Here is a 72,089-nt window from a genome sequence, read left to right as displayed (position 1 = left end):
TGACTGCAGCACTCCCAAAAGAGAACACATATCCACTGGTAGATCGTCTATCTGAAATACTACTAGCCCAATCAGCATCAGTGTATCCATGCAACTGTATCTGAACCCCAGCCTCATAAAATAGTCCATACTGCAATGTGGACTTCACATACCTGGGTATGCGTCTAGCCGCATCCAAATGCGGTTTCCTTGGAGCCTGAATAAACTGACTTACCAATCCAACAGCATAGCTCAAATATGGCCTGGTAATAGTCATATAAATCAAACTTCCTACTATGCATCTGTACATAGTAGGGTCTTCCAGAAGCTCACCTGCATCTGCGCTCAGCTTCACATTCTACTCCAAAGGAACTGAAATAGGCTTACAGCTTGTCATCCCATATTTGGACAGCATGTCCAATCCATACTGCCTCTGCAAGAGCCGTATCCCACTTGGTGATCTAATCACCTCAATGCCCAAGAAATAACGCAGCTCTCCCAAATCCTTCATCTCAAACTTCTGCTTCAATAGCATTTTCACATGAAGGATATCTTCATCACTATCACCTGTGATGATCAAATCATCAACATAAATGACAAGCAGCATAATACCTTTCTCTGTTTTTCTCACATAAAGTGAGAAATCTGCCTTGGAAATCTGAAAGCCAATAGTGACAAGATATTGTCCTATCTTGTCAGACCATGCTCTAGGTGCTTGTTTCAAGCCATACAGGGCTTTCTTCAACCTACAAACAAACTCAGGATGAACAGCATGAACATAACCTAGTGGCTGCTCCATAAAGACCTCTTCTTGCAAATCACCATGCAAGAAAGCATTCTTTGACAAAACATGTGTGCCTCAGGATCTATGGAGTGCTCTAAGGTGGATGAAACCTATGTGGAAACATGATGAAGAGAGTGCTCATGACATGTATCTCAAGTCAATTAGGTTCCAAGATAGATTAGCTTGGACTCATAAAAGAATCTTGAGATAGTGCAAAGTGCTTGATTGATATTACTTCAAATGAACCTCCCTTTTATAGGTGAGGGTACTTACATCCATTTGCTTGCTCACATGTGGGATATCTTCTCCATGCCATGTGGCAGCTTATCCTTTGCCCATACCTTTGCTCTACAAGTGCTCATGGCACCATATCTCAACACCTCCCCTTGGTGCCATGATCCTTTGGCTACTGCAAGGTGGTCAGATGTGAGTTACATTCCATCACCTCCCCTTAGTGCATGCATTGCTACTTAAGGTGGTCAAGTGTGGCTTTTACATGTCCATACCTCCCCTGGGTGCTTTCATAGCTACTCTCAGGTGGTTAGGTTTGATTACAAAACATAGGCAAGGTTGGCAAGGTTTTTGCTTCTTAATACATTCCATTTATGTCACCTTTTGGCTCATGGCTTGATGATGATACGTTTGCTTCTTTGTTTGGTGTAGCTACCTGCATGATGCTTTGTTTTTCCATGTGCCTTGATGCTTTGTGTGTGGATGCCATGCTTTTTGCTATGATCATCTCATGCACTTGTGCTTTTGGCATGCTTTCTACATTCATGCGTTGCTTTTTCATTTGTTGCAAAGGTCTTACCAATTGATTTCTTTCAATATTGGCAGTGTCTAATTGTCTAATTGCATACAATGATTTTGACCTAACAGGCGCGTAGAGCTCAGAAAGACGATTACTTTTCCTTTTTGGAGCATGTACAAATTCTTCTTGGATTGGAAGTTACGGCTTGTCAAAGGTTCTGTGAAGAAGAGGGCCTTTGATGATGTGGCACAGGGATTCACATGCTGAATTCCATACTGTGCTCAGCAGGGGCCTCTGTGCTTAGGTGGCACTTAACTAAACCTGAACTTAACCCAGATTGAAAAAACTTGACTAGTGAGTTAACATAACCAGATGTACTCAACCAAGGTTATAGACACTCAACCATGGTTAGTTTCTATCTTGCCACGTGTCAATCCAAGGCAACCTTGAAGGAAACCTTTGAAACAAACTCTGCTGCAAGCGATGGCGCGACGTGAAGTAGCTTGGTGATGGCTTAGATAGCAAAGGAGAGCTTGGCGATGAGGCACTTTGTTGCAATAGGTGGCTCTAAGCGTTGTTGCATGCTGAGAGCTCTTGCAAGGCTCGATGGAGATTGCGGATGGTGGAGTGACTATGTGTCGTGGGTGTTGCAGTTTCGTTGAAGGAGGCACAGTAGATGCTACGGGAGCTTGTTGTAGTTTGGGCCATTCTGTTTGCATCTGTGATTCAAGTCTCAATCCTATAAGCCAGGTAACCGGAGCTCCACAAGCGGCCTCTCCTTCATCTCCAGTGACACAGCAGCTCCAGCAGAGATTCAGTTGCCACCGCTGCTGGCAAGGTGAGCAGCTCTAGGCGTGTTTGCCTGCTACAGGTGTAGTCGCCCGTGGAGGTCTATGTTACATTGAGTCACAAAATACTTCCATGGGAATTGTGTTGCAGCTATTGGTGAGCACAGCGCATGAGCATCGTGTGTGAAGGTTGTTCCTTGTTGGATGTCTGCTTAGAGTAGCTTGGCTCATCAGTCTGAAAGAGGTGCTATTGGAGAGGACTTATGTGTCGCGGCTGCCTTGCAGGGTCCGTTGATGAAGAGCCTCCATGGCAGTTACTTTGCATGGGCAACGTTTTCGTTTGCCTTTTCTACACCCCCCTTGCCTCTGTGCGATTCCGCTTGGAGGAGGCGTGGCTTGGCTGCATGCTTGTTGTGGCTTTGTTTGTTGAGCCACCCGCGTTTGCAGGTCCTTGTCATGCTATTGCTTGTGCATGGCCAAACCTTGCTACTTGTTGTTGGTCAATCCATCTCGCTAAAGTCTGGTTGTGAGCAGTAGATCATGAGGAATGATCACTATCTCTTTCTCTCACAGAGGAACTCAAACTCTCTCTCACAAACTCCATTAATCATGAACGGAATGAACAAATGGAAAAGAGTGGAAATCTTTCAACGGCAGAATGAAAGAATGAACACTGAAAGAGAACACTCAAACCTCAATCTAAAACTAATCTAGGAGAACTCATGAGCTCCTAAGACATGCTACAACTAATCTAGGAATGAAAGCAATCCTAGTGAACTACTAATGAGCTAAACTAGGAAAGCTAAACCTATGCTCTGATACCATGACAAAACATGCATGCCTCAGGATCTATGGAGTGCTCTAAGGTGGATGAAACCTATGTGGAAACATGATGAAGAGAGTGCTCATGACATGTATCTCAAGTCAATTAGGTTCCAAGATAGATTAGCTTGGACTCATAAAAAGAATCTTGAGATAGTGCAAAGTGCTTGATTGATATTACTTCAAATGAACCTCCCTTTTATAGGTGAGGGTACTTACATCCATTTGCTTGCTCACATGTGGGATATCTCCTCCATGCCATGTGGCAGCTTATCCTTTGCCCATACCTTTGCCCTACAAGTGCTCATGGCACCATATCTCAACATTCTTTACATCCATCTGATGTAAAGACCATCCCTTTGATGCAACCATAGCAATGACTGCTCTCACGGTTGCCATCCTTGCAACCGGACTGAATGTTTCTTCATAATCAATGCCATATGTCTGTGCATACCCCTTGACAACTAATCTTGCCTTGTATCTGTTCACAGAACCATCTGCATTGTGTTTTACCTTATAAACCCACTTACAGCCAATTGCATTCTTGTCTTTAGGCAAAGGCACCAATTCCCATGTAGCATTTGCTTCCAAGGCATCCATTTCTTCATCCATGGCTTTCTCCCATTTTTCTTTTCCCATGGCTTACTCAAAAGAAGTGGGTTCTGGTTCCTGTATCACTTTGACCATATAGGCATAGTGAATGGCTGTAAATCCATCATATTTCAGCCTATCCACAGGATACCTAGCTTTGGTAGACCTGCACAAAATAGGCTCACTTCCAGGCGCTCTCAAAACATCCCTGGTCTTCCTTACTCTAGGTGTAACAACAGAAGGAATACCCAACTCATCATCAATGCTCTGTTTTGAGCCACTAGATTCACCATCCACATAAGGGTGACTTGCATTCACATCAAACATGGGCTGATCTACCTTCTCTTTTCCTTTTCGTGATACCTGCATACCACTATCTACATTGCTTTGAGGAGATTCTCCTGATCTCAATCTGCCTGTCCATGGTGAAGTATGTGAACTACTGCTAGAGCACACTGTAGGTCCACTAATATTATAGTCTTTGCACTCCTGTTGTTACAAGAATAGAAGGATAGGAGGATGCCTATGCTCAACGCTTGGTACAGCTAGAAGCCTTGGATGAATGCAAATTAAAGGCCTCACAAACTTGGAAGCTTCTCAACAAAGGCGCAAGGCCCATTTTGTTAACACCAAATTACGCAAGAAGAAAGATATTGCAAAAGGAGACTTCGTCATGAGATTTGATAGCCATCTCGACAAGCCGCTTGACAAAAAGTTTATCGACCGTTGGGAGGGACCATATCGAGTCAAGAAGAAGTTCACCAATGGAACCTATCAGCTTGAGGATGTTGACAACACGGTGATACTCGGACGCACGAATGAGTATCGCCGAAAATTCTTCTATGCTCAACCACCTTGAGGGCCAGTAGACCCTCTCTGTCACTAGAGAGGATCTGCTAGGGGAGGAAAGATGTGACCCCAGAAATTAATATTTTTTATTTTGACATTGGTATTATTTTTCTCTATGTTTTATAAGAGTCTGAGTATCAAGTGATTGCCTAACTGCTCTCACTTATTTCTATTTTCTAAGATATTGTATGGGATTGAGAGGATGAGTGGAATGGATCATTGTAAATACCATGTGTATGAATGATAAATACTTTGGTATGGGGTGAGAGTTATTTGTGTATGGGATATTATGGGGTTTTTAGAAAATAGGAAGATTGAGTCATACAAAGAGGTGGGCTCATGTCCATGTGTTCCAATAATATAATAGAGATCACATGCCAAGCATGTGGAAGGCATGTGGAGGAGTGTGAAGTCAAGAGGAATCCTTCTAGAATTCCTATGTGGAATAAGGAGGATGTGGACATATGGAAAAGAGAGGGTCCCTATGGGCTCCATGTTGGGAGACTCTTGACTTTCTCAATATTTTAAGAGTCTTGAGCATCTTTTGATGGGACACATGGAAAGAGTAGCCAAAAAGGACATGGATGGTGACATATGGGCTTATGTGATTGATGGGGAAAGAAATCTACATGCATCAATTGTAAATGGGTGAAGGAGGGTGATAAAATCTCTATAAAATGAGCCCTCCTCTCCCTTGTTCAACGTCTCTTCCACCATTAGGCCTCATGTTGCTGTAGCTCTAGTCTCCTCAAGCCTCTTCCATGAGCCTTCTCTCCCTCTTGTAGATATTCTCTTATGTAGACTCTTGAGTCCATCTCTCTTTAGTTTATTCTCTCTCTATGAGTAATCTTGGAGCTTCCGCTCCCTCTTGTATGTAGTATGTATGAAACCCAGGGGGTCCACTAGGGTTTATCGTATGGTACCAGGTGAGTGTAAGGGAGGGGGGGTATATAAGGGAAGGAAGGTACATTTTATAAGGTAAGGTCTCATAAATAGGAGGTAGATAAGGGAGATTTTCATATATTTATTGCACGCAGGTGATGTCTCCTTATTACTACTAGTGAATCCCCTGTGGTATGAAACCTCTTCTTCTCCCTTGTGCTTATAGTATTTTGAGTTGCATTGGAATGGATTCTCACTCTATTGGTAATGAAGGTCACTTCAGGTTCTCTCTCTTGAGTGTCTCTTCCCTTTCTTTTCCATTTCTTTCTCTTCCAAAGTGCTCAAAAGTGTTGTCTATTCGGCTGCTCATTGTGCATACACAATTTATCTATTTCTGAAGCCACAAATGTAGCTCTTCCTTCCCTCCATCTTTTCAAATAATTATATGAAAAGTTACTTAGCTTAGTGGTAACCAATACTTTTTTCAGAAATTTAGGTCAAGGGTTCAAATCCCTCAAAGCCTTGAACAATGCCACATCATAAGGATGCAATCAACACGTGGCAGTCAGCGGAAGTGACACATGGCAAATAGTAAACTGACATGTGGCAGTCAGTGGGAGTGACTTGGCAACTAGTAGAGACTAACACATGGTAGTCAATAGACCATGACACGTGGCAATTATGCATGGTGACATCAGCAAGGGCAGCGAGTGCCACATCATCAAAGTTTGGCTCAAATTTCAAATAGCAGTAACTTTTAATCCATAAGGAATTTGGAGGATCCTGCTCTACGCATTGAGCACCTCAGATTTGTACTCTAACTTAGGTCATGGGAGAGTGGAGAGAGAGAGAGAGGAGAGAGAAAGGGAGTGGGAGTGTGGAAGAGGGAAGAGGGAGGGATTAGAGAGAGAAACATGGATGAGAAAGTAGGGGAAAGAAGTGGGTTCCCCCCCCTCTTTTTCAAGAAAAAATAAACATCAATGGGATAATAATCAAGTATATTCACATAGGTGAAGGGCTTATCAAGGAGTCATCAACGGCGAGGTGCCCTTCATATGCCATACCGTGGAGAGCATATCCTAGCAGCCACACCAAATTTGTTGTGGGATTTTGAACTCTATCAATCAACACTCATCAAAGGCCTTCAATGCCCACAACTGGGAGAGGAAGAGAAGAAGAGGAATGAAGCGGTGGCATGGGAGGACTAAAATGGAAAGAGGAGAAGAGGATGTGGGAGTGGCAACATGAGTAGAGGGAAAATAGGAAGGAGTTGGAGGAGGGAGAAAGGGAAGGGTATGAACATCAATAGGAGGTGAGTGTGGAGAACAAAGGAGGAGGAGGAGGAGACATGATGGCATAGACAACAAAGGGAGAGAGTCATGGAAAATATGCAGATATATATTAGAGGCTAGAGCATGGTGGCTACACAAGAATGAGCGTGTCGCATCAAAGGAATAGCCCCTCCTTTTATAACAAAGAAGAGGGGGCTCCCTCCCATAAATGCATCCTCCCACATGCATGGTGTGTGTGGAGGAACCTCCCATGTGGGCAAGGTGGGTATGCACTCTCAATTGTGTGTGACAACCCGTTGCCTCATTTTTCCACATAAATTAGACCCCATATCCCAAGTCTAAGATACCCCCTTGGTCCCTTCTCAATTTTATAATATCTTAAAACATCTAGGAGGACAAGTGGAGGGCTGTCACAAAGAGGCTTGCCACCTCATCCTACTTTCCGTGTATTTACTAATATCCCTTGGACTATCTACCACCCCTCCCCCCACATGGGTCCATTCTACATGGAGGGGTTGGTCCGAGATCCTATGCTACATCTACCTCTCACACATTTTATATTCTAGCACCCATTGGCTTTGTCCCATGCCACATTTAATGTTGCCTAGGTGGAGGCATGGCACATGGGGGTGCCTTGCCACCTTAGCCAATATCCACATAAAGTATGGCTAGTAGTATGGACTATATGCATCATTTTCCAAGATGCCTTCTATATGGAAAGGTGGCACATGGACTCTCTTGCCACCTCAACCATGGGGCCTTGGCTACTCAATATTCCATATGACAAATGCCACATGTACACAAAATACTTCCACTTATTTCATTTACATTGGATTTTTTTTTGTGGTAACAACACACGACCCCACCATTTTCGACATGCCTTTCCATCTTTGTCGAAGTTAGGGAATAGAGAGGCCATTTGGGTATCCACCGCTTCTATATTTAATAATAAGAATGAGGAAAAATTTTATGAAGCATGAATAACATCTTCACAAGGTAATGCAAAGTTCTGGTTTAAAGTTTTCAATTATTGTGTCATAGAAATTATGGTGCCAAGGGGATTTTCGTAAAAATTATCTGTATGAATGAGACAAGCAAAGATAGAATCTAAGTTTGATACCTTGCCTATGAAAATCTAGTTATTTTGAATTTTAAGCATTGCTTTTCTTTATCAAGCCATACTCATAATCAACCGCAATATATTTGAGAGCAATGAAGGAAAAAACATAACGATTTCTTTTCTAATACCAATGTAAAGTGGAACTAAAGATGCAGATGTACCTCCCCCTCCAGGTTTCCTCCCTCTCTGTTTCTTAGCATTCCCTAAATGGCCTCCAGGGTTGTTTTTATCAAAGCTATGCTTATATATTAATAGGAAATCTTGGCGAAAGTTTTCAATATCGTTATTTAAGTTTCACAATATTAATAGAATGTAGTACTTTTATATATATATTCTTTGAATTTTTGAATGAAAAAATGTAAATCCTGGCAAAACTTTAATTTTTTTGCATAAAAGTTTCAAATTCTTGTGAATATTTCCAACATTTATTTTTATTAGGGCATACAAACTTTCGACGCCAATATAAAAGTTTTGCTTCTTAACGAAACTAACTTGAAAAAATCATCCATGATGCCCTCTACAATCATTATTACTAGGCTTCAGAGATTCAATCGCAAGGGAAAAATATAGAGGTGGTGTTCTGCTCAAATGCGGCTGTTGTTTCCTGACAAAGCTTTCACTTTTAGAAGAGGTTCCTCCAACGAGCTACATCAGTCTTTCAAGGTCGTCTTCCAACACTCGCAAGCTCCCATTTTTTAGCCTTTGTTTGACACAGTTGCAAAAGGACAGATTCATTTTGATGAGTAAGCTAAGCGACAATGATTTTTGAATAGTATGAGTGTACTTTTTGTTCTTGAGTATGGTAGTTTCATGAGCAACACATGGCACAATTTTCGTGCAACAAAGTCAACCATAATTTTTATGCATGCATTCACACATGCATGCATGTGTTTAAGGGTTGTCAGCTCAGCTATGCCAGTGGGAGGAAATCTAAGGTTTGAGAGCTTTGGGGGAGCTTCGGGAGCGTTGGGGGAGCTTTGAGGCATGTGGCAGAAAGTAGAGCAGGTGACAGAGCATTGCTCTTCTGGAGTGGTTAGAGACTAGTGGGATAATAGGCTGCCACAGCTTCAATATTCACCAATTTGCCATGTGGCAAAAGACTGCTAAGCAAAGACTACATAGACTGGGACTGTGGGACATGCGAGGCTCTATGTGGGAGCTATAGTGACGATGTGGTGGGTGATCATTGAACACATGGTGAGAAGTGGTGCAATTCATGCCCCAAGGTCTGCTCTGGCATCTGGACTACACGTAGTCTGCTCTACGCATCTGCAATCCACTTGGCAATGAGTGGTAGGTGAGAAAAGCTACACAATCTACATTGTGACATGTGGCGTCATGTGCAAGCAATGCTGAGGAGGGGTTTTAGAACTACAACACATGGCACAAAAACTGTCGCAAGTCTGAGTCTTGCACAACAACCACAACATCTTTAATGCCCACTCCCACCAAAATTGGAGGAGCCAACTATAGTCTGGACTTTGGATGACAGGAAGCAGACCCTAGAGCAGCATTGCAGACCAGTAGTGCGGGACACCTAGTGGTAGAGATCCGAGGTGGCATTTAGTGACATGCAGCTCTACAGTGGCGATGTAGCATTCGACACATGGCGACATGTAGGGATGCAGTGGAAGACTCGCGGAGCACGCTATGAGAGACGAGCATAGGACCAGGGGACAGAGTGTAGCAGAGACATGTGGCAATGCGTTGCTTAGCGACTGTTAAGCGACTGGAGATAGAGCATAGCAGAGACATGTGGCAACACCTTGCTCATCGACGGTTAGCCAGTTGGAGTCCATGTGGTGACGTGGAGAGGATTCTATATAATAAAATATAATATATATTTTAAAACACACACACACACACACATATATATTTATGAGACACATAATATATTATTAAATATTATTTAATAAATAAGATAATAATAATATAATCTATTATATATTTTATAATAAATATCTATATATTTATATTTGTATTTATATATCAAAGAGAGAAAGAGAGGCATAATACATTTTATATCATACATTATTTGATATTTACATTATATATAATATAACATATAAGTATAAATATACATAGATAAAAAGAGACACATAATATGTTTATTATATATTATTTAATAAATATTACAATAATAATATGTTATATTATATATTATATTATATATATATGAGAGAGAGAGAGAGAGAGAAGAGGTGGCACACGGCATGCACAAGATGAACACTCATTTCGTTCATTCACTGAAGAGTATATAATAAAATATATAATATAGTATATATATATAAGTATTATAATATATTATATATAATATAACATATATATGTATATATATAAATGCAAATCTATCTATGCAGAGAGAGACACACACATAATGCATTCATTATATATTATTTATAAATATTACAATAACAAGCTAAACAAAGTTGACCCAAGAGAATGAAAAATGAATGAAAGTGGACACCAAATTATCCAAAATTTATAAAAATAGACAAACCCCATTTTCATTTCTATTGTGAAGCCTTTACTAAGACTTGCACCTACAGTGGTAGGCCAATAATATATTATAATATATTGTATCATATATATTATAATATATTATATATTATATATAATATAACATCTATATATAAATAAATGCAAATATATCTATCTGTAGAGAGAGAGAGAGACATACAATATATCTATCTATAGAGAGAGAGACACACGACATATATATATAATTTATAAATATTACAATAATAATATAATATATAATATGTTGTATTATATACATATATAGATGGATACATACATACATGAAAGAGAACAAGGACTCTCGATTGCAAAAGGAATAACAACCCAATATGAGAATTGATTGCTACATGCTACTATGTCATTTGGGTAGAAGGAGACACAACCTTTCTCTCTTCGAGCTTTATCAATGCTCCATCAAAGCAAAGAAATGTTTGTTTGGAGAGATATGTCAAATGAAACATTTGACATATGGCGGTGAAGCTTGGCAAAAGAAACCAGAGACAAAATGGGTATCCTCCTACACTCAATAAAGCACAAATGTGTGGGCATTTCATGCATTCCACTTTGAGAAAGGGAGGAGACGATGTATGCAAAGATGCATGGCATGTAAGTGAGGTTATCCAGGAGCATGAAAGAGAACAAGGACCTAGATTGCAAAGGGAGATAACACTAATTTGAGAATTGATTGCTACATGCTACTATGTTATTTCAGTAGAAGGAGGCACCACCTTTTTCTCTACGCGCTTCATCTACACTCCATTAGAGCTTCAATGAGGCTTCAACAAGCCTTCACTAAAGTGATAGGGTCAAAAGGAGGAAGGGCATGGTATGACAAATCCAAAAGACAAATATCTCAAATACCTACCAAGTGTAACTTAAACATCAAGAAGTTGCTTAGGAACTTGGGGTGGTACACCACCTGTCCTTTGTTTGTGACTATAGGGGTAGGATTCTCTATATCTATCAATGATACCAGCTCCCTAGGTTCATCATGAAGAGGAGGCATAGTCTCTCTTGATGCTGATTGGAATTTCTCATTATTTGCAATTACAAGAGCGCCAACTTCCTTGTCTTCATTGGGTAACTCTAGCACGCCCTTCACAAACATTTAAGTAAATGCTACTTGTATCTCATCTTTCTCAAGTGCTACATAATTTCTCCCACCCTTGATAGCACAAGATGCTGTAGTACCTATGCTACAGAATGCAAATAATTTAGTATAAGATCTTATACTACCTATTCTATACATCTTTAGAATGGTTATTTACAATGTACTAACAAAACATAAGACTTATAGAATAACATATGTACGTAGATGATTGACATAGACACATTAGCTTATGTAAGATTTGCATAGCAAAAAGATTCAAGGGATTTCCCTACCCAATATGTGATAGTTTGTGGTACTTTATAAAAATTTTCCTTCAATTTCCTAAATGGTGTAGCGGATTTGTAGTATGTTGTGTGGGTGCATTAGCAATAATGCATTTCTTATTACATCATGTAGGGATAAGAAGATAATGGACATAAGTTGTAGTTTTTTATCCTACGAGAAGATATCTTCTGATAGAAGATAATGTGTTTCCCTAATGGAATGAATTTGGGAAAGTCTATTGTCAAGATTTTGCAGATGGAGTAAGAATGCACTTGGTTTTCATGCATTGGAAGAGTCATGTCTTCAAGTTGATGCCAATGTATATGGGATTGACAATCTTTATAGGCCTCCTCTATCTTTTAACAAATCTTACATGTGTCATGACTCCTATTGAAAAACCTCATGAGGGTGTAGACCCATAGCTTGCTGATAAACAACATGACATTGCTAAAAGGGCAAAGCCATAAGAGTCTATCCAAAACTTGCAAGATGAAGAAATGAAGCTACCTGCATGAATGGCTTTTGCAAGAGTGTGTAAGCAAGGCTTGCCCTCAACCAGATGGGGGCCATGTGTGGCCTGATGGCTAGACCGCTTCAGATAGAGTTGGCACACTGCCGACTAGGCTACATGAAAGTGCAAGAAGGCATCCCATGACTGACCGCATTGAGGGTAGACAGAGCATTTCTCGGGGCAGCCCACTCTCGGGTTGCGGGGATCGTTTGGAGTCCCAGATGATCCTGGATGGTTGTGGGCCAAACGGAGACCGTAGGCTAGTTGCTCTATTTTGCGCACCGGTTCTATCGTGTGGTCGGTGGCCTATTTCGAGACTGACCCCCAGTCGACCGTTTTGGGCGGACTGGGTCAGTCACCATATTGGGTCTAACTGACTACGACTAGTGGCTATATAAGAGTGAGCACGTGAAGCCCATATCATCACTGGCTATAACAACCCTGATTCCTTAGCATCCAGCCTCCGTCCTCTATTGTTTCCAGCTTGCCATCGAAGCTTCTTTCACAGGAGCACACGGTTGGGAGGCAGCGCCATCTATTGTATCAGTTCTACAGTAATCAAATTTTTTATTCTCCATACTATCTAGTTTTCTCTCTTGTGTACGAGATCCTGTTATCTGTTGAGCACAGACGTTGTATTATTTTATGGTATCAGAGCCTGGACTCTAGCAAGAAGATTTGGTAGTGTGTTTCTATTTGCGAGCAAATTGTGAGAGATGGCCCACCCTGCAAGACTGCGAATCCCACCGTTCGGCGAAAGTGGAAAGTTGGAGGGCTCTAACTATCCTCTTTGGAAGGTCAAGATGAAGACCATCCTAAGCGCATATGAGCTTTGGGACACTGCTACTGGGGTGGACGTGAGGCCAGTTCCGAGACTAGATCCAGCCAATGCAAGACAATAGATAGTACCAACTGCGGATGAGATTCTTGCATGAACAAGAAGAAATGCAGATTTGTTGTGTTCTATTGTCTGCAGTGTAAGTGATTCTGTCATGGCATTAATTCAACATGTCACCATAGCGGAGGGATGGTCTTAAAAAATCAGTACGAGACCACGAATCAGACACGGATTTAGAATCTGGAGACTCAACTCGCGAACGAGAAATTGTCTGAGTCTGAAGCGGCAGAGAAGTTCATCACCAGGGTGAAGAATCTGCATGATCAGATGACTGCAATTAGCATCACCATCACCAGCGAGAATCTAGAACGGAGGTGCATAAATACGGATTCTCCCACCAAAGTACGACGGTCTTGTTATGGCGTTGAATACGCAGAACAAAAATCTGCCCCTCAACTTTGAGGATTCCAACGCAATGCTTTTGGAGGAGGAGATGCATCAAAAGACGAGGACTGGAGAAGATTCCACTTTCTGGACTGGATCAAAGAAAGGTAAGGGTAAGGACTCTGGTAAGCCATCTTCTTCTGATGATAAAAAGAGGAAGAAGAAGATCAAGTGCTTCTATTGCAACAAGGCAGAGCACAAGCAGAATGAGTGCCAAAAGAAGATTACAGATGAGAAGAACGGAGTAAAGAAAGAGTCTAGCAATAGTGCACAGGCAGTACCAGTAGAACTATTCGTAGCAATTGATGAGATTTGCACGGAGGCAGTTCATGTACCTACGGATGAACCTTGGATTATTGATAGTGGTGCATCGCGCCACATGACCAATCGGAAGGATTGGTATACCTCTCTACAGTCAGTAGGGAATGACATCCTGGTAGCATGTTACCAAGAAGGTGATAGTAAGTCGTGATGTGGTCTTCTCAGAACAGCCGCATCAATTGGAGGAGGATGCTTCCTTCCCAGATAACCAGGACCAAGATATCCATCCAATACTGCCACCAACATCAAACCGAACTCCCCCAACAGTGCTTGGGAGGATTCAAGACAGAGAAGATGAAGAAGAGCCTGCAGAACCACAATGGCAACGACCATTCCCGAAGTGGGTAAAGTAGCTTTTGGACGGCAGAGAACCTCCAGCCATTGAGGAGGAACCATCCGAACACCACCGGTCCAAGAGAATAGAGGAGCAAAGAAGGGCGCAGGAACACTTGGTCAACTATGCTTTGATGACAGAAGTGATCCGTGCTGATGAACCCAAGTGTCTTGAAGAGGCACAGGGTGATGACAGGTGGATGGAGGCTATGCAGTTGGAGTATGGCTCCATAATGAAGAACAACATGGGATCTTGTGGATCGACCACCAAAATGTAAGGTAATCGGAACCAAGTGGGTGTACAAGACCAAGTACAAGTTCGACGGCACATTGGATAAGTACAAGGCTCGGCTCGTGGCAAAAGGATTCGCACAGGTACATGGTTTTGATTATCAGGATACTTTTGCTCCCATAGCTCAATTAACCACAATTCGTAGTGTTTTGGCTTTAGCTGCCCAAGGAAGTTGGCTCGTGTTTCAGATGGATGTGAAATCCGCCTTTCTGAATGGTGATCTCAAGGAGGAGGTATACGTGGAACAACCACTCGGTTTTGAGATCCCCGGTTCAGAAGGTAAAGTCTACAAACTGAAGAAGGCACTTTATGGGTTGAAACAGGCCCCACGAGTGTGGTACCAGCGAATTGATGCCTACTTTCTGCAAAATGGGTTTAGGAGGAGCCCATCAGATGCAAATTTGTATATCTTCAGAGAAGGAGGCAGGTTATTGATCGTGGTCCTTTATGTGGATGACCTTGTCATAATAGGGAACCATGAAGAGAAGATCTCACAGACGAAGCATTTTCTAGGAAGAGAGTTTGAAATGACAGACCTCGGATTGATGCATTTCTGTTTGGGGATTGAAGTTTGGCAGGAGCCAAAACAGATCTTCATGAAGTATGCTGGAGAGATACTGAAGGCATTTGGCATGGCTGAGTGCAAGACAATTGGTACCCCTATGGAGGTTGACGCGAAGCTCTCAAACGAGGATTCATCACCACTGGTGGATGAAGCAAAGTACAGAAGGCTTGTGGGCAGCTTGATTTACATGTGCAACACACGGCCGGACAGCAGTTTTGCGATTGGTGTACTAAACATGTTTTCCAATAAGCCCCAGGAGAACCATTGGAGGGTAGGGATGCGGGTGCTGAAATACATCAAAGGCACACTTGATTATGGCATCACCTATACCCAGGGCAACATCTTGACTAGATTCTGTGACTCGGATTGGGCAGGAGACGTGGACAGTAGAAGATCAGTGACTGGTTATTGTTTCTTACTTGGATCTGGAGTTGTGTCATGGGTCAGCAAGAAGCAACCCATAGTTGCTCTTTCTTCTACCGAGGACGAGTACAAATCAGCATGCTTTGCTCCTTGCGAAGCAGTGTGGTTGAGGAGGATTTTGGGGGACATGGGTGCAGTGCAGAACAAGCCTACGCAGTTATCATGTGACAATCAGAGTTGCATGGCGATTGCAAAGAACCCGGTGTTCCATGCTCACACAAAACACATTGAGATTCAATATCACTTTGTACACGAGCTCATCATGGATGGAGAGGTCGATTTGGTGTACTGTCCAACTAGAGAGAATGCTACGAACATCTTCACGAAGGCTCTTGGAAGAGACTTGCTGGAGAGGCATCTTCATCGACGACTTGGCATTGGGCCGAAAAAGTAAGTTCACTTGAGGGTGGACATTGAGGGGGGCTGTTAGATATCAATGCTCCACTCTCGTGTAACTACGTGGGAACTAGCTAACTCTACTTGTAAGCCCCCCATATGAGGAGAAGGCATTTGAGTAGCTCGGTTATCCGATAGGTCCTGGTTTGGACACCAGATGGGGGCCATGTGTGGCCTGATGGCTGGACGGCTTCAGATAGAGTTGGCACACCCCAACTAGGCTACATGCAAGTGCGGGAAGGCATCCCATGACTGACCGCATTGAGGGTAGACGGAGCATTTCTCGAGGCAGCCCACTCTCGGGTTGCGGGGCTCGTTTGGAGTCCCAGATGATCCCGGATGGCTATGGGCCAAACGAGGAGTTGCTCTATTTTGTGCACCGGTTCTATCGTGTGGTCGATGGCCTATTTCGCCGACCCCTAGTCCAGTTTTGGGTGGACTAGGTCGGTCACCATATTGGGTCTAATCGACTACGACTAGTGGCTATATAAGAGTGAGCCCGTGAAGCCCATATCATCACTGGATATAGCAACCCTGATTCCTTAGCATCTAGCCTCCGTCCTCTACTATTTCCAGCTTGCCATCGAAGCTTCTTTCATCATAGGAGCGCATGGTTGGGAGGCAACGCCATCTATTGTATCAGTTCTATAGTAATCAAATTTTTGATTCTCCATACTATCTGGTTTTCTCTCTTGTGTACGAGATCCTGTTATCTGTTGAGCATAGACGTTGTATTATTTTCTTACAAGGTCATCTCCATTGTTGGTTGGTACTCCGAGTAGACCACCAAAGGAAAATCTTCTAAAAAATTCCCCAATTAAGAAAAATCCACGGCGATCCCTAAAGCATACATTTCAGGAGGTAGCCCAAGAAGCTTATGCACAAGGTAATAGACTTACTTCTTATTTTCCCTAGAACATATTGCATTGAATTTATTTTGATTACTTCACTTTTTGTCCTTGTGTGTCAGTGAAGAAGCTAATCTGCGAAAACTCGGAGTACATTAGCTTTAAATCTACGATAACATCCGAAGTGAAACGTAAAAGTACTTCTAAACAAGAAAAGAATGAAACCCAAAGTTTTGCCACACCCAATAGAGGAGTAAATGATGTTATTGTCATTGATTGACTATTTCTTATGTGATACTTTGTTTTCTTCTAACTATTGTTATTGAAATAATATCTTCCAATAATTTTTATTGCTTATAATGTGGTTTTCTACTTTGTTGTGGTATTGAACTTTTATAATGCTTCTTTTTAATGGGAATACATGATTCATACATGTTTAATGTTAGCATAGCATTGAAACATTGAAATTATGTTGGAGAGAATTTTTCATGGGCAATTAATGTGTCATTTACAAATATTATTTTACTAAACACTTGTTGCAATCATAAGCACTTAACATTGTAATGCTTGCTCCAATAATCACTATGTAAGTAATTAATTTTGTCTTTTTCTATGTTTTATTTTATTTGTAGAAAGAAAACAAATCATTTGCAAGGAAGAAAACGACGAAGTCAATTCTCACAATGTGTCTAACCATTCAAAGCATTTGCAACATTCATTTCATAATGTTCCATCCATAGCAAAAGCTATCATTCCATCAAAGAGAAACTTTGTGAGTGGAGGAAATTGTTTATTATCCATTCCAATAACTCAACTCTCTAACTGTAATCCACAAAGATTTGTATTTGAGGGCAAACTAATTTATAAGTATGGTACTTACAAAGTAACAAATCCTAAGTATCCTACATTCTTGAAAGGAGACTTCACAGATAGGTTTTGTTCTCACATAGTCACACTACTCATTCCTTCCACTTACATTCAACAAGTTGTAACTTTCTTGCAAGTTGGGGAGTTTTATAGAGTACAAGGAGCCACTGTTGTGATTAGGGGTCCAAACCAAAGGTGGAACTTCAAGATTTTCTCTACTCGTTGATGCAACTACATGTATCATTAGAGGAGAACCTTTTGAAGGGAACCTTCATTTATTGCATGATCATTCACTTTGCACATATGTGCGATGGGCCTCTGAAAATATCAACTTTGGAAAGTTGAGTATATCAAATGTCATGGGAGTAGTTGCAATTGTGATCATTGAAGTGGCGACGAATGAGGAGGGAATGGCAAATCAAATCATTATTGTTGATGGACCGCGAGACGAGGATAGAGCTGCATTGAGTGAAATTTGTTGTTCCACTTTATGTTTTGTTGAGAAATATTTTACATTCTTCTTATGCTTGCATTGCATCCTTTTTGTAGCTTTCATTTATCAACAAGTGCAAACCCACATTGACTCAGCTTGTTCAAGAATTCAACAATGAAGACGTCGTCATGTACATCTTAAAAAATGTCTCCTTCTTAAAGGCAAAGAATACAATTTGTGTGTTCGACTTTACTATTTTGGCAGAGGTCCCAGACGGTCCAGTGAAGGAAAACTTGAAATAAGCTTTTTTAAGTCAAATCTCATGTTTAGAATATGGAACAAAGGTAACTACTCTATTTGAAATACTTTATGCTCTTGTACAATAACATTTACTTACATCAAACATCACTAAAATTGCAGGTGTTTGGAACCTTGTACTTCACAAATGTCAACGCAGACCTTATCAAGCATATACACGAGTCTTATGGAGGTGTGCGTGTGAGCAAAGACCCTCTTTGACCATTGTACTACTCTTGTCAAACTCCTTCAACTGTTGTTCAAATTCCAAGCTTGATGGGATATATTGTTCAATGCAATGGTAGTGTGCATCAGGGATCCATATGTTGATATAGTACTTTCTTTTGGAATCCCTTTCCTTCAAATGTATGAAGATGACCTCATGTTGGCTCATGGTAAGCTTAAAGCTTGCAAACCCAGTGGAAGCTTCACCATTAATAGTTTAGTTTTGTAATTGCATTTGAGCCAAATGTGTAATAACATTTTCCGTCCAAAAGTTGAATAAAGATTATCATTCAACTTTTCATGTGATCCATTTGTGTTCTCGAGGGGGTCACTCATCATATGTAACCCTATCACGTGAGTTCAACAGAAGGATATTTTTAATTCCTAAATTTCTCAAAAAGTAATATACATAAGAGAGAATTTAAAATGAAATGTAAAAAAATTTACAGATTTGTATAGAAAAAGGGTACGTTTTATTAAGGAAAATTTTACAGATAAGGGATTTTACAAATAGGCCTCGAACGCATGTGATATAGAGGGTTCATACATAGTGAACCCCCCTGAGTTTGTGTTACTTTCAATCATCTAATTGTTGTTCTACATTTTCTTAGAAACAATGGATCTAGAACTTCTTTTGAAGAAAAATTTGACAATCAATTCAAGTTTTAATATCAAAGGTTATCCTCATAACACAAATTCTCTTTTGTGTCTTGTACAATTTTTCCCAACACTAACTTATGATCAATTGTTAAGTACATTATTTGAGAGCATTGTTTCTGTGTGGAAGACCTATCCCAACCCATGGCACATATTCACAAGAATATCAAATGTTAAAACCTTAATAATTGAAAATATACAATGCTTGCTTGAAAATTCTTCTACGTCAACTCCAAGCCCTTGGCCTGCAATGTTTCCATGCAAGAGGCGACCTCAGTTAAGCCATCCTTCAAGGTGACCCTCAAGCAATGGACGACTCAGTGGCTCTCGGCATTAAGCCCTCGACTCCACAAGCTGTAAGGCTTCATGACATATAAAGCCACAGCCTCTACTCCTCCTAGCCGAGAGGCGCCTACAACTAGCACGACCTGCATACGGGACTTCTCACCCATGGCTAGCAGCTCTCAACAATGGCTATCTCCACGCCTCGCCTTCATGATTCGGCAAACAAGCTCACTCGATGAGCTCCATGGGATGCTAGGTGACCCGACCATCAAAGCTCTACTCCTTCACGATGTGGTGAGCGACCTTCTCCAAAGCAACCCATAGACCCAAACGGCTCTCCGACGCCTAGCCACACTGTCAACGGCTCCTTGAAGAGACCAAAGTCAGAGACTTTGGTCCATCTTCTACGATCTTCCTCGACGACGAGCTCCGCCTCCATAAGCCATCGCTCACGTCTGCCTCCTCTACAGCACCTCTGCAACAGACGGCTCCTTCATCAGTCCAAACGAACCTCCAAACTCAGCTCTAAGAAAAATACCAGCGACGATAGCCACCGGCCAAGCGACCCGATCGAAGGTCACCCAAAGGAGATCCGTCGACGGAATCTTCAGATTTCAGCACCTATCACTCACCTTGGGTTCCGATTAACCCGGGTGCAGTTAGGAAAGGATAGGGTTGATCCACATGGCATCTTATCTTGCCACATAAGCAGGCTCCAGCATCTGCCACATCATCACCTTATCCTAGTGCCACGTCACCTGTGCCACATCACCTATGCCACATCATCAGTGCCACGTCAGCATTGCCACATCACCCTGCTAACATCATCTGTGCCACCTCAGCAGTCCAGTCAGCACTGACCCTCTGCAGGCACAGTCCCTTGCCAGGCACACTGTGCACACACTGCATGTGCACACTCCTACCACCTCAGCACAGAGCTTCACTGGCACACCTCTTGCTAAGCACAGTGCCACATCATCACTGCATGTGACTCACAGTGACACATCATCATTGAACACCATTTGCACTCCTTTTGCCCCTCCACCTAGATCAAGTCATATCTCTTGATCCAGGAAGAATTTGAGGGTGCTCCAAAAAGGAAAGTCGCTCGGTTTTTTGTGCTCTACGCACTTGTTACATCACGTGCACATTTCAGTGCAAGTTACACTCACATTTGAGCCTCGCCGACAAAACCACTTCCTTCACGCACATTTGCCTCTACATCGATGCATCTGACCCAGCACTTAAAAAGAACAAAAGAAAAGGAATTATTTGCTGCTCTTTCATCGATCGACGGTTGGTTTAGATCTAGATCAGAGTAGACTAGATCGCCATAGAGGGGACGCTTTGAATTCCCCAAGTTGCCAATCTAAGCCATGCCCAAAATTCCCGACTAGTACCTACTCGGAGTCAGTCCATACGCTCACATCCGATTTCACATCATTACATTACCTGAAACCTTATGTTCATCAGTTCAGTGAGCAGACTTCAGAGCTCAGAGGCATTGCAGATTGATTCAGTGGGCAGATAGCACTTGATTTCACACACACATGCCACCATTGTAAAGCCTATTCGGCTATCTCACGGCATCATGCACATCATTTTTTAGCCTTGTAAAGCCTCTTGGCTATTCCCGGCATCATTGCCACAAAGCCTTGTAACACAGATCAGGTCTTATATACTGCAGTTCTATCTTCACCGACGGTACAGAGATTTCACTTGGCATCTTCAGTGTATTTGCAGTTGATTCATACAGAGTTTTTTTCAGGACACTTTTGAGTACATTGTTTGCACCATGTCGACTAGCAACCTCAATCTGGAGGCATCTACTAAGTTAGACAACTCCAATTACGGTACATGGAAATACCGAATGGAGACCATTCTTGTGCTTCAGGACAAATGGGAGTATGTCGATGGATCCATACCTAGACCATTGGCCGATCCAGCCACCAGTAGCTCTACTCCATCTGTTGTCACAGCACCAGCAACGGGATCTACATCGGGATCTACATCTACACAAACAGTTTCCACACCAGTAGCAGATCCTGCCATTGCCCGAGCTCAAGCAGAATGGGATAAGAAAGACAAGTATGCCTATCACCTGATCAAGCAGAATGTGCAAGATGTCATGCTAGGATAGCTCAACACAGTTAAGACATCAAAAGAAGCATGGGATATGTTCGCAGCTCTCTACGAGTCCAAGAACACATCCAGGATTCTCACCCTGAGAAACCAGATCAACCAGAGTTTCCGCAACAGCAGTAGACGTGCCTATAAATGCGGCTTTTAAACCTGCTTTTAGCGCGCTCGCTTTGCTTTTCTTCACACTACTTATATTTCGTGTGGCTTGCTTGCTTCGTTATTAGTTGATCCACAGTTTCGATGCTTAAGAGGAAGGCACCTACACTTGCTTCCAAGCTTACACTCAAGAGGAAGGCACCCACACTTACTTCCAAGCTTAAAGGAGAGGAGGGCGAACAAGGAGAAGAAGCTGCAACTTTGAAAAAGAAGAAGAACCTTCCATACCTCTATTCAAGGTAAGTCTTTTTGCAATTGATCTTTTTTGGAAGTTTGCTTTCTTTGGATTTGTACTTTCTCGTATCCAATTCTCTTTGGATTTGTACTTTCTCCTATCCAAAAAACGCATGATATGGGTATCAGTGTCACGTTTGTGTGTCGGGCGCAATGTCCTTTTCTACTTTTTAGAAAAGTTCGTCTGTTGAAACACGCCTATAGGCACGTCTCAGAGCGCATCTAAAATCACGTCTACAGGCGCGTCTAAACACGCGTCTAGGTTGTTTGCAGACACAGACAGCCGCGTCTATACACACGTTGATATATGCAAAAATAGATGCGCTAATCAGACGCGTCTATAGACGCGCTCCGATAGTAACCCGATTCTCTCTTCCCTTCCCCTTTCTTCACAGCTCATCAATAATAGAATTTTTTTCTTTTTCTAGTTCAACATGTGGCCAAGAAGTGCTTCCAGCTCACTGATCCCCGGGATTCTATTTGGAAGGACTTATATAACCTTTTAGGGCACCCTCCTAGTCCTAGGAGTTGTACGGGTATATGATGGGTACTCTAAACACTCCCCAGGAGTTAGCACTACAGACTCCAAACCACCCCACACCAGCTGAGATCACCCCAGCGGAGTCAGCATAGCCCAGCCGGCTACACAGCGCAGGCCCATCTCCCATGCCGTATTATGCCCCTTCCCCCATGCCGTCTTATGCCCCTTCTGCCATGCTATCTTATGCCCCTTCCCCCATGCCGTCAGGAGGTCCTTCTATCTCGCAGAGCTGTCGATGTACTCCTGTGCAGTCGAGACTTGGTTCTCCAACTACGAGTGGTCAGCGTAGTCCCGTGCAGTCTCCAGCTACGAGTGGCCAACATACAAGCTCGACACGACACGGTAGCAGGCATAGTAGTAGGGAGAGCAGTGGGGGATGCATGGCACAGTGCTTTGGGAGGGGTGGTGGTGGGGACGATGATGATTCAGATAATTTAGACATGCCTCCGTGTGATGGTACGATATTCTATGACATCACTCAGACAGGAGGCATCTTGATGGATGCGCGGGGGAAGGACATCATGGCCTTCATGCACTCTGTAATTGCTAACAATTATAGAGATTGCTTTATCCACTTCAAAGACCAGCCAAAGAGGTTGGTTGATGAGACCATCGCTGTTGTTCGCTCTAGGTATCCTAACCCCCCCAATCGCCAGTTCACAGATAAATGGGCCAAGTCAAAGATTGTTACAATACTTGGCAATAAAAGATCTTCGCTTAAGAGGCAGGCACTAGCAGAGCTTGCCAGGCTTGAGGGAGGTCAACCACCAAGGGGCCCGCCCCACACCGCTCACAAGTGTGAGTGGAAGCAAGCAATGAAGTCAGCGAGGGAGGACCCCAGTCTGCAGCACGTGGAGGCACGAAGGATCCAGATGGAGGAATATGGAAGCGCGCATTTTGGAGCAGGGGGTGTTGAATCATGGGAGGCCCAATTTGTAAGTATCGATCTCAAATTATATTGCTTATGTAGTTTATTAGGAGGTTGTTTCTTTGTACTAATCCCTCCGCAAATTGTGTCGTCTTGTAGCTTGAGATCGTGGGCAGATACCCTACTCCTATGGAGACAGCCTACCACCGTCACCATCACAGAGGAGATACATGGAGGCACTTCTATGATGACGGGTTGATTACTGAGGAGCAGTATACCCGGGCTACTGGAGCGGCCCCGACCCCCGAGGTATTTGAAAGTAATTAAATAATGCCAAAATTATAAGTAAAGATTTGATTTTTCATACATTGATATATGTTGTCCCTTGTTTACAGGCCCGTGCACAAGACGACGAGGAAGACGAGGAAGGAGGCACAGAAGGGAGTGCAGAAGGGAGCGTGGAAGGGAGCGAGGATCTGGAGAACATAGATTAGTCATAGAAGTAGTACTAGCTACTCTTTTTTGTACTTAAAGCCACTGGCTTGGCTTCGTGCCTCTTGTATATACATTCCTCTTATTTTTTGTACTTGAATCCACATGACGTGGCTTAGCTTCCTTATTTTTTGTACTTGAAGCCACATGACGTGGCTTAGCTTCGTGCTATATGTATATACAAGCACTTTTTGAGCTTTCAATTTTATTGCGTTTTAGAGTTGTAATGTTTTATTTGGAATTGTAATTAAAATGCATTCTGTAAATTTAAAAAAATATATAATAAAGCGCGTCTATCAGTGCGTCTATAAATGCATCTATATACGCATCTGTCTGTTCGACAATCGTCTATTTTTGCATTTATAAACGCGTTTATAAAAGCATTTATTTAAGCATCTAAATGCGCGTCTATACGCACATGTATCTGCTATATAGACGCGCTGGTAGACATGGGTCTCCAGATGCAAAAATAGATGCGCAAATAGACGCGCCCGTAAGTTTTTTATTTAGTTCAGTAAACGTGTCTGTGTGCGCATCTATGGGTGCTTTGTCTTGTTGTGCGTGTCTCGCCTCTGTGTGTGTGGGAAGGCGACCCATCGCATCTTGTTGTGGGTCTAATTTACGAGAGTTAGATAAAGTGCATGCAATATGTAGTAAAACAAATAGAACAATACATTAAATGAGAAGAAGTAGACTTACCACGGTTGCCTCAAATGCCAACCGTCCACCTACACCAAAGTGCAAAGTACCTATGGAGTCCAGCCATCTCCTCGCAACCCTCCTCTGACCCTCGAACAATTTGGGATGGTCCCTGTACTGCTTCTTGAAAAACTTCCAGTCAGCTTTGTCTGCCCAGTTGGGTTTAGCCTTCCCTTTGCGATGGAAGTATGCAAGGTTGACCTACAATGCTTTAAGAGGACCCCCATGCGCTCTTTCATGTAATCCAAATTGAACTCCTAATTTGGGAGGTTAGGATATTGTCTTTTCAATTCATCGATGACTGCTTGCTTCTTTTGGTTATCTTGGTACCACCAGGCAGTAGCTATGCCATCCTGAAGTGGTGGCTCATCAATCGCTTGATGGTGGCCATCACTGTTGAGCCCTTCTTATTTTCTATTGTCTCTCCAGCAACCATGATTTCATAGGACAAGTCCTCGACCGGATAAGGAGGACCCATGGTAGTGGTAGAGCCAGAGCGAGTGGTGTTACTGCGAGCACTTATGGAGCGAGGAGTAGTAGTGGGAGTAGGAGAGGGCAAGGGACCTGACTGGTACTGGGTCTCAGGACCAAGTGGAGACCTGTAGGGATGTGAGTGTGCTGACTCGTCTACTTGTCAACACAACATAAGCGACCCTTCCAACTCTTCCTTCCCTTACGATGGGCATGCCCAAGTGATGACCCGTCAGTCAAAAGGGCTAGAGGGGATGGCTGGATAGTAGGTCCAGCCGTCGGTGTAGGAGAGGGATTTGCTGAGGTCCTTTGGGATAGCAAAGAGAAGAAACTCATTGTCTCCGCATCGGTCATCTCTGCAACAAACTCGTCGGGACTCCCGACAAAGACATGGGCTGCTAAAGGAGTTCCCTGAGGGGTAGTCACAGTGCTACGTCCGAGAGGAGTCGGGCCACAGGTGGTCACAGGGGTAGAACCCCGAGGTGTTGCCTGAGTGGATTCAAAGTCATATGGAGAGTAGAGATTATGATGTCTCCTCCTACGAGGGATTCCATACTCATCGGACGTGCGACATGATCCCATGTCTAATTTGGGGGGATTGGACAAATGTAGACACAAACATAGAGACAAAAAGCAAAAACAAAAAACAAGAGCAGGTAAGAAGCGGATAGACAATTAATTACTTAAGACAATTATGAAATTCAAACTCAAGAAATTATGAAAAAGCAATTAATCACTTGTGAAAATTATGAAATGACATCAATGCATAAAGGATAAATATCACTACTACACAGGATCCTATTGCGACGTTTACGTACCCACGTTTAGCGCCCGCTTAGTGTTAATCATCAGTATGAAAAGCGGGTTTCGTAAAGCATCGCTATATAGTGACTCTTGCTAAAAGTCGCTATATAGCGACTATTATCAAGGTCGCTATATAGCGACTATTATAAAGGTCGCTATATAGCGACTTTTAAGTGTCGCTATATAGCGACACTGATATACTATTTTATAGCGACGTTTTCCAAAGAGGTTTTTTTTTTAATATAGGCCTTAAAAGTTATTTTTTTCCAATGACAAAATTTTTTAAATTTTCATACATGTTTGAGCTCATAGAGAATAAAAAAACGAGAGCATGTACATCAAGTCTTTGAAGCTCATATATTCATGTCCAAGTTTGAGATGAGAAAAATCAATTAAGAGCATTTACATCAACTGTTTCATCTTGAGCCAAGTCTAAGGTGCCAAACAAGTCTATCTCCAACTCTATACCGAGTTGATCTTCTATATCATCATCGTACTCTAGCATCATACATTCACCTAAAAGTATTTGATCATCTTCTTTAATAAAGTGTGGCGATTCTTGATGATTGTTGTCTTCTTCCTCAATATCGTGATCTCCATCTTCCTCCCATGCGATGTCATTATGCGCATCTTCCTCTTGGCTCATATGGTTATCTACATCTTCTTCGCTAGATTCATCAATTGGATCCGGCATTGGTAGTGGCATCTCCATATCCACATCTCGATCGTCAAAAATTTGCTTACTTCGTGGTTCAACTTGGATCACGTACCACCATCTTGGATCAGAACAATCCGGATGAAAAACCACCTATATTGAAGATGGGTGCCAAATGTCGTCAATTATATATATGAAATTATGCTCAAGTACATGTATCAATGGACTTTAAAAACAAAAGCTTCGATTAATTAAATCATTAGTATGCACCTGCTCACAGTGCTCGGGAAGAACAAAAGTATCACTTTCATCGGTCCAATGTTTGGTGGAGTCTATTGCAAAGAGACCGCTACTATCTTTTCTCACTGTCGCATGGGGACCGTTGTAAATAGTTCTAAACCATTTTACATCAAGAATGAAAATGCTAAATTGTCTGAAATCAATTTCATAGATGTCGCGTATGGTTCCACAATAATCCAACTGTGAGGAGAGAAGATTGGTATCCGAATCACTTGCTCGGCTATCTTGTGTGAATTAGCCATGACTCCACAATCATACGTGACTCTCTTTGAATCGATGCGTTCCATGCGAAAATGTCGTCCATATGACCATAATGCACGGTACTTTTTGTACTGTAAAAGAGCATCATTAAAACAATGAAGATGCATCTATTTTATAGCATATATTGCCACAAATAATTACTTAATTACGTCAAGAGGTAAGAAACTTACATGCACCATACATCCAGATGATAACTCTCACTCCCGCTCGTTTATTGTCTCTCCATCACGTTTGGCTTTACGTAGAGCCAGTTGTAGCCAATCAAGTGACATGTGAGTAGGGAGAAGAGCCAGATCCCGTGGATATGGTTGTGATCGCCTGTACATTACTCTGAATCTCGTCCTTGCATTTATTCTTTCTTCTTTGGCCACTTTATATCTCTCAATCCACTTCTGCATCTTAGGGCTATTGAGGGTACAAAACTTATTGAATTTCTCCAACATTTGCTCTTCGCTCATCTTTCTTTCAATCCCTTTTCCTTGGGCAACCTCGCGAACGATGTGATCATCATCCTTGTTATGCCAAGCTTGCGGCATATCAGGATCCGTGGATGCAAGAAACTCTGTGATATATACTAATGACTCTTGTACAAGCCATCCCTCTACCATGCTTGCTTCCGGTCTTGCTCTTTGTCTTACAAATCCCTTTAAAGTTTTCATAAACCGCTCGAGAAAAAACATCCATCGACTATGAACGGTACCTGCTATAGCCACCTCATCAACTATGTGCACAAGCAAGTGGACTTGAGTTGTCATAATGCTCGAGGGAAAGTGCTTCTCAAGCAAGCATACGGCTTCGATGGATTCCACCCTAGCCTTCTCGATGCTCGATATAGAGATCTCTTTTTTAGATATCCACCTATTTCACATGTCCATGTAAGATATTTTCATAATCAGTCCACAGATTAATCAGCTTAAATTGAAGAAAATACATTCAATGCGATTTGATAGTAAGCATACCTCACAATACCACAGATCTTGAATATAGCATTTCTAACATCTTCTTCTAAGCACCCTTTTATTGTAATTGGGAGGATGAACTATCAAAGCAACAATGAAGTCATGTCAACAATATAACATAATAATAATTATGCTAACGCATCACGATTATCGGTACACTAATTCTACACTTAGAATACCTGTAAAACCTTGTGCCAATCATGGGACTTGAGCCCACTAAGCTTATTGTCCTTTGAAAATGCTCCTTTCAAGCAACGCATGTACCCTGTCGGTGTTTGAAAAGAGGCAATGTCTACCTTGACCACTGCCTCCTCCCTCGTAGAGAGGATCCACGTTGCTTTTGGGAGGACAACTTTTCCCGAAGCATGCATTTGGGACCACAAACGAGACATCCTATTCATAGCACACAAGTCTTCTCGCACTCCTCTCGAGTCCTTGGAACCAACCAAGTGTGCCCAAATAGTAGCCCCCGCATTCTTGAAGATATGCATGGGATCCAAGAGATGATTGATTTGTAACTGACCCCAATAAGGAAGCTCGTGAAAGATCGATAGCCTCTTCATACCAGGAGGAGGTTCCTCTCCATTCGCCCTACAAGCTTGAATCCAGTCACTTGTCTTCAAATATGATGGTGGTGGATCAAGCTGACCTCTACGTGCGAGATGATCAAGTGGAAGGTATCGAGCATGACCTTCATAAACATTTTTCCTCATATGTTTGGAGTAGCGTGCAAGCGATTTCAGAGCAGGTCCACAAACAGGACAAGCATGGTACCCACTTGTAACAAGTCGTGCACGCATGCATGAATGTGTTAGTACAAGACATGCATGTGAAAGAGAGTAAAAAAAGCATAATCCCTCATTGTACATGTAAAGACACAACCACGTACCTGCGTACTCTCCATATCCTGGGTAGTCATGCATGGTCCACATCAAGATACCCCTGACCAAAATATCATTAGGAGCTCTGGAAATATCAAAGACCTGCACTCCTCTTCATAATATCTGTAACTCCTCTATCAAAGGTGCCATGTACACGTCCATGTTTTTTGCCTTGTACTTTCATGGCACAAGTAGTGCAAGCATGAGGTGTCACTTTTTTATTGTTAGCCATGGTGGGATATTGTAATTCACCACGACTATGGGCCATGTCGACCAAGATGTCGAGCATAATCTGAAAGGATTCATGCCGTCCAGGGCTAGCCCAAGATGTAAGTTGCATGGCTCCCTCGCAAAGTCTGGCCACTGATTATCTATGTGCTTCCAAGTTGCACAATCTATGGGAATCCTCAATGTGTCATCAGTGGACCGATGAGATGCATGCCATGTCATCAACTCCGCTATGGATTTGCATCGGAACATGTGTTGTATTCTTGCAATGATGGGAAAGTGTCTCAAGACCTTTACCGGTATCCGCTCACCCTGCAAGTCATCTCTATATTGTTGTTCCCCACACTTTGGACAACTAGCCAAATCTCCATGCTCACGACGAAAGAGAATACAATCATTACGGCAAGCATGGATGGTATCATAATCCATACCCACCGTTGTTAGAATCTTTTTCGCTTCATCTCTTGATGCGGGCATGGTATTTGGTGTAGCCAACATCTTCCGGAGCAACCTATGACAATTCAAAACATACATAGGCTTCGAACAATGATGATTTGGTATACACTATCCAAATGATGATTCTTAAAACAAACAATATCCAAATAATGAGTCAAATTAATGCAAGAGCTAACCTCAGTAAGGCCGAGACACTTGTATCCGACCACCCATACTTTACTTGTAGATTCAAGATTGAGAGACAAGCACATAGTTTAGACATCGTAGCACCCTCGTACAATTGTGTTGATTGCAACTCTCGCATTTTGACCTCAGAGTCTGACATCATGTGTACATGGGATGTAGTGCCCCTAAAAATGGAATCCATCATGTCGACCATACCCTCGTCATCATCCGGGAGACTATAGTCTTAATGAAAGTGAGAAGATATATGCGTACCCTCGTCACCCTCCTCATCCCGTTTTAAGATTTTGTGTAAATATAAGATCTTATATTTCCTGGTATACAATAAGACTACGAACTTAAATAGATTTGACTTATCGATGGTCCATGAACACGTGCAATACCAACGGTGGGTACTGGTTCCAGCTCCTCCCCATACATCCGCAAGTGGTGCATGATAATACGACGTTGATGTCGTACTTCTCGCTTGCAATGAGTGCAATGATAGTATAACCTCTCCGTAAGCCACTTCGTGCTCTCGGGCATTGGCACATCATCAGACGAGCTTCCACTCATCCCTTTGATCTACACTTATAAAATCACAACATAAGCTTGAAGAAGAGATATTAACAGTTATAAAATAGCATCTACGAGCTTTTTTTCATGCTACAACAAAAAAGTGACTGTAAGCGTCGCTATATAGCGACCTTTTTGCTATGTTTCATTGCTATATAGTGACGTTTTTAATTAAAAACATCGCTATATAGTGACGGATAAGCGTCGCTATATAGCGACGCTGTGGGTTAAAACCTGAGACTCTCGTCGCGCGGCGCTTTCTTCATCCTCTTCTCTAATCTCTCAAGTAAGCAAGCCAATCTCTCCTCCCACCTATTTTCGATGACCTCCCACCTATTTCCGACAACCTCCCACTCTATTCTCCACTCCTCACCCTTCTCCTAGCTCTTGTACTCCCTCTCTACCCTTTTCCCTCTTTGGTTTCTTGAAAGGAAGTTCTTCAAGAGGTGAGTTTGTTTCAACAATGTAGGTTGTTTGTTTGCTAGCTTTAGTTTTTCTCCTTGTATTGCTAAACCTGTAAACTAGTTTTCATGCTTGTTTTCAAAGGATTGAAACAAAAAACGAGATTTCAAGAAAGAAGACTCACATCTTTTTTATGTATTTCTCTTCCTTCTCTTTCTCCTTGTCTCCTCAATCTCCTCCTTTCCTTGTCTCCTCAATCTCCTCCTTTCAAGAAGTTACTTTTGTAATCTCCTCCTTCCTCTAACATCTTATTTGAAAAGATGGGTTGTTTCCTCTCTTTTGTAGGGCCAGTCCACAACACCGAGCGGGACGTACTATTTCAGGTAAGTGCTTCCTCTTTTTTCCATTTATTATTTTTGTTATTTGCATTGGCCTGCAGCTAGCACCTTAAGCGCTAGCTGTAGTGATGGGCGTAGGAACCCTCTCTTCCCCTCAAACTCTTTCCTTCTTCCCTCCTTCAATCTATTTCCTCCTCTTTTTCCCTCTTTCCTTTTCCTCTTCTTCTCTCTTTCTTTCCCTTTTTTTCCCTCTTATTCTCTATTTCCCCCTTCTCTTATGCTCATGCATAAGCATAAGCATGAGCTTATGCTTACGCTTATGCTTAAGCATAAGCATGAGCATAAGAAAATGAGACATATGCTCATGCTTATGCTTATGCATGTGCCCCCTTCTCTCTTCCTCTTCTTCTCTCTTTTCCCCTTCTCTTATGCTCATGCGTAAACATAAGCATGAGCATAAGAATGCTTATGCTTATGCATGAGCATAAGAGATTCCTCTTCTCTTATGGTCTTCTCTCTTCTCCTCTCTTCCCCTCTCCTTTCCCTCTTCTTTCTCTCTTCTTTCTCTCTTCTTCCTCTTCTCTCCCTCTTCTTCCTCTTCTTCCTCTTCCTTTCCCTCTTCTTTCCTCTTCTTTCCCTCTTTCCTTTCCCTCTTCTTCCTCTTCTCCTCCCCCTTCTCTTTTCCCTCTTCTCTCCCTCTTCTTCAGATTCCTCTTCCTCTTCTTCCTCTTCCTCTTCCTCTTCCTCTTCTTCCTCTTCTTTCCCTCTTTGCCTATGCCTATGCCTATGCCTATGCTTATGTTTGTTTTTTTGTTTTTTGTTTTCGTGTTTGTGTCTATGTTAGACATGGGATCACGTCGCTCATCCGATGAGTACAGACAGCCTCGCATGGTAAGTCTACTTCTTCTCATTTAATGTATTGTTCTATTTGTTTTACTACATATTACATGCACTTTAGCTAACTCTAACTCTCATAAATTGGATCCACAGCAAGCTGCGATGGGTCATCTTCCTACAGATGTAGAGATGCGACGCGCATTTCGGATAGGAACAAAGCCGTGGTTTATTAAGCAAGAGGCAACGGGAGCGACGGTCGATTAGGTTGAGGTGGCTGCTTGCACGGTATAAGTTTACTCCTACTTGTAATCTCACTTTTTAAATTGTTTTATTCTTTAAATTCCAATCTAATTTTTGATTTATATGGTCACTCTTAGGGTCAAAGCTCAAGCGTCCCATCATCGGAGGTGAGCGATCAACAGGGCCAAGGATGAGATGCACGTGACGAGGATGAGGGAGAAGACGTAGCTGATGAGGACCAAGGAATAGGCCAACAAGACGAGGACGATTCGGATTCAGATGAGTAGTAGTGGTAGTAGCATTTTCTTCGCCCTGTATGTCATTTTGTATATCCACTCGTTTGAGCAATTTTGTATCGCCCTTTCGAAAGGGTAATTTTATTACAAACAATGTTGTATATGTTCAACATGTATATGCTTTTGTTGCTCATCATTTCACAAGAGCGATTTTGTATCACCCTTTTCGCAAGGGAAATTTTGTTATAAAAAAACTTTGTTTTGTAATTACCAAAAAAAAAAAGGATTAGTGGGGCTAAACAGGGCCATAGCAACCCCTGTTTAGCCCCACTAACCCTTTTTTTTTAGTTTTGTTAATCGTCGCTATATAGCGATGCTTAGTAGTGTTGCTATATAGTGATGATTAACAGTGTCGCTATATAGCGAGGTTTGTCATCATCGCTATATAGCGACGCTTTATAGCGACGGTTCTTTTTCGATGCTTTTAGTGACTCTTATAGCGACGTTTGCGCCCATGGAAAAAAAAAAATTAATGTAAAAAGCGTCGGTATTTTCATCGAAAAATGGCCTATGCCTTGTAGTGTATGAAAGGAAAATTATTTACTTAAGACAATAATGAAAAGCTAGTTTTGAAATGACAAATATTTATGAAAGACAAGTGGAATCCAATAAGATTTTCATATATATATATATATAATAGAGACCAAAAGTATGTATCCAAAATTATGTATATAAAAAATATATGTCTCTAAAAGTATGCTTAAGCAAAATTTGTCTCCAATATAGGTCTACTGCTCTGCGTTGCTGTCTGAGGTATTTTCTTCCTCCGCACCACTAGTGGGTCACTGGGGACCTCATCCTCCACCTCTTCTAATATGCGGTCATGCTCTTCAGCGATTATGTACTCGTAATCCATGAATGCCTCCACACAATCCATTATGTCCTTTACACAATCATATTTAAGACTCCACCGATTGTGGCGGTCTCTCCACAACCTACAGAGATCTCGTAGGTTGTGTCATGTGTTCCTCAGTCGCCCTTGCTCCACCACCCTTTGGCTTGGACCCCACCCAGAAGCATGCACCCCCACGCTGTACTTCACCCAGTCACTCTCTTGAGCAATCTTCTCTTTTACATGAGCTAACAGAGAAGCTATGTCTATAATCCTTGCCACGTGGGAAACTGGGTTGGGGTTTAGGGAGGACACCCATGCATGAGGGAGTGGTTGTTCCATTTACACTACTACACACTAATCCTATTGCGACGTTTAAGTACCGACATTTAGCATGCGCAGGGTGCTAATTGTCGGTATGGGAAGCACATTTTGTAAAGTGTCGCCATATAGCGACTTTAGGCAAACGTCGCTATATAGTGATGATTACAAAAGTCGCTATATAGCGACACTGAGATACTATTTTATAGCAACGTTTTCCAAAGAGGTTTTTTTACTCATATAGACCTTAAAAGTTAGTTTTTTCCAATGACAAAATTTTTTAAATTTTCATACATGTTTGATCTTTTGAGAGAATAAAAATATGAGAGCATGTACATCAAGCCGTTGAAGCTCATATATTCATGTCCAAGTTTGAGATGAAAAAAATCAATGAAGAGCATTTACATCAACTGTTTCATCTCAAGTGAGCCAAGTCTAATGCGCCAAACAACTTTATCTCTAACTCTATACCGAGTTGATCTCCTATATCATCATTGTACTCTAGCATCGTGCATTCACCTAAAAGTACTTGATCATCTTTTTCAATAAAAAGTGGTGATTCTTGATGATCTTTGTCTTCTTCCTCAATATCGTGATCTCTATCTTTCTCCCATGCGATGTCATTATGCGCATCTTCCTCTTGGCTCATATTGCGATCTTCATCTTCTTCGCTAGATTCATCGGGATCAATTGGATCCGGCATTGGTAGTGGCATCTCCATATCCACATCTCTATCTTCAAAAATTTGCTTACTTCGTGGTGCAACTTGGATCACGTACCACCATCTTGGATCAGAACTTGGATCACGTACCACCATCTTGGATCAAAATGACCCGAATGAAAAACCACCTATATTAAAGATGGGTGCCAAATGTCGTCAATTATATATATGAAATTATGCTCAAGTACACGTATCAATGGATCTTTAAAAACAAAAGCTTCAATTAATTAAATCATTAGTATGCCCCTACTCACAGTGCTAGAGAAGAACAAAAGTATCACTTTCATCGGTCCAATGTTTGGTGGTATCTATTGCAAAGAAACCGCTACTATCTTTTCTCACTGTCACATGGGGATCGTTGTAAATAGTTCTAAACCATTTTACATCAAGAATGAAAATACTAAATCATCTGAAATCAACTTCATAGATTTCGTGTATGGTTCCACAATAATCCAACTATGAGGAGAGAAGATTCATAATCCGAAGCACTTGCTCGGCTATCTTGTGTGAAGTTGGCCATGACTCCACAATCATACGTGACTCTCTTTGAATCGATGCGTTCCACGTGAAAATGTTGTCCATATGACCATAATGCATTGTACTTTTTGTATTGTAAAAGAGCATCATTAAAACAATGAAGATGCATCTATTTTATGACATATATTGCCACCAATAATTACTTAATTACATCAAGAGCTAAGAAACTTACAGGCATCATACATCTAGATGATAACTATCACTCGTGCTCGTTTATTATCTCTCCATCACGTTCGGCTTTACATAGAGCTAGTTGTAGCTAATCAAGTGACATGTAAGTGGGGAGAAGAGCTAGATCTCATGGATATGGTTGCGATCGCCTATACATTACTCTGAATCTCGTCCTTGCACTTATTCTTTCTACTTTGGCCACTTCATATGTCTCAATCCACTTCTACATCTCAGGGCTAATGAGGATACAAAACTTATTGAATTTCTCCATTTGCTCTTCGCTCATCTTTCTTTCAATCCTTTTTCCTTGGGGAACCTCGCCAACGATGTGATCATCATCCCTGTTATGCCAAGCTTGCGGCATATCGGGATCCGTGGATGCAAGAAACTCTATGATATATAGTAATGACTCTTGCACAAGCCATGCCTCTGCCATGCTTGCTTCTGGTCTTGCTCTTTGTCTTACAAATCCCTTCAAAGTTTTCATAAACCGCTCAAGAAAAAACATCCATCGACTATGAATGGTACCTGCAATAGCCACCTCATCAACTATGTGCACAAGCAAGTGGACTTGAGTTGTCATAATGCTCGAGGAAAAGTGTTGAGATATCGAGCTCCACTCGTGATATGCCAAGGTGACCGTTGTGCATTTATGTCACCGACTTGTTAGCTGCAGATGTTGTTGGTACACCGCCCATGAATAATAGCTAGATGACAGCTATCCTTATGTACTCTAGTTCGTGGCTCAGTTAGTATGCAACCTTAGTTAGCTGAGTTTGGTTTGAGACCCACATGTAGGGTTCTTCTATTTCTTTGTACTACAGTTCTTTTGGCTTTCACAACTAAGAAGAGGAAAACTATTTTCAGCCTCCACCTTTGTGTGTATTCCCCCATTGTGTATGTGAGAAAGCCGCAAGTGAGACTCCTTCCTTCTCTCCCACTATCTTCACATGGTATCAGAGCCTAGTTCGTGGTAAGGAGCTCAAGAAAGCAAACCAAGTTTGCTGTGTCCTGGTAAGAGGACTAGTGTTCCTTTCCTTTTTTGAGTTTGGGAGCAAATCTCTGCAGGTAGCATAGCCGGAAAGTACAAGAGTGCATTTTCTTAGATTGAGACGCCCTTCGGGGTGTGACTTTTATTTTCTGATTCAAGGCCATTTCGGGGCCTATTTTTAAGGCGGAAGTTCTCCGCAAGCACTGAGAAAAAGGCCCTATTTTTACTGTGCGACCACTACTCTGTAGGTCGGTGAAAAGTTGCCACAGAAATTGCATCGTATGCCTGTGTGCAGAGATACTAGGAGTTACAAAATCATCCTTATTGCCTGTTGATGGAAAATCGTCACTAGGAAGTGACTATGTGGTCAAATACCACTTTCGTCAGTTTTGCAGATTTGCCCGTGTGAGGCAGAAGCTGTGTTTTTTGCAGTGACAGAATATTTTGTAGTGTTCTGTAATGGCATCTTATTCTCTTTCACAGATCGTCATTGAAAAGCTTGACAAGAACAACTTCCAAGCATGGAAGTTTAGAATGATGAATTTCCTTATGGGAAAAGCCTATTGGGAGTTCATCTACCCTCAATGCGGTCAGTCATGGGATGCCTTCCTGCACTTGCATGTAGCCTAGTTGGTAGTGTGCCAACTCCGTCTAGCCATCAGGTCCTATCAGATAACCGAGCTACTCAAATGCCTTCTTCTCATATGGGGGGCTTACAAGTAGAGTTAGCCGGTTCCCGTGTAGTGACACGAGAGTGGAGCATTGATATCTAACAGCCCCCCTCAATGTCCACCCGCAAGTGAACTTACTTTTTCGGCCCAATGCCAAGTCGATGAAGATGCCTCTCCAGCAAGTCTCTTCCAAGAGCCTTCGTGAAGATGTCCGCAGCATTCTCTGTAGTCGGACAATACACCAAGTCGACCTCTCCATCCATGATGAGCTTGCGTACAAAGTGATATTGAATCTCAATGTGTATTGTGTGAGCGTGGAACACAGGGTTGTTTGCAATCGCCATGCAACTCTGATTGTCACATGATAACTGCATAGGCTTGTTCTGCACTGCACCCATGTCCCCTAAAGTCCTCCTCAACCACACTGCCTTGCAAGAAGCAAAGCATGCTGATTTGTACTCAGCCTCGGTAGAAGAAAGAGCAACTATAGGTTGCTTCTTGCTAACCCATGACACATCTCCAGATCCAAGTGAGAAACAGTAACCTGTCACTGATCTCCTGCTGTCCACGTCTCCTACCCAATCCGAGTCATAGAATCCGGTCAAGATGTTGCCATTGGTATAGGTGATGCCATAATCAAGTGTGCCTTTGATGTATTTCAGCATCCGCATCCCTGCCCTCCAATGGTTCTCCCAGGGCTTATTGGAAAACTTGCTTAGTACACCAGTCGCAAAACTAATGTCCGGCGTGTGTTGCACAAGTAAATCAAACTGCCCACAAGCCTTCTGTACTTCGCTTCGTCCACCAATGGTGATGAATCCTCGTTTGAGAGCTTCACTCATCCTCCATAGGGGTACCAGCTGTTATGCATAGTTGGAAGCTTTTTTTTTCGTTCGCTCGAACGCTCGGAAGATTTTGCTCAGAAAATGCTCGTCCCCGTTGCATGGATACACTGATGCGGATTGGGCTGGTAGTATTTCTGATATACGATCTACCAGTGGATATGTGTTCTCTTTTGGGAGTGCTGCAGTCACTTGGAGCAGCAAGAAATAGCCTACAGTTGCCTTGTCGAGCACAGAGGCTGAGTACAGGGGTGCAGCAATGGCTGCATGTGAGGTAGCTTGGTTACATAAGCTACTCTATGATATGCATCAGTCTATAGATGGGCCAGTTGTCATTTATTGTGACAACATGAGCAGTATACAGTTGGCAAATAACCCAGTCTATCATGCTAGAACAAAGCACATTGAGGTGCATTATCACTATGTGTGGGAGAAGGTTTTACTAGGTCTTATTGATCTAGTTTATGTCAGCATAGAGGATCAAGTAGCTAACATATTCACGAAGGCATTGGGCGCAGAGAAGCTGCGCAAGTTCAGAGACCTGCTTGGTGTGCACGAATTGGGATTGAGCTCGAGGGGGAGTGTTGAGATATCGAGCTCCACTCGTGATATGCTAGGGTGACCGTTGTGCATTTATGTCACCAACTTGTTAGCTGCAGATTCGCTTGGTACACCATCCACGAATAATAGCTAGATGACAGCTATCCTTATGTACTCTAGTTCGTGGCTCAGTTAGTATACCACCTTAGTAGGTGAGTTTGGTTTGAGACCCACATATAGGGTTCTTCTATTTCTTTGTACTATAGTTCTTTTGGCTTTCACAACTAAGAAGAGGAAAAAGTGTTTTCAGCCTCCACCTTTGTGTGTATTCCCCCATTGTGTATGTGAGAAAGCCGCAAGTGAGACTCCTTCCTTCTCTCCCACTATCTTCACAAAAAGTGCTTCTCAAGCAAGCATACGGCTTCGATGGATTCCACCCTAGCCTTCTCGATGCTCGATATGGAGATCTCTTTTTGAGATATCCACCTATTTCACATGTCCATGTAAGATATTTTCATAATCATTCTATAGATGAATCAGCTTAAATTGAAGAAAATGCAATCAATGCGATTTGATAGTAAGCATACCTCACAATACCACTAATCTTGAATGAGTCTTGAATATAGCATTTCTAACATCTTCTTGTTAGCACCCTTTTATTGTAATCGGGAGGATGAACTATCAAAGCAACAAAGAAGTTATGTCAACAATATAACATAATCATAATTACGCTAACGCATCACGATTATCGATACACTAATTCTACAGCTTAGAATACCTGTAAGACCTTGTGCCTGTCATGGGACTTGAGCCCACTAAGCTTATTGTCCTTTGAAAATGCTCCTTTCAAGCAACGCATGTACCCTATCGGTGTTTGAAAAGTGGTAATGTCTGTCTTGACTGCTGCCTCCTCCCTCATAGAGAGGATCCACGTTGCTTTCGGGAGGACAACTTTTCCCGAAGCATGCACTTGGGGCCACAAATGAGACATCCTATTCATAGCACGCAAGTCTTCTCGCACTCCTCTCGAGTCTTTGGAACCAACCAAGTGTGCCCAAATAGTAGCCCCCACATTCTTGAAGATATGCATGGGATCCAAGAGATGATTGATTTGTAACTCACCCCAATAAGAAAGCTCGCGAAAGATCGATAGCCTCTTCATACTAGGAGGACGTTCCTCTCCATTCACCCTCCAAGCTTGAATCTAGTCACTTGCCTTAAAATATGATGGTGGTGGATCAAGTTGACCTCCACGTGCGATATGGTCCAACGGAAGGTATCAAGCATGACCTTCATAAACATTTTTCCTCATATGTTTGGAGTATCATGCAAGCAATTTCAAACCTGGACCACAAACAGGACAAGCATGGTACCCACTTGTAACAAGTCCTGCACGCGTGCATGAATGTGTTAGTATAAGACATGCGTGCGAAAGAGAGTCATAAAAGCATAATCCTATATTATACTTGTAGAGACACAACCACGTACCTGCGCACTCTCTATATCCTGGGTAGTCATGCATGGTCCACATCAAGATAGCCCTGACCAAAATATCATTAGTATGTCTAGGAGCTCTGGAAATATCAAAGACCCAAACTCCTCTCCATAATATCTATAACTCCTCTATCAAAGGTGCCATATACACGTCCATATTTTTTGCCTTGTACTTCCCTGGCACAAGTAGTGCAAGCATGAGGTGTCCCTTTTTTATTGTTAGCCATGGTGGGATATTGTAATTCACCACGACTATGGGCCATGTCGACCAAGATGTCGAGCGTAATCCAAAAGGATTCACGCCATCCATGGCGAGCCCAAGCTGTAAGTTGTGTGGCTCCCTCGCAAAGTCCGGCCACTGATTATCTATGTGCTTCCAAGCTGCACAATCTGCAGGAATCCTCAATGTGTCATTAGTGGACCGATGAGATGCATGCCATGTCATCAACTCCACTATGGATTTGCATCGGAACATGTGCTGTATTCTTGCAATGATGGGAAAGTGTCTCAAGACCTTTACCGGTATCTGCTCACCCTGCAAGTCATCTATATATCATTGTTTCCCACACTTCGAACAACTAGCCAAATCTCCATGCTCACGACCAAAGAGAATACAATCATTACGGCAAGCATGGATGGTATCATAATCCATACCCACTGTTGTTAGCATCTTTTTCGTTTCATCTCTTGATGCGGGCATGGTATTTGGTGCAGGCAACATCTTTTGGAGAAACCTATCACAATTTAAACATACATAGGCTTCGAACAATGATGATTTGGTACACTAATCCATACATGATGATTCTCAAAACAAACAATATCCAAATAATGAGTCAAATTAATGCAAGAGCTAACCTCATTAAGGCCGAGACACTTGTATCCGACCACCCATACTTTACTTGCAGATTCAAGATTGAGAGACAAGCACGTAGTTTAGACATCCTAGCACCCTCGTACAATTGTGTTGATTGCAACTCTCGCATTTTGACCTCAGAATCTGACATCACATGTACATGGGATGTAGTGCCCCTAAAAATAGAATCCATCATGTCGACCATACCCTCATCATCATCTGGGAGACTATAGTCTTGCTCAAAGTGTGAAGGTATATGCGTACCCTCATCAGCCTCCTCATCCTGTTTTAAGATTTCGTGTAAATATAAGATCTTGTCTCAAGGTTTCGTACCATAATGGTATCCAATATTAACTGCGAACTTAAATAGCTTTGACTTACTGATAATCCATCAACACGTGCAACACCAACGGTGGGTACTGGTCCGGGCTTCTCTCCATACATCCGAAAGTAGCGCATGATAATATGACGTTGATGTCATACTTCTCGCTTGCAATGAGTGCAATGACAATATAACCTCTCTGTAAGCCACTTTGTGCTCTCGGGCATTGGCACATCATCGGATGAGCTTCCACTCATCCCTTCCATCTTCACTTATAAAATCACAAATAAGTTGCAAGGAAATGTATTAACACTTATAAAATAGCATCTATGAGCTTCTTTTTTAACTTTAAACATAAAGTATCCTGAAGCATCGCTATATAGCAACATTTTGACTTGTTTCGTCACTATATAGCGACGATTTGCTCTATTCCATCGCTATATAGCGACGCTTTTAATTAAAAGCGTCACTATATAGCAACTGACCAGCATCGCTATATAGTGATGCTGTGGGTTAAAACCCGAACCTCGATGCGACGCACGGCGCTTTCTTTAGTATTCTCTAATCTCTATTGTAAGCAAAGAAATCTCTCCTCCCACCTATTTCCGATGGCCTCCCACTCTATTCTCCACTCCTCACCACTACTCACCCCTCTCCTAACACTTGTGCTCCCTCTCCACCCTTCTCCCTCTTTGGTTTCTTGAAAGGAAGTTTTTCAAGAAGGTGAGTCTCTTTGAACAATGTAGGTTCATTTTTTATGAGATTTCATTTTGTGAGTGTAGAAGCATGTTTCTCCTTGTATTGCTAAAGTTGTGTACTAGTTTTCATGCTTGATTTCAAAGGATTGAAGACAAAAAAACAAGATTTCAAGAAAGAAAGAAGACTCACCTCTTCTAATCTTTTTTGTATTTCTCTTCCTTCTCTTTCTTCTTGTCTTCTCAATCCAATCTCTTTGAGAAGTTGCTTCTGTGATCTTCTCCTTCCTCTAACTAGTTATTTGAAAAATGGTATGTTTCATCTCTTTTGTAGGGCCAGTAAACAAAACACCGAGCGGGACGTACTATTCCAAGTAAGTGCTTCCTTTTTTTTTCCATTTGTTATTTTTGTTATTTGCATTAGCCTGTAGCTAGCGCCTTAGCATAGGAGCCCTCTCTTCCCCTCTCTTCCCCTCTCTTCCCTCTTCTTTCCCTCTTCTCTTCTCTTTTTTCCCTCCTTTCCTTCTCCTTCTCCTTGAATCTTTCAATCTCTTTTCCCCTCTTTTTCCCTCTTTCCTTTCCCTCTTCTTCTCTCTTTCCCCCTTCTCTTATGCTCATGCATAAGCATGAGCATATGTCTCTTTTTCCCTCTTTCCTTTCCCTCTTCTTCTCTCTTTCTTTCCCTCTTTCCCCTTTTCCAATCTCTCTTTCCTTTCCCTCTTCTTCTCTCCTCCTCTTTTCCCCCCTCTTTTTACTCTTTCATGCTCATGCTCTTATGCTCATGCATAAGCATAAGCATGAGCATATGTCTCCTTCTCTTATGCTTATGCTCATGCTTATAAGAGAAGGAGACATATGCTCATGCTTATGCTTATGCATGAGCATAAGAGAAGGAGACATATGCTCATGCATGAGCATATGTCTCTTTTTCCCTCTTTCCTTTCCCTCTTCTTCTCTCTTTCTTTCCCTCTTTCCCCTTTTCCAATCTCTCTTTCCTTTCCCTCTTCTTCTCTCTTCTCCTCTTTTCTCCCCTCTTTTCCCTCTTTCACGCTCATGCTCTTATGCTCATGCATAAGCATATGCATGAGCATATGTCTCCTTCTCTTATGCTTATGCTTATGCATGACTCCTCTTATGCATAAGCATAAGCATAAGCATAAGAGAAGGAGATATATGCTCATGCATATGCTTATGCATGAGCATAAGAGAAGGAGACATATGCTCATGCATGAGCATATGTCTCTTTTTCCCTCTTTCCTTTCCCTCTTCTTCTCTCTTTCTTTCCCTCTTTCCCCTTTTTCAATCTCTCTTTCCTTTCCCTCTTCTTCTCTCTTCTCCTCTTTTCCCCCCCCTCTTTTTCCTCTTTCATGCTCATGCTCTTATGCTCATGCATAAGCATATGCATGAGCGTATGTCTCCTTCTCTTATGCTTATGCTTATGCTTATGCATAAGAGGAGATGCATAAGCATAAGCATAAGCATAAGAGAAGGAGACATACGCTCATGCATATGCTTATGCATGAGCATAAGAGAAGGAGACATATGCTCATGCATGAGCATATGTCTCTTTTTCCCTCTTTTTTTCCTCTTCTTCTCTCTGGCTTTCCCTCTTTCCCCTTTTCCAATCTCTCTTTCCTTTCCCTCTTCTTCTCTCTTCTCCTCTTTTCCCCTCTCTTTTCCCTCTTTCATGCTCATGCTCTTATGCTCATGCATAAGCATAAGCATGATCATATGTCTCCTTCTCTTATGCTTATGCTTATGCTTATGCATAAGAGGCATGCTCTTATGCTCATGCATAAGCATAAGCATGAGCATATGTCTCATTCTCTTATGCTTATGCTTATGTAAGAGCATATGTCTCCTCTTATGCATAAGCATAAGCATAATAGAAGGAGACATATGCTCATGCTTATGCTTATGCATGAGCATAAGAGAAGAAGACATATGCTCATGCATAAGCATGAGCATATGTCTCTTTTTTCCTCTTTCCTTTCCCTCTTCTTCTCTCTTTCCCCCCCTCTTTCCCTTCTTCCAATCTCTCTTTCATTTCCCTCTTCTTCTCTCTTCTCCTCTTTTCCCCCCTCTTTTCCCTCTTTCATGCTCATGCTCTAATGCTCATGCATAAGCATAAGCATGAGCATATGTCTCATTCTCTTATGCTTATGCTTATGCATAAGAGGAGACATATTCTTATGCATAAGCATAAGCATAAGAGAATGAGACATATGCTCATGCTTATGCTTATGAATGAGCATAAGAGAAGAAGACATATGCTCATGCATAAGCATGAGCATATGTCTCTTTTTCCCTCTTCTTCTCTCTTTCCCCCCCTCTTTCCCTTCTTCCAATCTCTCTTTCCTTTCCCTCTTCTTCTCTTTTCTCCTCTCTTTCCCCCTCTTTTCCCTCTTTCATGCTCATGCTCTTATGCTCATGCATAAGCATAAGCATGAGCATATGTCTCCTTCTCTTATGCTTACGCTTATGCTTATGCATAAGAGAATGAGTCTCTCTTCCAATCTCTCTTTCTTTTCCTCTTTTCTTTCCGTCTTTCGTCCCTCTTTCCCCTCTTTCCTCTCTTGAGCATATGTCTCCCTCTTTTCCCCCCTCTTTCCCCTCTTTCATGCTCATGCTCTTATGCTCATGCATAAGCATAAGCATAAGCATAAGCATATGTCTCTTTCTCTTATGCTCATGCATAATCATAAGCATGAGCATTTGTCTCCCTCTTTCAATATCTTTTTCACTTTCCCTCCCTCTTTTCCCTCTTTTCCCTCTCTCATGAGCATGTCTCATTTTTCTCTTTCGATCATAAGCATATGTGCCTATGCCTATGCCTATGCCTATGCTTATGTTTGTTTTTTGTTTTTTGTTTTTGTGTTTGTGTCTATGTTAGACATGGGATCACACTGCACGCCTGACGAGTACGGATAGCCTTGCAGGAGGAGACATCACGATCTCTATGCTCCAGAGGACTTTGATTCCTCTCAGGCGACACCTGAGGGGACTACCCCTCATCCGACTCCACTCAGACGTAGCACTGCGACTACTCCTTTTGGACCTAGCACTACGACTACCCCTCAGGGAACTCCTTTGCTAGTAGCACATGGCTTTGTCAGGAGTCCCGATGAGTTCGTAGCGTAGATGACCAATGAGGAGGCAGCGAGATTCTTCTCTCTGCTATCTTAGAGGACCTCAACCATTCCCTCTCCTACACTGATGGCTGGACCTACTGCCCAGCCATCCCCTCGTGCCCCTTCAACAGAGGGGTCATCACCTGCACGTGGCTCTCGTAAGGGAAGGAAAAGTAGGAGGGGCCGCTTATGTTGTGCTGACTCGGGAGATGTAGACGAGTCAGCACACTCACATCCCTACAGGTCTCCACTTGGTCTCGAGACGCAGTTTCAGTTAGGTCCCTTGCCTTCTCCTACTCCCACTGCTACTCCTCGTTCCGGAAGTGCTCACACAGCTTTCACTCGCTCTGACTCTGCCACTACCATCAGTCCTCCTTACCCAGACAAGGACCTCTTCTATCAAATCACGGTTGCTAGAGAGATAATAGAAGATAAAAAGGGTAAAGCAGTGATGGCCAACATGAGGCGGTTGATGAGCCATCACTTGAAGAGCGGCATTGCTATCGATTGGCGGTATCAAGATGACCAAAAGAAGAAGGCGGTCATCGATGAATTAAAACAAAAATACCCTAACCTGCCAAATTGGGAATTTAATGAGAATTATATGCGAGAGCGCATGGGTTTGGTCTTGAAGCATCGTAGATCAACCTTGTGTACTTCCATCGCAAAGGGGATGGCTAAACCCAGCTGGGCAGACAAAGCTGATTAGAAGTTCTTCAAGAAGTAGAATAGGGACCATCTCGAAATGTTCGAGGGTCAGAGGAGGGCTGCGAGGAGACGGCTGGACACCATAGGTACTTCGCACTTTGGTGCAGGCGGACGGGCGTTCGAGGCAACCGTGGTAAGTCTACTTCTTCTCATTTAATATATTGTTCTATTTATTTTACTACATATTACATGCACTTTATCTAACTCTAACTCTCGTAAATTGGATCCATAGCAAGCTGCGATGGGTCGTCATCCTACACATGCAGAGACACGATGCACGTTTCGCATAGAAACAAAGCCGTGGTTTATTGAGCAAGAAGCAATGGGAGCGATAGTCGATTGGGCTGAGGTGGCTGCTGGCACGGTATAAGTCTACTCCTACTTGTAATCTCACTTTTTAAATTATTTTATTCTTTAAGTTCCAATCTAATTTTCAATTTATATGGTTCACTCTTAGGGTCAAAGCTCGAGCGTCCCATCACCAGAGGCAAGCGATCACCAGGGCCAGGGATCAGATGCACGTGACAAGGGTCAGGGAGAAGGTGCAGCTCATGAGGACCAAGGAACACGCCAACAAGATGAGGACAAGGATGAGGACGACGAGAATGATTCGAATAAGTAGTAGTAGTAGTAGCAGCAGTTTGCTTATACTTCGCCATGTATGTCATTTTGTATATCCGCTTGTTTGAGCGATTTTGTATCACCCTTTTAAAAAGGGTAATTTTGTAACAAACAATGTTTTATATGTTCGATATATATATGCTTTTGTTGCTCGATCATTTCATTTGAGCGATTTTGTATCACCCTTTCCGCAAGGGAAATTTTGTAATAAAAAAGTTTTTTTTGTAATTCTCGAGCGGTTTATGAAAACTTTGAAGGGATTTCTAAGGCAAAGAGCAAGACCAGAAGCAAGCATGGCAGAGGGATGGCTTGTGCAAGAGTCATTAGTATATATCATAGAGTTTCTTGCATCCATGAATCCCGATATGCCGTAGGCTTGGCATAACAAGGATGATGATCGCATCGTTGGCGAGGTTCCCCAAGGAAAAGGGATGGAAAGAAAGATGAGCAAAGAGAAAATGGAGAAATTCTATAAGTTTTGTATTCTCAATAGCAAGGAGATGCAGAAGTGGATTGAGAGATATGAAGCGGCCAAAGTAGAAAGAATAGTTGCAAGAAAGGGATTCAGAGTAATTTACAAGCGATCGCAACCATATCCATGGGATCTCGCCCTTCTTCCCACTCACATGTCACTTGATTGGCTACAACTGGCTCTACGTAAAGCCGAACACGATGGAGAGATAATAAACAAGTGCGAGCCATCTGGATGTATGATGCATGTAAGTTTCTTACCTCTTGACGTAATTAAGTAATTATTTGTGGCAATATACGCTATAAAATAGATGCATCTTCATTGCTTTAATGATGCTCTTTCGTAGTACAAAAAGTGCAGTGCATTATGGTCATATGGATGACATTTTCACGTGGAACACATCGATTCAAAGAGAGTCACATGGTTAACTTCACACAAGATAGCCGAGCAAGTGCTTCGAATACCAATCTTCTCTCCTCGCAATTGGATTATTGTGGGACCATATGCAAAATCCATGAAATTGATTTAAGACGATTTAGTATTTTCATTCTTAATGTAAAATGGTTTATAACTATTTACATCAGTCCCCATGCGATAGTGAGAAAAGACAATAGCGGTTTCTTTGCAATAGACTCCACCAAACTTTGGACTGATGAAAGTGATACTTTTGTTCTTCCCAAGCATTGTGAGCAGGTGCATACTAATGATTTAATTAATCGAAGCTTTCATTTTTAAAGATCCATTGGTACATGTACTTAAGCATATTTTCATATATGTAATTGATGGCATTTGGCACCCATCTTCCTCTCAATATAAGTGGTTTTTCATCCAAATCGTTCTGATCCAAAATGGTGGTACGTGATCCAAGTTGCACCACAAAGTAAGCAAATTTTTGAAGATAGAGATGTGGATATGGAGATGCCACTACCAATGCCGGATCCAATTGATCCAAATGGATCTTCTTTAGCAAAGAAGATGACGATCACAATATGAGCCAAGAGAAAGATGCGCATTATGACATCATATGGGAGGAAGATGGAGATCACGATATTGAGAAAGAAGATAACAATCATCAAGAATCACCACACTTTATTGAAGAAGATGATCAAGTCTTAGGTGAACGTATGATGCTAGAGTACGATGATGATATAGGAGATCAACTCGGTATAGAGTTGGAGATAGCCTTGTTTGGTGCATTAGACTTGGCTCATGATGAAGCCATTGATGTAAATGCTTTTTATTGATTTTTTTCATCTCAAACTTGGACATGAATATATGAGATTCAAACTTGATGTACATGCTCTTGTACTTCAATTATTTTCTCAAAGGATCAAACATGTATCAAAAGGAAAAAAAAATTGTCATTGGGAAAAACTATCTTTAAAGGTTGGTATGGGAAAAAACACTCTCTGTAAAACGTCGCTATAGAAAACTGTTTCAATGTCACTATATAACGACCATTCACAAGTCTAGTAAGTGTCGCTATATAGCAACTCTCTTTAAAGGTCACTATATAGTGATACTTGTCTAAAGTCGCTATATAGTGACACTTAACTAATCCCGTTTTAATTATCGAGGACGATTAGTGCCCTACACGTGCTAAACGTTAGTGCTTTAAAAGCGTCAGAATAGGGCCCATGTGTAGTAGTGTCCTTGCCTAACTTCACATGTTTGCAACATAACACAGGCATTGGAATTGCAACATGTTACAAGAAAAATGTAACCTTGGTCAAGAAACAATACATAACAAAAACAAAATGTGAATGCTTGCTCACAATATTCACAACCAACGAGCTTTCACACATGTAAATCATTAACGTGTACAAATCCCCATCTTCACCACAATCGACTCTTATTACTCTCTTGGATATACTACTCAACGAGATCCCTCATGATATACCAATAACCATCATAGGTGACTTCAATATTCAAAACAATCAATCAAACACTAGTGCAACTCAACTTCTAAAATTCATGAGAAAAAACAAATTCCAACACCTAATCAATCATCCAACAACTAAAAAAGGATCCACAATTGATCACATATGGACAAACCATTCCAATGAAAACAATATTTCTAGTACAAACTACATTTATTATTCCCATCCGTCACTTATTTACACAATGCTTAACATCAACGAGTGAGACATATCTCCAAGAGTTAGAGCGAAGGAGAGACAAAGGGAGGACGAATCATCACTGTGTTTCTAATGGCCTCCAAGAGGTTCCTGTACCCTTCCTTGACAACCCTCTGTGAGTGCGATCCTCTTGTTAGGGCCATCTTGCATCCCTCACATTCTATCACTAAGCTGCTCATCAACCCCCTTGACGCCTCCCAGAGCTTGGTGAATCGCACCGCTCCAATCGTTCGAGTCATCTCAAAAAGTTCAATATAGGAAAAACGGAAAATTGTTGCAGATATGGACACTAGTGAAAGGAACAATCTGTCATCGAACTCAGACAGAGATAGTATGAGCAGTTTAGATGATCATTGCACTCCCCCACTAGACGAAGGAACGAAAAGTCGACACCATTCCGGATTGCCTCAAATTCTGAATGGCCGATCAATAGATGCGGATCATGCAGATATAGAGAGGGCTGATTCGATGAAAACCCCATGAGCAATGCAAAGCCGAGTGTATGGTACTTAATTCGATCCACAGAAAGCGAATTCAAAAGGCTTACTTGTCAAGAGGCTAATCCTCGTTGATTTTAATTTTTGAGTAGCGAGTCGTGATTGTCGGCTTGGACCAAAGAAGAGTTTCGAATCAATCCTGCAATCGTCCAGGTTGATCGACCACTCGTGATGCAACCCGAATGCAACCCAAATGGTTGCATGTAAGGACTCTGCGAATGGTTGAACGTAACGACTTTGGAATTGCATGCAACTTCCACGTTTGAATTGAATAAATATTTTAATCTTTTAATCCAATGGTGGATATTTACCAAATCCAATCTATGGTGAATATTTATCCAATCGTCCTCCCCCAAAGCTCTCCTTAAGAGAGAAAAAGATGTAGGGCAGGTCTTTTGAATGTAATTCACCTTATTTTCGAGAGCACTGATGTCATTGTCATTGTGAAGGTGAGACTACAGCCTACAGGCTGACGCAGAGTGGTAGGTAGATTGAGTCCTCTCTAGACTCCCCACATCTACAGATCTAAGAGCAGCTCCCCACGTAGCTGCAGACGCTGGGGGGCTGCTAAGATAGCAGGGGCTCTGCGATCAATTTCGCATCCCCGCGTGTAGAAGAAAGCTACATTTAAATATTATCTACATCCTCTAGTGGCTTCAGAGCCTGCACTTTCCACCAATGGGAGAGGATCTTTCCTCCCAGGAGTCCAATGCTGGGCTGGAATCTGAGTTTTCAAGCTCTCTGGGCTGGCATTGGACTGCCAGGCTGTCAGGGAGCCCTGCTGAGCCAGCTCTCCAGCTCCATGGGGCTGCAAATATATCCTGCCACTAGGGCTCCCCTAGAGCCACTGGCTCACCTGGGGAGGCCCTCTAAAATGATGGCTGCTTCGCTTAAGGTCTGTCTGAATTCTGAAAGCAGGTATTGGCCACAGACGTTGCAACTTGCATGGAAGTATTTCGTAGACGTCGAGTGGTCAGAATAGCCGTTTCCGAGGCGCTAATATATTAATATGGCGTCCTAACTCCTTTCAGGCGTTCAGCATAAGGTTGCGATATCCAATAATTCAAGGTAGAAGCTCGAGAATGGGGTCGAAATTATAATAGTATAGAGTCTCTAGACTATCCTATTACCGGCAGATTCTCGGCGGATCTTACCGTGCACAGCTCTGTCCGTTTTGGTGTAGCTAGAGCAGCATTGAAAATCGTTAATTGCTCGTTTGTATTTGCAAGTTGCAACGCTGCAACCCGTTTGGTGACTTTGGTCATGCTCCATTTGTTTGTTTCGGCGTGCCCACTCTTCATGGAACAAAGCAGTTATTTAATACGGATTGACGCAAAAGCGTGATTTTGTGCTGTGATTGGCGCAAAATCCACGGATCTGTGACCGCTTGCTGAAAGGCGGCCCTTGAAGGATAGGATTTGCAAATTGCAAATCGCAGGCTTGAAGTAGCGTTCTGTAGCATCCAAATTCCTTAATCCTTGCATCCGGATTCCGGAGCCGGTTTGGTCATGCTTCCTGCCTTTGCAGAACAATTCACTTCTTGCAAGAATCAAAATGGCTCTTTAGTCAAGCTTTAAGTGCTGCTTGATCCTTGCAGACTACAAACAAGAGTAAGAAAGGTCTTGTCGGCACTTCATCACGTTCAAAGCAATGGAGCATCAGAACAAGAATGTGAGCCACGACGGCGGTGTTGAGGTGAGCAAGCAGCAGGCTCAGCCTGTTGCACTGAGCGGCCGAGGCGGGGGACTCAAACCGCTAGCAAGTCCTAAGTTATTGGGCCTTTTTCTCCTTCCACAACAGTTCAGGACAGTGTCCGCTGAGGGTCTGTGCAATGCTCTGGGAAGCATACGGAAAAACTTCGGCCTGATCGGTTTGGCTGGTGCTTTCGGAACAAAAGCGTCCATCAAGAGTCTGGCGTACTCGGCTCTCAACGATGCATGCTTCTAGAAAAGCTTGCACCTAACACTCTAATCGGAGCAATCTGCTGCTCTGTTGTGATATCGATGCCCCACCTAGCAGCCAAGATATCTCGTTGTCTACCCTCGCCGGATCAAACGAAAGCCGAAAGTAGCCCCCCAAGCTCGGACCTCTTGAAGCTCCTCTCTGCCCGTGAAGAAGCCAATAGATTTGGTCCAGTTGATGCGGGCATCGGAGGCCTTGCAATAGATAGCTAGGGTCCCCCACACTGCCTCAAGGCTCGTTGCTGATCCCTCCACATATATAGCTGCATCATCTACAAACTGAGTGCCTCCACCACGGAAGGAAGAGGAAGGGGGCTAGGGGCAATCCTACAAACGAAGCGAGAAAGAGAAAACGCCTCTCCCATGTGTATCCCAAGAATTACTTGACTAGAGCTCCTTGCATAAAGAGCTAAGACCCCTCTAATCCACCTCTCCGAGAAACTAGAGTGATCTAACATCATGGTACCTGCTATAATGCCAATGGAGCCTCCCCTATTCAATCCCCAGTCCCCAACATAAAATCTATCAAGGCGCTCAAGCAAAACATCATGTGTCCTCTGCTCAAAGAAACTTGGAAGTAGAAGACTCAGTGCAAGTCTCAAACCAAATGAAGCTTCACACCTTGAAGGGCAAGAGCATCTTCTCCACCTCCAAAAACCATGTCTTCTTGAAAAACCCGACTGGTTTTTCTGTAGTTTCTCCTCATTCCCTAGACCATTTTCCCTCAAAACTCACCAACAGGTAGCCCATAGGGTCGCCTAAGTGCACCTTAAACCATTTTTGAAATGGTGGCTCTAGCAAGCTGTATCAACAGAAATGGCTTGGGATGGAGCGAGTCTCAGCACGAGTTGTAGAGGCAGTATTCCTTCAATTCCTCTCGGGTGGAGGTGCACCCTAACTAGTGGCAAAAGTTGTATTAAACTTCGGTATTTGTGCCGGTAGTGCATAGAAGGTACCCACTATCAGTAAACCAAGCCTTGGACAATTATAGGCAATGTTTGGATCAAAGGCCTTCATGGTTTCAAATCTTTCCATGGGCAGCATCGTCGCAAAGGGATATAGGTAGGGTCAACATCACTTACTGAACAATAGGTTTCCCAAAAAGCCCTGTGCTTTAGAAACGATATCTTCCACTAAGGCTAGAGCCTTGTCTACATCTGCTGTAGGCACCTAACTAGGATCTGGGCATTTTTAGCTGCCTTTGGTTACCCTTGGATTTCTCACCACCATTTCCAAAAACTCTTTTGTAGCAACTCTGTAAGGTCACGTACGTCCATTATATCCCTATGGCTCCACCTCTTGACATCAGAAACATCATCGATCACATAGAATTATGTGATGGCCTGATACCATGCATTGTGGTCTAGCGAGGGATCCTATGGCAACCGTTTCTCTTCCTCATGCTAGTACTTGCTGATTTCTCTATAATCTTCCTCCTCGTATAGAACCTTGATGTGTGAGAAGAGTATGGCCTTGAGGATTTTATAGCAGGAGGTAGTGCCCATATCTTTTGGACACTCCGTGGGTGAAAGACTATTGTTACATTATGTTGTGAGTGTAGGTGGTTGTGTTGTGCAGTGAGGTAGTGTGTTGTGAAGTGGATGGCTGAGAAGGGTTGGTGGTGGAGGTAATAGTGGAAGTGGGATCTGGGTAAGGTGTAGTGTTGGGATTAGATGGAGGAGGAAGGGGACAAGTGAAATCAAATTTGGCCCATGCAAAATCAACATCTACTTCTTGTAGACCCTTGGGGTATGCTACATGAGAATCATCAAGTAGGCTAATGCCCACTTGAATCATATTTTGTACGGTCTCATGGATATTATTATGCAAGGGAAGTTTGCCTGTGGGGTGATAATGTTGGGTTCATGTACAATAAGTTGCTGAAAAATGAACTCAGCATCATTACCGCCATACAGTTGCATCCATCCTAGCTTGTGGCCAAGGTTTGTGGGTTGCAAGGCATGTCTAGTAATTCATTACATTTCAAAAGTTCAAGTGAAGGAGTGTCATTAGAGAAGATGAAGGAATCTTGAATAGAATTCACTCCATAAAGTTATATACTGTGGGGTGGTATTGAAGGGCCAAAATATGAGCATCATCTTGGAGAAAGATGTCCTCATGGGAAATAGCCATGGTGATAATAGGGTAGGCTTGGATATTTTTACATTTGAGGAGTAGGTCAAAGGAAGCAGAGGAGAGTGGATGTGCAAAGAGTGTGCAAAATTGAGTTTGTGTTGTGTGGTAACAGTAGAAATGGTGTGGAGATAGTAGGAAAGCGAGGTCATCGAATATAAGGTATTAGGAGAGATTTTTGCTTTTCTCGCAATAGAGATGTGAAAGACGGCGTTGTGCGAGGTTTCGGGTTTTAGTCCCCCAGCATCGCTATATAGCGACATTGGTTAGTCTCTATATAGTGATGTTCATATCCTAAAAGCATCGCTATATAGTGACAGAACAGGACAAAGCATCGCTATATAGCGATGGTTCAAGGCACTTATTGTTAGAAGAGAGGAAAGGAGCTCATGGGTGGCTATTTTTTGGATCTTAATAGATTTCCTTACAGCTCATGTTGTGATTTTGGAGGTGTGCACATGGAAGGGACGAGTGGAAGCTCGTCAAATGATGTGTCAATGCTCGAGAGTGCAGAGTGGCTTACGGAGAGGTTGTATTGTCATTGCACTCATTGCAAGTGAGAAGTACGACATCAACGTCGTATTGTCATGCACCACTTGCAGATGTATGGGGAGGAGCCAGAACCAGTACCCACCGTTGGTGTTGCACGTGGTGATGGATCATCAGTAAGTCAATGCTATTTGAGTTCGTGATTAATATTGCATACCATTATGACATGAAACCTTGAGACAAGATCTTATATTTACACAAAATCTTGAGACAAGATGAGGAGGGTGGCGAGGGTGTGCATATACCTTCATACTTTGAGCAAGACTATAGTCTCTCAGATGTGCCAGATGATGACGAGGGTATGGTGGACGTGATGGATTCTATTTTTAGGGGCACTACATCACATGTACACGTGATGTCCACGTTTGAGGTCGGTATGCGAGAGTTGCAATCAACACAGTTGTACGAGGGTACTAGGATGTCGAAACTACGGGCTTGTCTCTCAATCTTGAATCTGCAAGCAAAGTATGGGTGGTCTGATACAAGTGTCTCGGCCTTAATGAGGTTGCTCCAGAAGATGTTGCCTACACCAAATACCATGCCCACGTCAAGAGATGAAGCAAAGAAGATGCTAACAACGATGGGTATGGATTATGATACCATCCATGCTTGCCGTAATGATTATATTCTCTTTCGTCATGCATGCTTCAAGAAAAGTTATCCCCCCGAAAGCAACATGGATCCTCTCCAAGAGAGAGGAGGTAGTGGTCAAGGTGGACATTGTCTCTTTTCGAACACCTACAGGGTACATAGGAAATATAAACATATGTATTATAGTATCCTAGACTCTAGGACTTACAAACTCTTTAAAAAATCATTCTAAGTAAGAAGTATGGCCATTTGATCTAAAACTTGAGAAAACAGCTTGAAATATCGATGTCAGGTTGACCTTAAAACTTTAGGTAGAACTCAAAGTAATAGGTGCAAGTTCCAATTCATAATAATTCCAAGTTTACTCACCATATAATCTATTATGGAAAATAATTCTAGGAAGTGGCTAATTTAACAAGACATAAAAGTGTCCGAGGACATTTTTATGTCCTTCTACCAAACTAGTGTTAAGGATTCAGCTGTATCCAAAAAGAGTGTGGGCCACCATAAACCTACTTGTGGCACCTTGTGGGCTGTGAGATCTCATGCAAAATTCCCTCTTGTGATGCCCGAATGAGCTTCTTTCAACACCTATGTGAACTCATTTTTGTGGATGTAGGGGTGCATCACACCGTCCTTACCCATTTGGTAGAGTTGGCTGGCTATCAATTGGTATGGTGCTATGTCCTTGATGAGTTTTTAGGCCCTGTTAGTATTAAGGGCCTTGTCTAGGGAACCTTTTGGCCAAAAAGTGTCTAATATTGTGAACCCATTCTGGTACTAGGTCCACAATGAATAACGGGGCATCTTGGAGATTTCCATACAACCCCATTGCAGGTTCTCCATTTTGAATATGGGGCACATGATCAACAATAGAATGGGTGCATTGCTTTTGTACACTATAGTGAAATTGAACTCAAAGAATAAGCATGATGCGTCTGGTTATGTAGGTTTATTTACTAAACATAGGAGGGCTTGGTGGTCCACAAAAAACACAACCTTGTTTGCTAACAAGTAGTGATGAAACTTTGTTACAACCTAAAACCATCTAAAGGCGTTCCCTCTTCGTTGTTGTGTAATTCATCTCTCCATCATTAAGCTGGCGACTAGTAGAATGTATCGGATAGTTTAAATTATACTCGCCCAGTTGCACCAACACACATCCTCTTGTTGCGAACTTGAGGCATTTATATGAACATGGAATATTAAATACCATTTTGGTGCTTACAATATTGAGGCAGAAGACATAACAAGTTTAATGGTTTTGTACAACGTTTGGCAAGCCTTTGTCGAGTGGAATATGATCACAGCCTATGTAAGGGATGAGCAACCTCAGCATAGTTATAAATAAATCTATGGTAGTATCTCATATGCCTAGTAAACCTTTTGCACTCCATCTGCATTAGTAGGGCATGGTAGCTCCAAGTTGAGCTTGATTTTGTTGAAATTTGTGGAGATTCCATTCTTGGATACAACATGGGCTAATATAATCTCATGTTTGACCCAAAATTTACAATTGAGAGGGTTGAGGGGGATCATGTAGAGGTGAAACTACTCAAAAACAAGTCTAAGATATTTAAGTGATCATCCCATGTGGAATGTACACACAGGTTGTTTAAAAACATCTCTAAGAAATCCCTCAAGTACTCTTTGATCATTAATTGTTGGAATGTTGTGGGAGCATTGGTGAGCCCAAAAAGCATCACCTAGGGAGCATATACTCCCCATTCTATGGCAAATGTTGTTTTATGCTGATCCTAGTGCTATGGATACTTGATTGTATTCAAAGAATCCATTCAAGAAACTATAAGCCTCCTTTCCTACAACTCTTTCTAGCACATGATCTATAAATGATAGCATAGATAATGGTCTTTTTAAGTCAGAGCATTCCCCTTTTTCAGATTGACACATACTCACATCTCACCATTCTTTATAAAAAATATGATGATGGGGGACACCTACTCCTATGTTTTATCTCATAAATGAATAATACTCTATTAAAAAATTTTGGGCTTTCTTGCTTTGTTTGGACTTCTTTTCTGAACTGGTCACCTAGCGGTTCAATATCACTTAGTAGACTGATAAATTGGGTATTTTGGGAACACTAGATGTGTAAGTTCCACATAATAAACCTAAAAAATCCCCAAGGTTGTAAGTGGTGACCTCTACTTGATACATCATGGGTAAATTTGCAAAAAAAAAGGATCACCCCCTGAAAAATATGGTCTAATAAAGCTTAAAATGTTGTGCACATCCACTCAATATGCAGTATATGGAAAGAGTCAATGGTTGAATTAAATATGTAGGGAATGTATAGATACACCATTTGATTCTATGGAAGAGAGTTTGCCAAATTCAATATATAGGGGGTGTATAGATACACCATTTCACTGAATACCATTTGTATAGATATACCATTTTCTAGGAACAAGGCATACAATATATTATCCTATGCTTCCGAATCTCGTTCACAGTCATCCGATTTTGTATTGCATTTTTACTTGATAGGTTAAGCCTAGACAAATTATGTTTAATATGTGCAAGGCTAGGATCAGGAATTGTGATGCATTTTTCACCATCATAGCCATGCTTCTTTTTGTAACTTTGAGTCCTTGATTTCCAACAATGAATAATGCTACTCACTTTCACCTCTATCGAGCCCTCTTTATTTGGAATCCATTCACCTTTCTTTTGCAAGTAACCCTCATATAGTTGTTTTACTGTGTATTTTTTTTGGAGACTTTGCAAAGGCTTTGGTTCATTCCATAAAGCTCTGAATGTTATAGGAATTCCCTTCTAATCCCTTGCTATATGAGCAACCTTTGCAACCCAAATTGGGCCACCTTGTTCATCCAACTCTGAATCTGCATCAGATGCCCAAACTACAACAAACATACACTCTTCAATCTCATCATAGGGTACAAACTCTAGTAAGGGTTTATCCCCCTTCCTACCACAATATTTCCAAGGTAAAAGGCATTGCTAAGCTTCTTCCTCATCTATTGCCGTATTTGTATCCACCAATGTGGATCTTGGTGCCATAGCTTCTTTTATTCAAAAAGATTCAGAGAATTCAATGCTCATTAAATTTTCTTGTTTTTGTAAAGATTTGACAAGTGCCTCAACTGACTTGATTATGTCCCCATTCTTTATTGCATGCTCAGGATATTTTTGCATCATACTTTGAAGATGTTTAATAAAGGAATCCAAGCCTTTTATTTCATCTACATCAAGTGCTTTGTTCTTTGCAAGAACAACTCTAGTTTTCTCCAATGGAGTTATTATCTGTAATAAAGCATATGGCTCACTCCATAAATGATCTCCATCCACTAAGTAGTCCTTCCATTGCATCACTGGAATATCATTATGCATGTTAAATCAGAAATAGTGCGGATTTGTGTGCCCTATTAATGCTTCATCTCCCCCTTGTACAAATGTGGCTCTATGAATGCCCTCCAAGCACTACAAGGCATAGGCCCTTTTTTGACGAAAATACCGATCTTTTTTACATTAAAGTTTTTTTTTAACGGGCGCAAACGTCGTTATTAAAGTCGTTAAAAGCATCGAAAAAGAACAGTCGCTATAAAGCATCGCTATATAGCGACATTGATAAACGTCGCTATATAGCGACACTGATAATCGTCGCTATATAGCGACATTAGTAAACGTCGCTATATAGCAACGATTGACAGAACTAAAACAAAAGCATTGGTGGGGCTAAACAGGGCCATAGCCAAAAAAAAAAACATTAGTGGGGCAAAACAGGGCTTGCTATGGCCCTGTTTAGCCCCACTAATGGTAATTACAAAAAAAAGTTTTTTATTATGAAATTTCCTTTGCGAAAAGGATGATACAAAATCGCTCAAATAAATGATTGAGCAACAAAAGCATATACATGTCGAACATATACAACATTGTTTGTTACAAAATTACCCTTTCGAAAAGGGTGATACAAAATCGCTCAAACAAGCCGATATACAAAATGACATACATGGTGAAGTATATGCAAACTGCTACTACTACTACTACTCATTTGAATTGTCCTCGTCGTCCTCATCCTCGTCCTCGTCCTCATCTTATTGGCCTGATCCTTGGTCCTCATGAGCTATGCCTTCTCCCTGACCCTCGTCACGTGCGTATGATCCTTGGCCCTGGTGATCACTCGCCTCCGGTGATGGGACGCTTGAGCTTTGACCCTAAGAGTGAACCATATAAATTGAAAATTAGATTGGAACTTAAAGAATAAAACAATTTAAAAAGTGAGATTACAAGTAGGAGTATACTTATACCGTGCAAGCAGCCACCTCAGCCCAATCGACCGTCGCTCCCATTGCCTCTTGCTCAATAAACCACGGCTTTGTTCCTATGCGAAACGCACGTCGCGTCTCTGCAACTGTAGAAAGATGACCCATCGTAGCTTGCTGTGGATCCAATTTACGAGAGCTAGATAAAGTGCATGTAATATGTAGTAAAACAAATAGAACAATACATTAAATGAGAAGAAGTAGACTTACCACGGTTGCCTCAAATGCCAACCGTCTGCCTGCACCAAAGTGCGAAGTACCTACGGTGTCCAGCTGTCTCCTTGCAGCCCTCCTCTGACCCTCAAACATTTCGGGATGGTCCCTATTATGCTTCTTGAAGAACTTCCAATCAGCTTTGTCTGCCCAGCTAGGTTCAGCCATCCCCTTTGCGATGGAAGTATGCAAGGTTGATCTACGATGCTTCAAGACCAAACCCATGCGCTCTCACATATAATTCTCATTAAACTCCCAATTTGGCAGGTTAGAGTATTTTTGTTTTAATTCATTGATGACCGCCTACTTCTTTTGGTCATCTTGATATCATCAATTGGTAGCAATGCCGCTCTTGAAGTGATGGCTCATTAACCGCCTCATGGTGGCCATCACTGCTTTGCCCTTTCTATCTTCTATTATCTCTCCCGCAGCCGTGATTTGATAGGAGAGGTCCTCGACTGGGTAAGGAGGACTGATGGTAGTGGCAGAGTCAGAAGGAGTGGAAGCTATGCGAGCACTTCCGGTGCAAGGAGTAGCAGTGGGAGTAGGAGAGGGCAAGGGACCTGACGGATACTGTGTCTCGGGACCAAGTGGAGACCTGTAGGGATGTGAGTGTGCTGACTCGTCTACGTCTCTCGAGTCAGCACAACATAAGCAGCCCCTCCTACTCTTCCTTCCCTTGCGATAGGCACGCGCAAGTGATGACCCCTCGGTCAAAGGGGCACGAGGGGATGGCTGGGCAGTAGGTCTAGCCATTGGTGTAGGAGAGGGAATTGATGAGGTCCTCTGAGATAGCAGAGAGAAGAATCTCACTACCGGTCATCTGTGCTACAAACTCGTCGGGACTCCTGACAAATCCATGTGCTGCTAGCAAAGGAGTTCCCAGAGGGGTAGTCACAGTGCTACGTTCGAGAGGAATCGAACCAGGGGTAGTCACAGTGCTCGGTCTGAGAGGAGTCGGACTACGGGTAGTCACAGTGCTACGTCCGAGAGGACTCGGACCAAGGGTAGTCACAGGGGTAGTCCCCTCAGGTGTCACCTAAGAGGAATCAAAGTCCTCTAGAGCATAGAGATTGTGATGTCTCCTCCTGCGAGGCTGTCCGTACTCATCAGACGTGCGACGTGATCTCATGTCTAACATAGACACAAACACGAAAACAAAAAATAAAAAACAAACATAAGCATAGGCATAAGCATAGGCATAGGCAAATATATATGCTTATGATCGAAAGGAAAAAATGAGACATGCTCATGAGAGAAAGAAAAGAGGGAAAAGAGGGGGGGAAAGAGAGAGGAAAGGGGGGGAAGAGAGAAGGAAAAGAGGAGATTGAAAGAGGGAAAAGATGGAGGGAAAGTGAAAAAGAGATTGAAAGAGGGAGACATATGCTCATGCATAAGCATAAGCATAAGCATAAGAGAAGGAGACATATGCTCATGCTTATGCTTATGCACATTGAGCATAAGAGAAGGAGACATATACTTATGCTTGTGCTTATTCTTATGCATGAGCATAAGAGCATGAGCATGAAAGAGGGGAAAGAAAAGAGGGAGGAAAAGAGGAAAAGAGATTCAAAGGGGAAAGAGGAAAAGAGGAGAAGGAGAAGGAGAAGGAGAAGGAGACATATGCTCATGCTTATGTCTCCTTCTCTTATGCTCATGCATAAGCACAAGCATGAGCATATGTCTCCTTCTATTATGCATAAGAGGAGACATATGCTCATGCATAAGCATAAGCATAAGAGAAGGAGACATATGCTCATATGCATAAGAGAAGGAGACATATGCTCATGCTTGTGCTTATGCATGAGCATAAGAGAAGGAGACATATGCTTATGCTTCTTATGCATGAGCAAAAGAGCATGAGCATGAAAGAGGGGAAAGAGGGGGGGAAAGAGGGAGGAAAAGAGGAAAAGAGACTCAAAGAGGGGAAAGAGGAAAAGAGGAGAAGGAGAAGGAGAAGGAGAAGGAGACATATGCTCATGCATGAGTGTATGTCTCCTTCTCTTATGCTCATGCATAAGCATAAGCATGAGCATATGTCTCCTTCTCTTATGCATAAGAGGAGACATATGCTCATGCATAAGCATAAGCATAAGCATAAGAGAAGGAGACATATGCTCATGCTTATGCTTATGCATGAGCATAAGAGAAGGAGACATATGCTTATGCTTATGCTTATGCATAAGAGGAGATACATGCTCATGCATAAGCAAAAGCATAAGCATAAGAGAATGAGACATATGCTCATGCTTATGCTTATGCATGAGCATAAGAGAAGGATACATATGCTCATGCTTATGCTTATGCTTATGCATGAGCATAAGAGCATGAGCATGAAAGAGGGGAAAGAGGGGGGAAAAGAGGGAGGAAAAGAGGGAAAGAGATTCAAAGAGGGGAAAGAGGAGAAGGAGAAGGAGAAGGAGAAGGAGACATCAGTGCTCATGAGCATAATGTCTCCTTCTCTTATGCTCATGCATAAGCATAAGCATGAGCATATGTCTTTTTCTCTTATGCTTATGCATAAGAGAAAAAGACATATGCTCATGCTTATGCTTATGCATGAGCATAAGCATAAGGAGACATATGCTTATGCATAAGAGTAGACATATGCTCATGCTTATGCTTATGCATGAGCATAAGAGAAGGAGACATATGCTCATGCTTATGCTTATGCTTATGCATGAGCATAAGAGCATGAGCATGAAAGAGGGGAAAGAGGAGGGAAAAGAGGGAGGAAAAGTGGGAAAGAGATTCAAAGAGGGGAAAGAGGAAAAGAGGAGAAGGAGAAGGAGACATATGCTCATGCTTATGCATGAGCATATGTCTCCTTCTCTTATGCTCATGCATAAGCATAAGCATGAGTATATGTCTCCTTCTCTTATGCTTATGCTTATGCATAAGAGGAGACATATGCTCATGCATAAGCATAAGCATAAGCATAAGCATAAGAGAAGGAGACATATGCTCATGATTATGCTTATGCATGAGCATAAGAGAAGGAGACATATGCTCATGCTTATGCTTATGCTTATGCTTATGCATGAGCATGAAAGAGGGGAAAGAAGGGGGAAAAGAGGGAGGAAAAGAGGAAGAAGAGGGAAAGGAAAAGAGATTGAAAGAGGGGAAAGAGGGGAAAGAGGGAGGGAAAGAGAGAAGAAGAGGGAAAGGAAAAGAGATTGGAAGAGGGGAAAGAGGGGCAGAAAGAGAGAAGAAGAGGGAAAGGAAAAGAGATTGGAAGAGGGGGAAAGAGATTGAAGGAGAAGGAGAAGGAAAGGAGGGAAAAAGAGATTGAAAGAGGGGAAAAGAGATTGAAAGAGGAAAAAAAGAAGAGAAGGAAAGGAGGGAAAAAGAGATTGAAAGACGGGGGAAAAGAAGAGGGGAAAAGAGATTGAAAGAGGGGAAAAAGAAGAGGGAAAAAGAAGAGAAGGAAGAGGATCCAAGCCATAGTGGATGGTAGAGTAGGTGTAAATGTCCTATCAAAGGAGCTCTATGATGAATGGGGTCTCCTACCAATGCAAAAGGCTAATTTCAACATACGCCTTGTTGATGATTCACAGGCTAAACCCTTGGGAATAGTAAATGGCATGTCCACAAAGGTCGCAGGAGTCCGCTTTTCCCTTCAATTCATAATCTTGAATCTTCCCAAAAAATCCTATCAAATCTTACTGAGACATCCTTGGTTACGGGAAGCATCAGTCCTCTAATGACTGGGGAACTAATAGACTGACAATCCAGAATTGTGACACTGCAGTCAGGGTGAATGTGGGGACAGGAGCTATAAAACCAATTGTGCCTAGAGCATTGGATGACACATCTTCAATGACGATCCCAAGCAAATAAGCTCCCCTGTAACAGCATGCCATAGCGGGTGATTCACAAAGCAATGTCAATAACTAGATACAAACATTGGCAACCACCGAAAACTGCCATTCATTAGACCCCATCTTCTCACAGATAGATGCTAAGGTGCTACAGGTAGATCCTCCACTCACACATGAAGGACCAATCGATCTAGAGATGCCATTCTTTATGGCTGACCTCGAGTGGGATAATGAACCTGAAGAAGGTACCCATACCAATGATGACTCAGATTTTCCTTGGGACCTTGAAACTTAGGCTGAAAATGCTGAAATTGAAGATCAAGTCTATGACAATGATTTAGCCATTCTACATGCCCTAGTCAAGCTTCCAAAAATTGAACCTCCAAAGTTGAATAACAACAGAAGATCCCGCAAGAAAGCTAAAGAAGAAAATCGCAAAAAAGCCAAGGCCGCACACTTCAATGAATTCGAACGAGTCTAAACAAGGATTGTCGAATTGTATCTTGCAAAGCCATCTCCCTCAAAATCAAAACCACCACCTCTTGAAGGGGAAGAAGAAAAGCTGATTTTCATTGGGAAATAGCTTCGACAGGAAGATGAAACCAAACTCAAAGCACTCTTAATGGAATACCGTGACTGCCTAGCATGGTCATACAAAGAGATGAAAGGAATTTTACCAGACATGGTAGTACACATGATACCTATAAGGGAAGGTGCCCACCCTAAGGTATGTGGACCTTATTGCACAAATCCTAAGTATGTCACCATGGTTTATGACGAGTTGAAAAAACTCCTAGATGTTGGATTCATCTACGAGATAGAGCACATTGATTGGGTTTCACCCATTGTCATTGTGCCTAAACGCAATAAGAAGCTCAGAATATGCATAAACTTCAAGAATGTGAATGCCGCCACAATTAGGGATCACTATCCCCTACCATTAACAGAAATAGTGTTGGAAAAGGTGGCAGGTTCCGAAACATATAGCTTCTTGGATGGCTTCAGTGGCTATAACCAAGTGCAAATTGCTCCTAAAGACCAATCAGAAACATCATTTGCCACAAAATGTGGTATTTTTGCATATAGAGTCATGCCATTCGGCCTTTGTAATGCCTCAGCCACATTCCAACGAGTCACGTTCATAGCTTTCAAGTCATTTCTGAATAAGTTTTTACAAGTGTTCTTAGATGATTTGTGCATCCATTCAAACAAAAAAGACCACTTCAAATGCCTTGAAGCAGTACTAATCAAATGCAGGGAGTATGGCATCTCCCTAAATCCAACAAAATGCAAGTTCATGGTCACCCATGGAGTTGTTTTGGGACACATCATTTCTCAACATGGGATTGCAAAACTGACATGGACAAAATCAAAATCATCATGGAATTGCCTCCTCCTACAAATTCCAAAGGTGTACAGGTCTTTATGGGACATGCCGGCTATTATAGAAGATTTATATTGTGGTATGCCATGATAGAGCTAGACCACTTTACAAATTATTAGTGGAATTCTTATGGACAGAAGAGTGCAACCAAGCCTTTGAGCTTTTAAAGTGGCACCTAATCACAGCACCCATCCTTATATCTCCTAGTTGGGATATTGATTTTCATGTTCACACTGATGGATCCAAGTATGCAATTGGGAGTGTGCTTTGTCAACCTGGTGAACATAAGAAATACTACCCATTCTACTTCGCTAGTCGACAATGATGCAGAGATCAACTATACCACCATAGAAAGAGAAGCCCTAGCAATGGTGTATAGTGTTAAGAAATTTCGGCACTATCTACTGGCAAATGATTTTGTCTTCTTCAGGATGCAAGCACGTGATGCAAGCACGTCGAAGGAGGCGTGGGATACTTTGACAAAAATGTATAGCACAAATATGCAAGCCAGGAAAATGTAGCTCAAGCAGGAGTTGCATAATGTGCAGAGAGAAAATATGAGCATCAATGACTACCACATGAAGGTGAATAAGATTGTAGATGCACTTGCTTCTATTGGGTCGCCAGTGGAAGATGATGATTTAGTTTCTGTGAACTTGAATGGTCTAGGAAAGGATTATGCACAATTTCGAACATCCATTGCCATCCGTGAGAATTTTCCTGATTTTGAGGAGTTGATTTCTCTTCTAATTTTTGAAGAGTGGAGAAATGGTGGTGCATCTTCTTCAGGAGGAACTTCAAAAGAATCTCTCTTCTACTCAAATGCTGGAAGAGGTAGAGGAGGTAGAGCAGGCCGATTTGGAGGCCGTGGCAGAAATCAGAATATGCAACAAATTCAAAAAAACCAGTCCTATGGAGGAGGACCTGGTAACTTTAGAGGTAGGGGGAGCCAAAGAGGTCGTGGTGGATGGCAGAGAGGCCAAAATGGAAACAACAATGTTGAATGCTACTACTGTGGCAAAATGGGTCATATGGTTAAAGATTGCTATAAAAAGCAGAATGGCATCATGACTGGAAAACTGCAGCAAGGCAATTATGCATCCTCTAGTAGAAAAGGTGTGATGATAGAAATGAGCATCTGTTTATGGTGCAGCACATGACCAATACTGTGACAAGTGTAGAAGAAAGCAATGATGTGTGGTATGTTGACTCATTTTGTGGAGACTGGGGATGATACTCCACATCCTATTATGTAGATTGGTAAAATTCTTTTGTCTATGCAGGATGGAAAAAAGAAATACCTGCCTAATGTATTTCATGTCTCCAATATCACCAAGAACCTGGTTTCTGTTGGTCAAATGGTTGAGAAGGGCTTGTAGGTTAGATTTAATCCTCATGGATGCTTTGTTGAGGATATAAAAAATAAAGGTCGCTTGATAGCAAAAGGGAAGAAGAAGGGAAGGATGTTTACGTTGGATGTGGACATGCCTGAATTTAGTGCAGCAATGTTTGCACATGGGACCGGTGTAGTTGCAGATATTGATATCTGGCATAAATGCATTGGTCATGTTAATGTACAGCGACTTAAATTAATGCAAGCACAAAATATTGTTGCAAGATTGCCTAAGTTCAAGGTTGCAGCTATGTGAAGCCTGTCAATTTGGAAAACGGGCAAGGAAACCATTTCCTAGACATGTTCAAGAGAGTAAGAGACCATTGGAATTAATCCACTTTGATGTGTGGACTCCTAAAGCTGCATCTATTGGAGGCTGTCATTATTTTGTCACTTTTATTGATGACTACAATAGAAAAGTTTGGGTGTATTTTATGAAAAATAAAAGTGAAGTGTTTGGGCATTTCAAAGCTTTTAAAGCTATAGTTGAAAAAGAAACAGGCCTGCAAATAAAATGCCTAAGGTCAGATGGAGGGGGAGAGTACCTCTCACATGAGTTTGCAAGTTTCCTGCAGGAGCATGGCATAAAGCAGCAATATTCAAGCAGTCATACCCCACAGCAAAATGGACTTACAGAAAGGAAAAACAGGCATATTGGAGAGGTATCTCGTGCCATGCTCAATGAAAAAGACCTGCCAGATTATTATTGGGTTGAAGCAGTTGCTACAACAGTCTACATAATGAACAGGACTCCCACTGTAGCAATACATGGCATGACACTAGAGGAGAGATATATTGGTAGGAAACCAGATATTTCTCATTTGAAAGTTTTTGGTTGCATTGCCTATGTTCATGTTCCAGATGAGTTGAGATCCAAGTTGGATCCAAAAGTAGAGAAGTGCATCTTTATTGGTTATTCTCTGCAGGTATAGATGCTATAACCCTTCTACTCGTAAGTTTACAGTGAGTAGAGATGTTGTTTTTGATGAGATGAGCAGCTGGTATAAACCAGTAAATGTGATTGACGATGTAGATGCACAAAATGGTAATGCTGCACAGAATTCACAGCAGCAATCGCAAAATATTAGTGGACCTGTAGTGTCCTCTAGCAGTGGTTCACATACTTTGCCATGGACAGGCAGATTGAGATTAGGAGGATCTCCTCAAAGCAATGCAGATAGTAGTATGCAAGTATCACAAAAAGGAAAAGAGAAAGTAGATCAGCCCACGGTTGATGTGAATGCAGGTCACTCTTATGTGGATGGTGAATCCAGTGGCTCAGAACGGAGCCTTGATGATGAGTTGGGTATTCCTTTTGTTGTTACACCTGGAGTAAGGAAGACAAGGGATGTTTTGAGAGCACTTGTTAGTGAGCCTATTTTGCACAGGTCTACTAGTGCTAGGTATCCTATGGATAGGCTTAAATATGTTGGATTTACAGTCATTCACTATGCCTATATGGTCAAAGTGATACATGAACCAAAACCCACTTCTTTTTAGCAAGCCATGGGAAAAGAAAAATGGGAGAAAGCCATGGATGAAGAAATGGATGCCTTGGAAGCAAATGCTACATGGGAATTGGTGCCTTTACCTAAAGACAAGAATCCAATTGGCTACAAGTGGGATTATAAGGTGAAGCACAATGCAGATTGTTTTTTGAATAGATACAAGGCAAGATTAGTTGTCAAGGGGTATGCACAGACATATGTCATTGATTATGAAGAAACATTCAGTCCGGTTGCAAGGACGGCAACCGTAAGAGCAGTCATTACTTTGGCTGCATCAAAGGGATGGTCTTCACATCAGATGGATGTAAAGAATGCCTTCTTGCATTGTGATTTGCAAGAAGAGGTCTATATGGAGTAGCTTCCAGGTTATGTTCATGGTGTTCATCCTGAGTTTGTTTGCAGGTTGAAGAAAGCCTTGTATGGCTTGAAGCAAGCACCGAGATCATGGTCTGGCAAGATAGGATAGTATCTTGTCACTATTGGTGGCTTTCAGATTTCCAAGGCAGATTTCTCACTTTATGTGAGAAAAAGAGAGAAAGGTATTATGCTGCTTGTCATTTATGTTGATGATTTGATCATCACAGGTGATAGTGATGAAGATATCCTTCATGTGAAAATTCTATTAAAGCACAAGTTTGAGATGAAGGATTTGGGAGAGCTGCGTTACTTCTTAGGCATTGAGGTGATTAGATCCACAAGTGGGATATGGCTCTTGCAGAGGTAGTATGGATTGAACATGCTATCCAAATATGGGATAACAGGGTGTAAGCCTATTTCAGTTCCTTTGGAGCAGTATGTGAAGCTGAGCACAGATGCAGGTGAGCTTCTGGAAGACCCTACTATGTACAAACGCATAGTAGAAAGTTTGATTTATATGACTATTACCAGGCCAGATTTGAGCTATGCTATTGGTTTGGTAAGTCAGTTTATGCAGGCTCCAAGGAAACTGGATTTAAATACGGCTAGACACATACTGAGGTATGTGAAGTCCACATTGCAATATGGACTATTTTATGAGCAGATACAATTGCATGGATACACTGATGCTGATTGGGCTAGTAGTATTTCTAATAGATGATCTACCAATGGATATGTGTTCTCTTTTGGGAGTGCTGCAGTCACTTGGAGCAGTAAGAAATAGCCTACAATTGCCTTGTCGAGCACAGAGGCTGAGTACACGGGTGCAGCAATGGCTGCATGTGAGGTAGCTTGGTTGCATAAGCTACTTTATGATATGCATCAGTACAGATGGGCTAGTTGTCATTTATTGTGACAACATGAGCAGTATACATTTGGCAAATAACTGAGTCTATCATGCTAGAACAAAGCATATTGAGGTGCATTATCACTATGTGCGGGAGAAGGTTCTAGTAGGTTTTATTGATCTAGTTTATGTCAACACAAAGGATTAGGTAGCTGACATATTCACAAAGGCATTGGGCGCAAAGAAGCTGCACAAGTTCAGAGACCTGCTTGGTGTGTAGGAATTAGGATTGAGCTCGAGGGGGAGTGTTGAGATATCGATCTCCACTCGTGATATGCCAGGGTGATCGTTGTGCATTTATGTCACCGACTTGTTAGCTGCAGATGCACTTGGTACACCGCCCATGAATAATAGCTGGATGATAGCTATCTTTATGTACTCTAGTTAGTGGCTCAGTTAGTATGCCACCTTAGCTAGCTGAGTTTCGTTTGAGACCCACATATAGGGTTCACCTATTCTTTTGTCCTTACAGTTCTTTTGGCTTACACAACTAAGAAGAGAAAATTTGTTTTTAGCCTCCACCTTTGTGTATATTCCCCCATTGTGTATGTGAGAAAGCTGCAAGTGAGACTTCTTCCTTCCAAGTGACTGTAGCAGTCCCAAAAGAGAACACATATCCACTGGTAGATTGTCTATCAGAGTTACTAATAGCCCAATCAACATCAGTGTATCCATGCAGGTGTATCTAAACCCCAACCTCATAAAATAGTCCATACTGCAATGTGGACTTCACATACCTCAGTATGCATCTAGCCACATCCAAATGCGGTTTCCTTGGAGCCTGCATAAATTGACTTACCAACCCAATAGCATAGCTCAAATCTGGCCTGGTAATAGTCATATAAAACAAACTTCTTACTTTGCGTATGTACATAGTAGGGTCTTCCAGAAGCTCACCTGCATCTGTGCTCAACTTCACATTCTGCTCCAAAGGAACTGAAATAGGCTTACAGCCTGTCATCCCATATTTGGACAGCATGTCCAATCCATTTTGCCTCTGCAAGAGCCAAATCCCACTTGTGGATCTAATCGCCTCAATGCCCAAGAAGTAACGCAACTCTCCCACCTTTGACAACTAATCTTGCCTTGTATCTGTTCAAGAACCATCTGCATTGTGCTTTACCTTATAAACCCACTTGCAGCCAATTGCATTCTTGTCTTTAGGTAAAGGCACCAATTCCCATGTAGCATTTGCTTCCAAGGCATCCATTTCTTCATCCATGGCTTTCTCCCGTTTTTCTTTTCCCATGGCTTGCTCAAAAGAAGTGGGTTTTGGTTCATGTATCACTTTGACCATCTAGGCATAGTGAATGGCTGTAAATCCATCATATTTCAGCCTATCCACAGGATACCTAGCTCTGGTAGACTTGCGCAAAATAGGCTCACCACCAAGTGCTCTCAAAACATCCCTTGTCTTCCTTACTCTAGGTGTAACAACAGAAGGAATACCCAACTCATCATCAAGGTTCTGTTCTGAGCCACTGGATTCACCATCCACATAAGAGTGACCTGCATTCACATCAACCATGGGCTGATCTACTTTCTATTTTCCTTTTTGTGATACTTGCATACCACTATCTGCATTGCTTTGAGGAGACCCTCCTAATCTCAATCTGCCTGTCCATGGCAAAGTATGTGAACCACTGCTAGAGGACACTAGGGGTCCACTAATATTTTGTGATTGCAGCCGTGAATTCTATGTAGCATTACCATTTTTTGCATCTACATCATCAATCACATTTACTGGTTTATACCAACTGCTCATCTCATCAAAAATAACATCTCTGCTCACTGTAAGCTTACGAGTAGAAGGGTTATAGCATCTATACCCTTTCTGCTACAGAGAATAACTAATAAAGATGCACTTCTTAGCTTTTGGATCCAACTTGTATCTCAACTCATCTGGCACATGAACATAGGCAATGCAACCAAAAACTTTCAAATGAGAAATATCTGGTTTCCTACCAGTATACCTCTCCTCTGGCGTCATGCCATGTATTGCTGCTGTGGGAGTCCTGTTCATTATGTAGACTGCTGTAGCAACTGCTTCAGCCCAATAATAATCTGGCAGGTCTTTTTGTTTCACGAGATACCTCTCCAATATGCCTGTTTTTCCTTTCTGCAAGTCCATTTTGCTGTGGGGTATGACTGCATGAATATTGTTGCTTTATGCCATGCTCCTATAGGAACCTTGCAAACTCATTTGAAAGGTACTCTCCCCCTCCATCTGACCTTAGGCATTTTATTTGCACGCCTGTTTCTTTCTCAACCATAGCTTTAAAAGCTTTGAAATGCCAAAACACTTCACTTTTCTTTTTCATAAAATACACCCAAACTTTTGTATTGTAGTCATCAATAGAAGTGATAAAATAATGACATCCTCCAATAGATGCAGCTTTAGTAGTCCACACATCAGAGTGGATTAATTCCAATGGCCTCTTACTCTCTTGAACATGTCTAGGAAATGGTTTCTTTGCCTGTTTTCCAAATTGACAGGCTTCACATACCTTATGCATTTCTGCAACCTTGAACTTAGGCAATCCTGCAACAATATTTTGGGCCTGCATTATTGTACATTAACATGACCAATGCGTTTATGCCAGATATCAATATCTGCAACTACACCGGTCTCATGTGCAAACATTGCTACACTCAATTCAAGCATGTTCGCATCCAACGTAAACATCCTGCCCTTCTTCTTCCCTTTTGCTATCAAGTAACCTTTATTTTTCATATCCTCAACAAAGGAGGATTACCAAAAAGTGAGCGGAGAAAAGCGAGCAGCCCCAAATAAGCGAGCAAGATTAAATAGGTTTCAAGCGAGCGAGAACCTCATCCAACATCTTATTCCCCTCAATATCATTGGAACAATTGATGTGATCATAAGCAAATTAAACATATTCCAACCATGAAGGCATGCCTGAAACTCACAATTAACTTCTCTTTCATCCCCATACTATCAATTTGAGTCGTTGTGGAGAGGTAGAGACTTAACAATACATAAAATTTGCGATAAAAAAAGCAAACACTACTCAGATTGAACATCCACACAGCAAGATAATGATAGATCACAAGGTAGAATATATGACTGAAAATATGTAAACATGATCATGTGCTACATATACATATCATGTCTTTTATGCTTGCAGAAGATCATCCATACCTTCGATCCAAAAACATGGAAACAGAACTAACTATGTCAAAAGAAAAAAAACACATTTTCATCATAAGGATTAATTTTGCTTAGTGAAAATACCTATGTAATCTGGACAATACCATGCTTTAAAAAACTTAGGGAGCCAAAAAAGGATTTTAGCCCTCCATACTTCTATTATGACCAATGTCTGAATGATAGTTCTATCGGAACTAGAAATGAATGCATCTAACCACTATGTTGAGTGCTCATCCAGTATCCTGTAGACTATTATGTTAAACTCAATACTGACCACAAACTCAAGCATAAGAGGAGCATGATTCAAGTGAAATAATTGGCCGACACTCTGTAACTAGTATCCTGCTGCATCTAACAAAAAATATGCACTAGGCGTTAACAAGCTTCTATTTCCACCCCTATAAGCAAACTTGTATCCTATAGTATGAAAAACTTTAAGGAAAACATTGCACTTAATGCATCAATCAAGCCAGTGGCTACTCATGATGCACAATCGAACAATCATCAAGGAAAGTCTAGTCAAGCAAGTTGAAGCAAAAAACCAAATATCTATTTGGATCTATGCCATGGTGTATCCGCCAACCATGAGTAGCAAAAAAACCTATGAAAAAAGAAAAATAGGGATTATGCCACTCTACCATGATCACTTCCATGCTACAAGTAAGGGAATACATAGTCGTTTTAGGGTACTTTTAGGGTTCATTCCCAACCACTAAAAAGAGAGCCAATGCTATCTATTTGTATTCATAAAAT

The sequence above is a fragment of the Dipteris shenzhenensis genome, chromosome 19 (assembly GCF_047967505.1).
Source record: "Dipteris shenzhenensis isolate YYH24624 ecotype China chromosome 19, Dip_SZ_1.0, whole genome shotgun sequence".
Lineage (NCBI taxonomy): Eukaryota > Viridiplantae > Streptophyta > Polypodiopsida > Gleicheniales > Dipteridaceae > Dipteris > Dipteris shenzhenensis.
This window is presented reverse-complemented; position numbering follows the sequence as displayed.